We start from the raw sequence: 71,806 nt of genomic DNA on the forward strand, positions 1-71,806 counted from the left end.
ACTATAAACAAAATTTAAATCACTGATAGCAACAGAAAGTTAGATTTTAAGAAGCCCAAATATTTATAGTTCTAGAACATTGCTTCTAAAAGTTTAGTGTGCAAATGAATCACCTAGAGATCTTGTTAAAAATGGCGATTCTGATTCAGTGGAGTAGCGCTTGAGCCTGAGAATTTGTATTTCTAATAAGCTTGCAGGTGACATTGATGTCAATGATGCCTACATCACATTTTAACTAACACGTATCTATAAGATCTTGGTTCAAATCCTCTTTTCTAACCTCAAAACTGGCCAAAACTCATCATGGAAGTAAATCTTCCTTTACTTTGGGAAGAAAAAGGAACGTGAAATTAATAAAGCTCTCTAGATATACTGCTAAAATTTGAATAGGTATGTCATAGAGTTCATGTGCCAAAGATATGTCCAAGATTATGCTGTCACATTGGTTGATTTTGCTATGTAAGAATAGAGGGATTTCCTCATTGAAGTCACGCCAATAAAGAAACAGTTATATATGTCCCTTATTAGGATAAACTATGTTTTTATCCTCAAAATACTTTGTTGTAGTCATTGTTTGAAGTTACCTTTTTTTAAGTTAAAATTTTTTGTATTTTTCTCCCCATGATATGGAAGTCAGTGGGTTGTTCAACCTAGGACCTTATTTTATTGTCCAAGTCTCTTTGAGGCTGGAATTTCTGTCTCATTAGCTAATTTTAAAATAATTAGAATCCTACTAGCCAAAAAAAAAAAAAAAAAAAAAAAAAAAAAAAAACAATCCTACTAGCCTAAAGAATAAAATTATTTATGATTTTGGAAAATGTAAACACTTGTTGTAAAGGTGTTATATATACATTAGTTTGTAACCAAGATAAGCCATTGAGATTCAGGAAGAAAATATTAAAACTTCTATTTTCATTAATTTTTAAATTTAAAAAAAATAAGAAAATTGCATTTCACTGTTGTTGAGTATATCAATTGACACATGGGTCCTCATTCTGTCTTTATGACATAAAGTATAGACAAAGAATTCTATTTTGGACATAAGCTTTAAATCTCTGAGAGATATTTTAATGTAAATGTCAAGTAAATAGTCTGGTAGTCACAAGAGAAGGAGGGTTGGATCCATAAACCAACAAGGTGCCTTAATAGAGAGGGAGTGTATAGGATTGCTTCAGCAACAAAGGAAGGCATTCATGGAAGGGATTTCTAACATTTAGAGTTTCAGTAGAGGAGGAGGAACAATCAAGAAATACTGAGGAAGAGGCAAAGAAGTCAAGAATGGCATGGAGAAGCAAGCAGGCTCCCAGAAGAAAGTGGTATTTCAGAAAATAGGGTGCCTGGGTAGCTTAGTCAGTTAAGCTAAGCATCAGATTCTTAATTTCAGCTCAGGTCATGATCTTGGGGTCATAGGATTGGGCTCCCCACCCCTACTCCATTAGGCTCTGCACTTAGTGCCAATTTTGCTTGGGATTCTTGCCCGCTGCCCTTTCCCTGCTTGTGCACACCATCTCCCTCTAAAATAAAGGCAATATTCAAAAAAATAAAAGTAAATAGTAGGCAGAGTTTCAAGAAAGATTGAGTCTGTGCATTATTACTGGAGGGCTTAGTAAAATGAAGGCAGAACATGCCTATTGGATTTGATTACTGGGACCTATGCCACTAGTGATCTCCACAAGAGGGGGGCCATCACTAAAAATCCCATGTGCAAAACGCAAGCACATTTATTGTTGTTGTGAACAGAGTTTGTTTTATTTGGGTGTAAATAAATACATGAATGCTCTAAGTAAAATTTGGGGGACTTAAAAATTTACAAAAGATGAAAAACAGAAATGTGCTTAAAATTGATTACCAATAACACTATCATCTAAAGGCAATCTTTGTCATAATGTTGTGTGTCTAATTCCTGTGTCTTCTTACTTGGTAGTTTTTTGGTTTTTTAAAAGCTCTTCCATATAATTGAGATTATATATTATGCACTGATTTTTCACTTTACTTTTTAACAAACACATTTTAAATGCTTTGTAAGCATAGCATACCATAAAGTGAACATACCGTACAGATATTCATCCCATTTAGATCGTTTCCAATTTGAAGGCTATTATAAATAAAGCTGAATGAGCATCTTTCGGTAGAAACCTTCCCCCCAAATATTTTGGATAATTTTCTCACAGAGGAATATCCAGGAGGTAATGTTTAGGTTCTATGTTATGAGTACCTTCAAACTCTAAGGAAAGACCTACTTTAGACAAATATTGGTTTGCTGTAGATGAAGAGAAGCACCCAAAATTGACACCAAAACAATATAAACCCTTGGCAGTTTTAATTAAGCAACTTCCACAAATATAACTTCCCATTTCCTTTTCTTGTGATTTGAAATATTACTTTTCCATCTTTTCCTCCAAAGGTCTAGAACTTCCCTAATACTGAGCAGTAGAACATCACTTCTTGTAAAAAGACAGTAGGGTGAGGGGAGAAAGAGAGAGGAGGGAAGAGAGGAGAGAAGCTAAGACAAGAAAAGAGGTCATTTGCTGCCATTAATTTTAAGAAAGTCTGAGTCTTGTATAAACTTTTTTTAAAGATCTTATTTTATTTATTCACTCATGAGAGACACAGAAAGAGAGGCAGGCAGAGACATAGGCAAAGGGAGAAGCAGGTTCCATGCAGGGAGCCCGACGTGGGACTCGATCCCGGGTCTCCAGGATCACACCCTGGGCCGAAGGCGGACGCTCAACTGCTGAGCCACCCAGGCATCCCATAAACTTTTCTTTTTTTCCAAATATTTGTCTTGTCAGAAGTAGGAAAACTGGTATGTAGACACTTATCAGTTTTAGCTGCTCTCACAACTGACCTCTCCTGTCTGCTATCTGCAGGCTCCCATTTGGGAAACCTCTATTTTCTAGAGTCTTAAGGAGAAGCGCCTGGCTGTCCCTAGAGAAGAAAAAGCAACCACAGCTTTTCTAGTCCTGGCTTGATCATGAGGAGGCTGGGATATAGATTGGGCTCAGCAAATGGACAGTCAATGCTAGGGTTTGGCTCTTGAGGGAGCAATGCCATCATAAGGGTACAGAGGTCTATTTTTATTGCCATGACGGTCTGAGCAGACCAGCCCATGCCTGTGTTTGACCTCTGCTGTAGTCCTTGATGGTCAGCTCTTCCTGATTATTACCCATCTCCACATTTGGTCCTCCTTGTTGTTCTATGAGCCCTAAGAATCCTCCAATAACGCTTTGCCTATGTTGTCATGAGTCAGTCTTTGTTGTTTGTAAGGCAGTCTCTGCTTAGGCCGGATAAGCAGGGTCAGGCCACATGTAGGACTTTGGACTTCATCTTTAGAGCAATAGAAAACCACTATTTTTTGCAACACAGGACTAATTATCTGTGGAGAGAGGATGAGGAGCGTTAAGTAGGAAGAATGGCAGCAAGAACAAAAAGGTATAAGCAGGTGAATACTTGAGGTCTTCAAGGAGCAGAAAGTAGGCTGCTTACCAGGAGCAAGGGCACACTCAACTTCTGTGTCATTCAGAGGCTCTGAATACCAGGGAAGGAACGTCATGTGACTATATGTGTCTGGAAGCAGTTACAAGGACAAATGAAGATTCCTGGAAAGACATTTTATATAGCTCCTGTGTAGACCCACAGAGCCATGTTTTGTCCAGTTTATGGGGCCAAACAAAATGAATAATTTGATAGTAATCTTTCTTTCTGACAGCTCTCGACCCCCCCCTCATACTCATCTCTGACATGCTAGACAGAAATAGGCCACACAAGCTTAGAGCCTCCTCTCTCACCTCCGAGAAGAGTTTCCTAAGCTTCACTGATAAGATTCATCTGCAATTGTAGTTAAAAATTTAACCTCCCAGGTTCTTGCTTCAGAAGGTCTGATTCAGGGGGACAGGAGTGGAACCTGAGAATGATTTTTAACATGTTCTGTCATATGGTCCTTGTCACCATGGAAGTTTAAGAAATATCACTGTGAAGTCTCTTACTTGATAAAGGTATGGAATACACACCTAGCAGGGATTTTTCTGATCATCTGTAGTTTCATCTCAAAAAGGAGTGGTTTGAAGGTCCAGAGTAAGCATTCTTGATTTTTCATGCACCAGTATCTCCTGGAGGGCTTCTAAAAATACACATTGTTGTTCCCACCCCCAGAGTTTCTTATTCAGAAGGTCTGGATTGACATCTGAGAATTGGTATATCTAAAAAATTCTTAGGAACAGCTGAAGCTCTTCTGGTCCTGGATTAGATTTTTGAACTACTGACATAGAAGGAACACAACGTCCCCAGGTGCTCAACACATAATTCCTCAAAGGAAACCCCCTCCCAATCAATAAACCCTCAGAACAGAGGATCCTCTGTACAGAATTACAAACCCTGAGGAACCAGAGACCTAGACTTTCTCTCCCACAATATATCAGAAAATAAAGTCTGGAATTGTCAGTGTGGTCAACAAAAATACTTGACTATATAGTTCCAGTTCTAACAAATAGAACAAATAGAAGCGAAGTAGGAGATCGACGGGAATGGATATCTGTATAGAGGTGATGTTTCTACAGTATAGCCTTGGGAGACCCATGGCAGAGTTAAAGCAAGGAAACTGAGGCAAAACCACCAGGGCCTTGGGACACATCCATACATGCTGGGAGGAGGATAGCCAAGATACAGGGAAGGTTGTGCTGAATGTGGTGCCAGGGTGAGGCCTGGGGAGTGTTGATAGAGCCAGACTGGAGTTTCCCACTCTCCCCTGCCACGTGCCACGCTCTGGTGAGACACAGAGCATCATGCACAGAGTTAGGACCACAGGACCCAAAGGATCTACCTTTAAGAAGGCTTTGGGTAAATGCCAGATAATATAATGTTCTAAGCACTTTTCATGAAATAACTCTCTTAATATTCACAGTAACCCAGTAAGTAAATACAACAAACATCACCTTTTACAGATTAAGAAACAAGGCAACAGAAAAGCCAAGTATCCTGGTGGAAGTCACAAGGTAAGCACTCAGTGGAGCCACATTTCAAATCCAGATCACTTGACTTCAGAGACTACAGGCCTAACCTCAACATACTGCTATTGCTTCTTAACAGAATGCATATTTCTTGATCATCTGCTACTTTCAAGTCATTATTTTAGCTACTGGGAGTGGGGACTACAGGAGGGTGAAATAAAATAGATAAATACTTTCCCTTGCCTTGAAAAGAGTAAAATCTGGTGGGATGGACAGACTTACTTACAGCAAACCCCGAAACAAGGCAGATTTCAACTATAGGCATCTATGTTTCGTTAAAAGCTACGGGGATACAGAGAAAGAACTGTGGGGCTGGATGGTAAGTTGTGGAGATCCCCAGGATCCTTTAATCTAGGCCCTAAGTGGATTGTAAGCAAAAAAAATAAAAACCAGTCCCTCCAGTGTTGATGCTTGAAAGAGGATATCTTGGAGGAAGTAGCAGCTGATTGTGAGGCTCTGACCTCATTTTTCAGATTCTCCTTTACTTTGCACCCCTCTCTGATTCCTGCTATCACCATCCTGCTGGCTTCAGAGGGTAGTAATCTTTCTCAAACACTGGCCCAGACACAAAAGACCTTTCTATTAACTCCCCACTGTACAGCTGAGGCCAGGCTGAAATTAACAATAATGAAAATCAATAAGCCCTTTACTAAATGCTCAGGCACAGAAACAAGAAAATAAACTGTCCTATAATATCAAAACTCTGTCTAAGAGGACTGCTCTGTCCACACAGAACCCTGGGGGAAGGACATGATCCCTGTGATGTGTGTTCTTCTTAGACCCTGGAATCCTTGAGTTCACAAATGCTATTTTCATCTCTGTCTGATATCTGGACTCCTCAAAGTCTAGACAAGGAGATGGAGGATGACCTTCCCTGGATCTGGTGCCTGCCCTCTTAGGTCCAGCCTTCTATGTTCCAATTCACCTCTTCTCCAAGTAGTTGGAAGTAATTGGCTTTTCTTTATGGCCTTTCAAAGAACACCATGGCTACCTTGTCTGAAATCAAGTCGGACACTTGTTAATTAACTGCCTGAATTTGATACAGGTACCTTATCTTCCTGAGTATCTACTTTTCTGTTGGTGAACTTAGCCGTGTGAATTAGTGGTTAACTCAGTCTCCTTTCTGACCTTTCTATAATTCTAGGCCCATTTGTGGGCCTGACTCAAGTTGCTCATCATATATATTTTGCCTCAGGAGTAATAATACAAAAAAAAATTGAACCTGAACCTGAAAGGTCAAGTCTATGAGGAAGGCACATGTGCCTAAGCTCAAAGATCCATTGGTTTTAAAGGACTAGACTAGGTGAGTGGTACCTGGGCTCCTGGGTTCTCTGTACGTATATACATAGTATTGAAGGTACATTAGTGCTAAGGGAATCTAGGGGCTGTTTCCATTTCTGGCAAGCTCAGCCACAGTAAAAATAGTGTGCCTGGTACAAATAAAAGGCTGAGTCATCAACTTCTCCCTCAGGCCCCAGTGTCCAGTCTGTGAGCCATCAGAAATGACTAGCAGGATTCAAGCTATTGCTTTCTTATGATCTACAAACCATTGCCCTGGTCATTCACCAAAGGGCCATTAGCACATGTATGGAAGCAACAGAAATTTAACATGAGGGTGATGATGATGATAATAAGGTTCAAATTCAAAGAGGATAAAGCCCCAGTGGAAATACAAAAAGGCTTGAGGTGACCTTATTGACATTACCATCATCATATTTACTGTGTATTGAAGGCCACACCATTCACTGGAGGCTTTTCACCAGTAAGAGGCCTAGAGTATTGCATGTTTCTACTTTGACAGGAGGTCTGAGAGTGCCAGACCCAGAAGACATAACAGAGCCAAGATGGAAATGCCTCTCAATGAGAGTAAAGGTGAGACCAAACCTGGAAACTCTGCTCCAATGGAGAATCAAAGCTAGGAGACCAAGATGGTAGAAAACAAATATTGAGACCTGGGTGCAGAACCAAAAGATGCAGAAGGTAGAAGAGGAGAGCCAGGACCACTGAATGAGATGGATGAGTAGAAGATCATTCTGGGCAAATACTAACAAAAACCAAAACCCAAAACCAAACCAAAACAAACCAAAACAAAACAAAACATAACACAACTCTACTTCTGAAGTTGGATATTAAGAAGGCTTTTTATATCCTAGTGGAATAGTACAGGGGAATCATGAAAGTCTCTATGTCAATCCAGCTCAGAAAAAAGAGACAATGAGCTTGTGTTTTCTGGGTTTCACGGTGAATTGGCTTCCAACTGAATTTGGTTTCCACCACCTAATTGCCTGGTGTATTAGCTACATATTGCTGAGTAACAATGGACAACAAGCTTAACAGCTGGAAACAATACACATTTATTATATCATTGTTTCTGGGGCTCAAGAGTCCAGTCCCGGCTTTTATTGGTTCTCTGCTTCACAGTCTCATCTGGAAGCTACAATCAAGGTATTGGCCAGGGCTGCAGCCTCACTTCAAGGTTTGACTGGGGGAAAAAATCCTCTTCTAGGCTCATGTGATTGTTGGAGGCATTCTGTTTCTTGCAGGCTATAATAGAGGGAAGCTCAGTGTCTTGCTGATTATCAATTTAAAGCTACTCTCATATCCTTGCCATGTGGCTTTCCCCTCAGGGCAGCTCACAACATGCATGGCTCCTTCATAGCCAGAAAGAGAGCATCCTAGCAAGACAATGTTATAATCTCATGTAATATAATTGTGTGCATGCAATCACCTACATCCCATCACCTTTGCCATATTCTAGTGGTTTGAGGCAAGTTAGAAGGCACATCACACTCAAGCAGAAGGAATTATGCAAAGGCTTGAATACTAAGAGATGAAGGTTATGGGAACCAACTTACCATCTGACATACATAAATAGACCTGCTAGTTGGTGCTGAATCTCAATACTACTCTACTGTTCTCCTTGAGAAATTAAACAAAGATACCACAGTATGTGATGTAGCCTGATATACAGGCTCCTGAACCAGAGTACAGATTTCACTAGGTATGCCAGAGTTGATGGGACAAGGCTGTTTCTCCTACCTTGGCTAGTAACAGAATTTCCATCCCCAAGATTAAAGCCTTCCTTTTCCCAAATAGACAGGAACCATGGACCAGATGAAATGAGGCAGAGAACTTAACAAGGAAAAGTATTAGGAGCTATATTGGGGTTCCCTTAACCTACTGCACGAGTTGAAGCAAATTTTGGTAATAAAGGCCTATGAATAAAGCTTAAGGGATTTGGTTGACTCAGTATGAGTCAGCAGTGTGATGTGGCTGCCAAGAATAGCAAAGGCTGTGTTAGACTCAGTGTAATTAGTCCAGATGGAGGATTAGTCCAGAGATGACCCTTTCTCACTTGCACTGCTGTGGCCACCCATGAAGGCTAGTGCTAATTCTAGATCCCACATTCTAGAAGGAACATGGGTAAATTAGTGTACCTGCCAAGGAGAGTCCCCCAAAGGTTAAGGAGGTTGAAGATAACAACAATGGAAGATAACAACGGGATGATGACTGGGAATATTTAATCTGCAAAGGCAAGCTCGTGAAGCCAATAGGAGCATTGTTTTAAAACACTAGTCTTATGGACAAGATATTGGGCAGGAGGGAGGGTCATATGAGCCCAAGAGATAGAACCAATGTCCATAGTGGAATTACTGGAGAATCAGATGTCTGCTCATAGTTAGAAACATTTCCCACTGGGCAGAGCCGCCGTAACAGAGGACAGATACTTATCACTGGAGATCTTCCTTAGGTCATGCAGTTCTTGAACAAACACTCATTAGTTCCTACTGACTGCCAAGGACCAAACTGTGCAGATGCCCAACAAACAAAATGTATTCCCTATCTTCAAGGACTGTACCTTGAGGACAAGTAAATAATTTCAATGAGAGACTGAAAGTAACCAACAACCCCCAAGCCTCGTACTTTTATTTCTTGCTCATGTCATATGCAGGAGGCCACAGCTCGCTTCCTGTGGCTCTAAGTGCCTTCTTATTCTGGGACTTGGGACAGAAGAACCAAAATGCTGGTGGAAACTTGTGATGCCTTTGAAAACTTGGGCTCCAGTGAGGCTAACTCGCTCATTTTGCCTTGGCAGCAACCAGCGTGTCACTACCAAGCCTCGCCACAGGGGTCGCTGTGAGTCACACAAAAATTGGCATGTATGTGCTACAGAGAAAAGGAACCAAATGATGAGCAAAAGTACCAGTTTCCTAGTGTCCTCAGACTCATTCTGTGGGCATTAAGAGCACGAGATTTTGTGGAAGGTGCAACTATTTAGAAGGGCTTCAAGGAAGAGGGGGATCACTCTTGACTGTATTGGGCTAATCCTCCTCTCTTTCTAAAATCTCGCTATGTTCACACTTTTATATGGTGTAATCCATTTCATTTTTTTTAATTGAAATTCAATTAGCCAACATACAGTACATTATTAGTTTCAGATGTAGAGTTCAACAATTTGTCAGTTGTGTATATCACCCAGTGCTCATCACATCTCGTGCCCTCCTTATTTCACTGTGAATATTCAGAAATCAGTTAGCTCTGGTCTGAGCAAGATGGTTTTCTTGCCTGGGAAGAAAAGTGCAAAAACAAACTTTCCACTCGGGGAGTGAACTCTACAGAAATTTAAATGAGGTAAATGAAATTTAACAGTTGAGAAATTACAACTGTGGAGAAGTAGGTTAATCCAGGGACGAAAGGGAGTGAATCAAGAGAAAAATATAAGATGCTGAATTTAATTAAGGGACCTAGAAGGAAGATATTAGTAGCCATTCTCCATGAGGAATAATAAATACTGCATGTCATTTGGGTTGTAAAGGCCTAAATTATGGTCCTCCTCACGCTTCCCTCCTGAAAAAGAAAAGAATTTATTTAATCTATCTATGAAAATTTCACAGATGGAGGGAGCAAAGCAGGCTGATTACAGTGTGTTTATTTGTTTGTTTATAAGAAATTCTTATTGCCTTGGCCACTGGGAGCAAAGCAATTCCCAGTATGGTAGAAGAGAAAAATGGTCCCTTTTATCCTAAGTGTGGCTGGTGAACCAAGGGAAGTTGGATGAAGCAGGAATGGGCGCTTGGCCCAAAATACTTCATTGCTCACATTGCACGTCCTTTAATGTTTAATACATTTTATTTCTGTGTTCGGGAAGGTTTTGTTTTTTTAACCTCCTGGTGCAAAACCATTCTGCTAAAACTTTTTGAATTAACACGCCAAACACCAACTGCAATGTGCAGGGGCTGTGAGATGCTTCTTCAGTAATTTTCAATTTGAAAACTACCTTGTTCTCCTTGGAGGAAAAGCGCAATTTTAATATTTTAAAAACAGTGTGCTGATGGTAGTAAAATTACAGCAGCGTTTCACTTCCAAAGTTACCCTTGGGGTCCTGGGTGGGCACAGCGAGGGGTGGAGGTGGTGAGTGCCAATCCTTCTGGCCACGCAAGACAAAGTCACATAAACAGAAGTGACCACTAAGAAAAGAGGCACATCTGAAATAAGACAAAAGCATTTATTTGGGGTCTCAGAATCACAACTTGGGGAGCAGAGATTTGGGAAGCAACACAAGTCTTGTCCACTAGGGACAAAAGTCAAGGGTTTTTAAAGGCAAAAAGGAATGCTTGTATACCTTGTTTACAAGGAATTTGGGTTGATGTTGGTGGCAGAAAACTAATCTTGGCTACCTGTTATTGGTTGTTAAGGTTCTCACTCACTAAGTAAAAGGCTATTACTCTGGCAACTTGCAGGTTTTTGTGCACAGTCCCTGGGTTACTTGCAGTTGGGCCCAGTTCAAAAGTTCATGGTTCCATCCATTGAGAACATGCATAAGGCCCATGTCCTTAATGATTTCCTGGCTCCATTTTAAGACCTTGACATAAGTAATTCTATTTTATTTCAACTTTCACAGAAGGAGGAAGGCCTCTTTGGAGTTCTGTACCCACAGCCTGTTAGCAGTGGTCTTGGAGAATAACAATAATAAACATTCATTGAACACATGCTGTGTGCCACATATGGTTCTAAATTTTTACATAGATTCACTCATATAATCCTGGCAACAGTATCATGTAAGATAGGTATTATTATTCTTCCTATTTTCTAGGTAAGAAAACTGAAGCCCAATAGCTTGCCCCAAATATGTAAAGATCTTCTCTAAGTCAATAACAAAAAGGTAAACAATCCAGTGGGGGGAAAAATGGACAAAAGACATGAATTGGCACTTCATAAAAGGGGATAGCCAAATGTCATTAAGTGCAGGAAAATGTGATTGATCTCATTTGTCATCACAGAAATCCAAATTAAAACCAGAATGACACACCACTACATGCTCAATTGAATGCCTAAAATTAAATAGACCGATGGTTCAAATGCTGGAGAAGAAACTCACACACTCCTGGTGGGGAAGGAGTCGGCCCAACCTCTTTGGAAAACAGTTTGATGTTAACCACTCAAGTCAAACATTTGCAAGTCCTGCAATAAAGCAATTCCACTCCCAAATGTAGAGCAAATATAAATATTTGCACCTGTGCACCAAAAAAAAAAAAAAAAAACATGCACAAGAATGCTCACAGAAGCATAATCTGCAAAGTCCTAAATTGGAAACAACCCCAATACCGTCAACAGTAGGATGACTAAGAACATTCAGTATGTGCATACAGTATATGGATGAATCTCAAAAACAACACTGAACAAAGGATTGAAACACAGAATACTGTAGGACTGCATTTAGACAAAGCTCCAAAGTTTGTAACATTAGTTTCCAGTTTTGAAAGTCAGGAATGTTGTGACCTTGGGGGAGGACAGAGGGAATGATGATGAAGAGGAGGCATTGTGGTCTTGTGGAATTACCTCTGTGTTCTTTGCCTTGACCTGACTGGTAAAGGAAAGGCTATCCATATGTCTTAAGCCACTTCTTTATTTCTGATTCAAGAATTGGGCTAGGGGCACCTGGGTGGCTCAGTCAGGTAGGCGCCTGATTCTTGATTTCAGCTCAGGTCATGATCTCAGAACTGTGAGATCAAGTCCTGCCTTCAGCTCCACACTGGGCATGAAGTCTGCTTAAGATTCTCTCTCTCTCCCTCTCCTACTGCCCCTCAGAAAACAAATAATAATTCTGCTATAGGTCTACATGCCTTTCTTTAGAATTCCATGCACAATAAAACAAGAATGTTTTTTCCTTCACCAGGAAAATACTGAAGTGTTTATACATTAATTGAATTTTTTAAATCAAACACCTTGCCCCTACTTGTACCTGTTTCTAAGAAACTGGGAATCCAAATGTACAACAACTGTTATGCTTAAAAAAGTTAAACTTAAAAACTCTAAGTACAACAGACTGGCAGTTTCAATTTCATTCTTTATTTCCCTTATCATTTACCCAGTCTTAATCCAGGAATTGCCTTTGGGTGACTAGTGGAATTATTGTCTTGTTTTGTTTTTTCCTTATTTCTAGTTTCCTGTGATTTTCCAAATTAGCTATAATGAACAAATATTACTTTTGCTAAAATAAATGCAAAAGTGTACTTTAAAATGTAGCTGAGGGCAGCCCGGGTGGCTCAGCAGTTTAGCACTGCCTTTGGCCCAGGACGTGATCCTGGAGACTCAGCATTGAGTCCCATGTCGGGCTCCCTGCATGGAACCTGCTTCTCCCTCTGCCTATGTCTCTGACCCTCTCTCTCTGTGTCTCTCATGAATAAATAAATAAAATCTTAAAAATAAAATAAAATAAAATAAAATAAAATAAAATAAAATAAAATAAAATGAAATAAAATGTAGCTAAACCCCTGAATACAGAGAGGTGGAAGTATAAAAGTAATACTGTCCTCTCTTGTGTATCACTCTGTACCTGCAAATGCTTCTTTCACTCCTCACTTTTGCAGTAAACTCAGTAGAGAATTTTGCCTTTTCAAACTCTTCTGTTGAAAGCAAGCCCGTGATTCTGGGACTCCAGCCCAGGTCCCACCTCTTTGTAAAGTTTTCCTTCCTTGACCAGCCGGCTCGAAGCAGAAAGTCTCTAATGGTCAAGTTAAAATGACCTTATTTCTTTGAACACATCAAATATTTTGAAGGTTCGTACATGTTCCTAGGACATAGCAGTATCCATCTCCTGACTGAATGAATGACTTATTAATCAATAAGTGCCTCAGAATTTAATTCTGTGTTTACTTTCTTTATTTTCTATTATAACATGTAATTAGAAAAGTCATGTGGAAGTTACAGGGAGAAAATGTTATAAAACACAACTTTAAGGTGATGTTCCCAGGATCTTAAGAAATAACACATTGCATTTCTTTGACTTCAGGATGTTTTCTTTTTACATTTTATATTTATGGAATTGGATGGTCTCAGGATGGATGGCACCTGACTGTTATTGTTGGCCATGCTGCTGTCATGACCCTGACGTCATTGCCTGCTTCCAAACTGGTCTCTGTGGTCTCTGTCTCCTGAAGTTCATGCTTTCCAGTGACCTCAACCTCTTCAGTGTGGGCTGGACCTACTGACTTGCTTCCAACAAATAGAATGTGACAAATGTGGCAATGTGTCACTTCCAAGATTAGGTTATAAAAAGATAATGCCTTCCATTTTAAATGCCTTCTTTTAGTGTCTTACTTGTTCACTACAAGGAAGCCAAATGCCATGTTATGAGCATCCCCATGGAGACACCATGTGGCCAGGAACTGAGGGAGGTTCCTGGAATGGTCAGGGAGGACTGGCCCTCAGTCCAACAGTTGCAAGGAACCGGATCCTTCCAACAGCTAAGTAAGTGAGCGATCCTCAATCACCAAGCCTTCCCATGACTACAGCCCTGACAATCGTACGCCTTGCCTAGAGCCTGAGTTACTCTAAGCCAGAGGATCCAGGTGAGCCATGCTCGGATTCCTGACCTACAGGCACCATGAGATAATAAACGTGTGTTTTGTTAAGGCGTTGACTTTCAAGGTAATTTGTTATGCAGCAGTATATAGTTAATACACTCATCTGCTATCACTTCCACGGAGATATTAGCATTATTTGATGTACATGTGGCAAATATAATTGTTTTTAAATATTTTGAAAAAGATGTATTAACAATTTGCATTGGAATAAAGAGGTAGCAGGTAGGCAGCAGAAACAGGGCACTGGGGTAATATGACTTTAGGAAGGCAATGTTCTTATTTGTATGAACGATCAGGAGTTCTACGCTCTCTCACAAAGCAACACCAAGTACTTTATGAGACTGTGTTAGTTGTCTAGGGCCACCCTAATAGAGTACCACGAAGTGGGTGGCCTAAACGACAGAGCTGTATTTCCTCATTTTTCTGGATCTTAGAAGCCTAAGATCGAGATGTTGGTAGGGTGGATTTCCTCTGAGGGCGTTTCTCCTTAGCTTGTAGATGACTTCCCTCTCCACATGACTTCACAAAGTTGTCCCTCTGTGCATGTCTATGCCCTAATCTCCTCTTCTTATAAAGACACCAGTCCTTGGATTAGGGCCCATACTAGTGACCTCATTTTCACTTAATTACTTCCATAAAGCCTCTAACTCGAAATATAGTCACATTCTGAGGTCCTGGGAGTCAGAACTTTGCCTCTTGAATTTTGGCATTGGCACCAGGGAACTCATGACACAATACAAGTAAACATATTAACCTTCTAGGTATTAGGATACAGACATCTTTGGAGGTCATTGTTCTGTCTCTATTTGGGTGCATGATGGAAGAAAAAGTGTGGAGAATTTCTACATGCCCCGCATGAATGGCATGTCCCACCTGTGAGGGGACTAGAGCTGGCCTAATCAGAGGTAGAATAATGTGCTCCGCACAAGAAACAGCTCCTATTCTCAATTATTCCAAAGAAAATAAGCTAGTTGTTTGATTTTCCATGGGGCCCACTTCTTGCTGTGTTTTGCCAGTTCAACATCACTTGCTTTTCAGGTGAATGCAAGTCAGATCAGGCAATATTAACATTCTGGATAATAGCACCATCTGAATTCAGGGACAGAATGAATATTTTCCATATGCAGCCACTCAGAAAACATTGACCTGCTATGTGCTGCACAGTAGCTGTGTCATCTTACCTACATCTCAATGTACTGCATTCTGCATAAGTACCATTACATTTGTTTGTTTTATTTTTTTTAAAGATTTATTTATTCATTGGAAAGAGAGAGAGAGAGTTAAGTGGGGAGTTGGGAGAGGGAGAGAGTCCTCAAGCAGGCTCCCTACTGAGTGCAGAGCCCCTGCCAGGCTGGATCCCAGAGCCGTGAGATCACAACCTGAGCAGAAACCAAGAGTCTGATGCTTAACCAACTGAGCCACCCAGTCACCCCACATTTGTTTGTTTTATAAAGAAAGAAATGAGTTCAGAGCAGACACACAAATGGACTGGACTGGCAGAGGTTTGTACTCAGCTTTGCCTGAACCCAAAGCTTTGCTCTTTAGAACTGGCCTTCTTTGTGCCCCTGTGATTTTTCAGGCAACAATGAGTTTTAGGGCAGATGTTGTCTGTTCACAAGAAGAATTGTTCCCTTAAAGGCCCCGTAATCCAGAGGTCATTCAGGTGCTTAGGAAAGGAGATGGGGTTTGCTGTATTTCTTCTTTCTAAGAAAGAAAGGACAGGACATCTGACTTAGTTCCTTTTTGTAATAACAATGGATATGGCTTCAGTGTGTACTATGTGGAAAGTGGTTTACAGTTAACAAGAGAAGAGTGTCTTCATTTCCCCCCCTTTAGCGAGCAAGAAATGGAAGCTAAGTAACTTGGGTGAAATCACAGAGCTAATATTTCAGAACCCCAGCAACATGATTCTGGAACCTGCCCTCTTGGGATTTGTGATATCTACTGAATTCTGGGGAGGTTCATTCACATTCTTTTTCTAAGTATGAATAGGGCTAAAAGACAGACTATGAACACAATAGATTTACAACCACCCCAGGAAAGACCATGGCCGTGGTAATAATTAGAGAACAGGACAGGACATAATGAGCTCTGATTTCTGGCAAGGGGTACATGAATCAGCAGCCAGGAAAGAAAGGAATCAAGGGCATTAATCAGTTTTGGGGTTTTAAACTGGCCTCAGAAATGGCACCCCTCTTCCCTGCCCATGCAACAAAGACTAGGATGAATGAGAGCCCAGTAAGTCTGGTCTCACTGATAGAAGTGAAGCTGGAGAATGTAACCATGTGAGAGCCAAAAGGTCAACACCAGAATGGGACGCACTTACCTGGGGAGGGAGAGACAACCCTAGACCAGACCAGATCTCTCCAGCTGGGAGGACACCTAAGGAGCAGTAAAGCCTAGCAGGTTGGATGCTCTCTGCAAGCAGCTTGCTCCTGAGAGGAAGAAGGGCAGAGCTGATGAAGCATCTACAGGTTTTCTCCCCAAGTTTGCCAGTAAGTAAGTCCATCTGTCTCCCTAGGCAGGTAGAGTGTTCCTGCCAAACACTGCCACTTCTAGAAAGAGGGGAATTCATAAAGGCAGGCCAAGGGTACATAAAGAACAAGAGCTGGGAAGGGCATTAGAGCTATCATAGGATACCCAAGACAAATTCTGATTTCCAACTGCATGACGACTGTGTCCAGCTCACTTCTGATCTCCAGGGCTGGCAGAGAGTCAGAGCTATAGAACTCAGTGATGCTGAAATGAATGAGCAGGGACACCAGTGCTGAGGTTGGAGGCACCACGAGAAATTCAGGGCCCCAAGGTGAGATCAAGTATGCTGGGAGCTGCATCTCCATAGCAGCTTTTGTTTTTAAGGGCTGATTGAATGTGGGGAGAGAAAAACAATTATACTGAGAACTGAGCTTTTTAAGCTTAGCATTTCATTTTGTCAATTAGTTTACTAAATGCAATTATAACAATACCATGAATACTGGATTTAAATACCTTATGGATAGTTAAATTTCTAGAATGTAAGTACATTTTCAAGGCATGAAGAGGAACTCAGATCTCTGCTTCTTCATTCGGAGATAAAATACAAAATACACTGGAGACCTCTTCCTAGTTGCATAAAGCTAACACATGCAGTAAAAAGAAGAAAGAGAAAATTATATCATGAGATGGAAAGAAAGCATAGAAGGACTTGATTTTGACCTGGTTCTAAATCCAGCATTGCTAGCTCTGAGACCCTCAGGAAGTTATTTAACTTCTCTGCATTCATATGAAAAATAGGGATAAAAAGAGAATGCATTCAAATTGCCTAGCCTAAAGCTAATCAGCAAATGCCATGATTTTTATTTACCTCTACATACCTCTTCCTTGTTTCCCATACTGTTTGATGGGTTTTCCTAACTTTGTACAAGTCAGTCAATTTTATAGCAGTTTACAACAAATAGTGCTACAATAGATTGAGATACGCTAAATTGATCACTTAAAATATGAAAGCCTATATATATTTTAATTTAAGAGTTAAATTGTCTGAGCTTCAAAGCATGCTAGGAAATACTACCATCATAAAGGAGGGGCTCTTATGAGTGTCATTGTAAACCTCTTCATAAGCACAGTATTCCAAAAATCTGGGGAAAGAGAACTCTAGCATCTTTCAAGAGATGCTTGCTTTGGCTGGGTTTTAAATCTGGAATCAAAACAAAGCTTAGAAAAGAGAAGGCAACCCTGTCAGTTTTTAGGGACAATTGGGCCATGCTGGAAAACTTCAGGGGGTACTCCCAGGGGAGAGAGCTGCTAAGAAAGGTATGCTGCTTGACGCTGACAGTGGGGAGGATGTGAGAGTATGATAGTCACAGTCCAAATGCTCCCTGGATCTCCCTAGTGTTCAGAGAATCAGGAGCTCGTGAGAATCATCCGACTGAATTGTAATTTTTCTGTTCATGCATGTCTGTGAGCTCCTTCAGGTAAGGGATTAAATTTTATACTTCTCCATAAATATACCTACCACAGGGCTGCTCTATGGGAAGGACATAGCCAGCACCCAGTCGATGTTTCAATTCAATTGGTGAGGCTGGAGAGAAAGGCCAAGATCTTAATTTTTTAATTTTTTTTTTCCTGAGAGTTGAACTTAACAGCGTCCTTGAATAAGGCCAAAAAGAGAAAATCAGCAAGACCTGCTCATCAAAGCATCGGTCAGCTTTGGTCCCAGCAAACCTAAAATCAAAGGGAGTGTCACAATTTCCCACTGCCCTGAAGGCATTCCAGCACGCACCAGGGCCTGATAATTTGAAAGAGGGGGCCATTTCAGGCTTGCAATATTGCAATTTTTGCAGCACAGATGTGTGTGATCTGGGGCAAGGTTTGACACGGGATCAGAAATAAAAGCAATATGTTATCTAGGACTGTTTATTCAACACAACAAATGGACTGCAGAAAATTGCATTTATCATACCTACTTTATCTGAATCAATTAGGCATTCATTCTATACAATATCGCCATCTGCACAGAGCCAGTCACAGGACCCCAAGGTACTTTCAGGGCCTCTCAAAAATGTTTTAACTTCTTTTAGACCTTTCAAGCCTCAATACATATGGAAATAAATGAGAATAATATATTGGTTTTTATGTCGATGCAGTCATGAAATTTAATTTTTAGTTCATTAATTAATTTTGAAGCCGAGGTCCCACAGAGGTCAAAGTTATAACTCAACCCTGCAACCACACATGCAGAGAATAAATCTAGTGTCATAAAGGGGATAAGCATCCTGTTTTCAAAAAAGCATAACATAATCTACTCATCATAGATGGGTGGATTGTTTTTAAGGATGTAGGTAAAGTTGGGAGCTGGACAGGCTGGGGGAGGGGAGAGGCAGGAGATGGGGGCGGTGAGTCAGAAGGAGTCTTGATCCTACATTTTTTTCTGGATTTGACCCTCATTCTCTCTCTCCCAAGCTGGCTGCTCCAGCTAATTAGCAAATCAAAAGAAATGGAAACAATTCTAGACCTGAGCACAATCAAATTAGCTGGAGTTATTTGAGGATACCATTTTCACACAGCGTAATCATGCTCTCTTTGTTTTGGTCAAATGAGTGAAAATCATCTTTCCAACCCAATGCCCGCCCTCCCCCACCACCTCTTGCCCAGCCAGCTCTCTGGATGGTGGCATCGCATATCTGTTCTCATCAGTTTTGCACACGATCTTTTCTATAAAGACAGGAATGCACAATGTACAATTAGACAACACCTATCAAGCTTCTCATACAACAAGGACTTTTTAAAAATACATCTGACTTTTCAGATGATTCAGCAGTAAGAGCCATTAGTGCACCATCTAAATCAGGACTTGGGAAGTTTATTAAAATTGGATTTTTAACCTGATCCCAATTTCCTCTGCTTATAAAGAATCCCATTGGACTCCTTAATATTCATGCTATTAACCTGAAAGATTCAAACTGTCATTATGAGAGGAAAGACTGTACAAGGTAGGTAGCCCCACAGGCAGGAGTTACAGATAAAATCATAGTGAGCCCAGGCAGGTAGAGGTACTGTGGATCCTGAATATCTTCAGGAGAAGCAGCTCTCTCTTTGTCTCTCTCCTTTTCTCATAAACTCCCTCATCCATGACATATTTGGGGAAAGAAAACAAACAAATAACAAAAGCAAATATAAGCAAACCATTTAATTACAGAGAGCACTGGACTAGGAGTCTAGTTCTTACTAGAATGGTAGCTGCCTTGGATAAATCACCTCTACCCCTAGTGTCCTAATTACTCCCACTCACTCATAACATGACTTTAAACTTCTTGTGCCTAAAATAATAATAATAATAATAATATAAATAAAATAAACTTCTTGTGCCTTTGTTTTCACAAAATGAGGAAATCATATAGGCACCTGGGTGGCTCAGTTGTTTAAGTGTCTGTGTATGTTTGGCTCAGGTCAAGATCCCCAAGTCCTGGGATCAAGCCCTGCATCAGGCTCCCTGCTCAGTGGGAAGTTTACTTCTTCCTCTCTCTCTCTCTCTCTCTCTCCTGCTTCTGCTCTCTCTCTGTTTCACTCATTCTCCCTTTCAAATAAAAAAAAAAATATAATCTTTATTAAAAAGAATAATAATTTCTAAGAGGGTTGGTACAAGGACAAAATGTATATATCCTATAATCCATTTTGCAAGGACCTGGCCCAAAAGCCTTGAATGCAGCCCAGCTGGTATTACTGATTGTTGGTTGAACTCATAGCTCATTTGCTTTTGTTTCCATTTTATTGTCTCAGCCTTCCTCTTCTGCAGAACATAGTTTGTAACTTAACTGATGCCAATGAGTTTCGGTAAAGATGGGTTGTGGGGGTCAGTCTAGGTTCTCCTTGAGATTAGATTCTCTGCTTCTCTAGGGCAGTGCTGGTGTCTTCACTGTCCACCTCTTGCTCAGTACTGGCATAGTGTTGAACACATACTAGGTGCTCAACAAGACTCTGGTATCTTATGATATCAGCAGCATACAGATCATCTATTAAAACCCTCTCGTTTTCCACGTGATGACACCGAGTAAGAGAGTCGTAGGCCACATATGTATGAACAGCAGCCATTCTTCAAGTGGACCACCACCATGTCTCCTGTGAGCCTCCATTCCTACACTGACAGCTCTGAAATGGAAACACATCTGGCCTAATTCAGCAATCCTTGGAAATTGTTACAAACTCTTTTTTTTTTTTTTTTTTTTAGGAGTATACCATGTTTCAGACACCATGCAAGGCTCTGGGGAGACATCATCTATGGCACCCTCAAAGTGTTTCTAATGTAGTGGGGAAGACAAATCTTTAAGCTGATGTTGTCAATACAATATCCGTGTTGTTACAGCAGAGCTGAGTTCTGGTGGCATATAAATGCCCAGTTAGGAAACCTAACTTATGCCCAGAAAAGGTCAGAGGAGGCTGTTGAAGAGAAATGACAAATGTCTTGGCAGAGACATAAAGCTAACTATGGACGAAAGAGCCAAATGATACTTTCTTACTGTCTAAACATAAGAACATTGATCATTGATCAATGAACATTGCTAAAATTAAAAAAAAAATGACAGAAGCTAAAAATGCAGTCCTCAAATTCTTAATCCTTTGCCCCATCTACTTGGAGCTGCTTCCTGCAAGTGAAGCTTAGAGCAGAGACTCAGGGCTGGGGCCTAAGTTCTAGTTTCTTTTCAGGACTCGTAGTAGGGAACTAAGCAGCTCAGTTAACCTGTTTTTGGCTCCCAGCTAACGGAATCACTGCCAGCCTCCCTTTGCATCTGGCAAATGAACAGTGGTCTGTTGCATGGAGTCCATGAAACAGAAGCACTTTGAACTCTCAAGAAAAAGTAATCACACAAACTTACAACATCAAAGCTGCTCCCTATTTTGAAGAACCCATGATCTGCACTGGGCTTAGCTTCTGGTAGGAGCTTAAGGATACCAGTAATTGGCAAGCGTTTATCTCAGACTACCATTTGACCTGCACAACCTCCTACACGATTTTACGCAGCTTCACAGAATGGGGGTGGCGGGGGGGGGGTAGTGGTGGGGGAGTAAAATCACTTTTTTTAAGCTAATATAAATTTAAATGCTGAGACTTTTCAAAATGGGGCTTTAATGTGACTTACAAATTCATATATATATATATTCATATATATCTAAAATACACATATCAATATTAGTCTGGCTCAGAGAAGAAGACAGGGTTACAAAAACCCCTAAAAGCTTATTTTCCAACACAAGTCTTGGTCTTGGCTTCCCAGATGCTATTGGTCTTATCAGATAGCCAGAAAATGCTGGTCATTGCTTAGCTTTCTAAAAGGGCAGTAGGTAACAACACATGAGCAAAGGGGTCGACTTCCTATGGCAACCATTCCATAAATGGCAAAGCATTTTTATACCGAGCAAGATTAATGGCAGATTTCTTTTTTAAAAAGTTAAATGACAAAGTCGAATTCTTCCAAATATTTACCTTCCAATGTTTAAGATATGGAAGATCTACTGAAATCTCACCTAAAGTAAATTACTTTGTTTTTCATTTGGCAATTTTTTTTTTTTCTCTTTCCTTGCTCATTTCCTCCTGTCGGCTGGCCTGCCTAGAAGGGCAGCTTCCTCGGGCTCGGTCGGTAAACGGGGCAGCGGGCAGCGGGCAGCGGGCAGTCGGGCCTCTGTAAGGAGATCCCAACCCCACGCCCCTGGACATCTGAAACCTGAAGTTGAACTACTTGGAGGCTGGTCGAGTTCTCCCCCCAAAACCTCCAGCCACAGGATCGGGGTGGGGGACACCCCCTGCTTCATTTCAGAGCTGACGTTTGCCACCCTGGGGTCTAGCAAAAACCAGAGGCGAACTCTCCGCGCTCTCCCGGTAAATCCGCATCCACTCCGGGGCGCGAAGCTGAAGGGCAGGGCGTGCTCGGTGGCGAGCCCGAGCCGGGGCGCTCGGGACCCCGCTCCCTGCGCGGGGGGTCCGGGCCGGGCGGCCGTGTGCGCTCCGGGGGCCGCTCCGTTGGCCTCCAGGGCGGCGCAGGGGGCACGCGCGCCTAAGGTGGGCCACCTGCGGGGAAGGAACCGGGCGGTGAGGCCGCACGGGCAGGGGCGCAGACCCGGGACCGCGCGGGGCCGGGGAGCGCGGGGGCGGGGGCGGCGGGGCTGGCGCACGGGCCTCGCCTTCCCCAGCAGGGGGTCCGCAGGGGACCCGACCTCCCAGCCTCGCCGCCCAGGCGTCCCCCAGCCCACGACCGGCCCCACGCTCCCGGCCGCGCGGGTCCCCGCCCCCGGAGCAGCGGCGCCGCGGGGCGGGCGGGCCGGGATGCGCTCGTCCGCTACCTGTCGGCGGGAGGCGAGCACCGGGCGCCCGCACGTCGCGCCGGCGGGACTCGGGGCCGCAGCGGAGCGCGCCGGGCAGCAGTGGGCGCTCGCGATCCTCCGCTGCCCTGCGCGCTCTCCCTCAGGGCCCGGCCTCCTCCGTCCCCTCCTCCTGCTCCTGCTCCTCCTCCCGCTCCTCCCCTCGGCGGGACTGCTCGCCTAGCCTCCCGCCTGCACAGTCCCCGGCGCGCCGGCAGCCACCAGACGCCGCCACCGCCGGGTCTCCGCGGGTGCCCGCGCCCCTGCCTCGGCGGGCCGTCCCGAGGCGCCCCGAAGCTCGTCCGCCGGCCGCCGGTGCTCCGCGGCCCTGCCCATGGCTCAGCCCGAGAGCCGACTTCGGGCGCCGGACCGGCTCGACAGCGGCGCGGCTCAGGTGAGTGCAGCGCGCTTGGGGCGGGGGCCAGCCAGCCTGGGGAGTGGCAAGACGGGGGGGGGGCGGGGGGCCCTCACCTGGCGTCTGGGACTTGGAGCGAGCGCAGAGCCCAAGGTGAGTCGGGGCTGGAGCAAGTGGAGTGGATGTTGGGGGAACGAGGAAGGAGAGACCCGGGGTTTCCCATCCTTCTCACCTTCTGCTTGCCTAATAAGCTCTGCAAATCTTGAGGGACTGTTTTCTGTTTTTTCTTTCTTTCTTTTTTCTTTCTTTCTTTTTTTTTTTTTTTTTAATGGACAGACATTCGGGTCTGTGACTTTGTGCATTGGATCCTCTCCCAGCCGGGTCAGGGGGCTCGCTGGTGCCCGCCGCATCTCCCCAGGACGGTGCAGGGCAGCCGGAGCGCCGCGCGCAGCAGAGCCCGGGTACCGCTCCGGCTGGGAACCGGGGCCAGGGATACAGTCAGCAAAAGTCAGTGAGTCGAGAGAGCATCCCGGGGGGGAAAACCGAGGTCTGCTTTGCCTTTGCATTTGGCCAGAGTGGAGGAGAAGGTGGGACACCTCCCGAGGGGCGGGGATGCTCGGGAGGAGAGAGATGAAGGCTACGGGCAGTAGGTCGCCTCTTTTCCGAATGGCAGTTCTACACCGTCCTGCTTTTCATTTTACTTTTTACCTATTGTTTTTTTCCCCTGCGTCTTTCTATTTGGAGCACCTTGGGTGGTGGCGGCAGGTGAGGGTCGGGGGAGGCGTGGCGCCCACCCGCGGAGCGAGCGAGTCGACCCCTCTCGGCCCCAGCGGCGCACTCGCACGCCTGCCGTCTCCAGGTGCGCTCTCCCAGCCGGACGCGGACCGCGCGCTGCTCCCCCTTCTGGCCCCAGCCTGTCCCGGGAGCCGGAGGGCCGGCTTCCAGAGCCGGGGAATAGGATGGAGAAGCGGGGATGCAGGACGCGGGTGCGGGGTGCGCTGGGCTCGGCGGTTGAGTGCCGGCGCTCTGCGCCTCCCAAGTCACCTCCTCCGCCGCCGGGCGCCCGCGCTTCCCCGCGCACCCAGGCCGCTGGCTCGCGAGCGGGGCCGCATCCCTCCTCCACCCTCCACCGTGCAGGACCAGACGTTGCCTCGCGGTGCCTCGCCTCGCGCGCGTCTCGCTCCTCCCCCAGCATTATCCGAGGGCTATTTTTATCCACTACTTGCGAGAAGATGCTTTGGGGAGATTCTGGGGAGGCGACTCCAAATCCACTCTCTTCGCGCTGCGCTCCCAGCAGCGGCACCCTGCTAGCTGGGAGCAGCTGCAAGGAATGACCAAGGGATTGCGGGTGGAGTGTACCGGGTCCTCCTCCCTCGGTCAGCGCTCTCGAAACCCGGCACCGCCCTCGGCTGCGCCGCCCGCCGCTCGCCTGGGCAGCCGGTCCCCCGAGGGGTCCCTAGTGTCCCGGGCTCTTTCCTTGGCCGGCTTCTATGGCTGCAGCCCGGGCGCACGCAGGATCCTTTGGGTCCCAACTCGTGCGTTCTCGCTCTGCAGCCCAATCGCACTTTAAAAGATTGAAATGCAATGATCAGCTTCCACTCAAGGGTTAATTCCAGGAATTCCGTCTTAAAAAGGAGCGGGGTGGGGGGAGGGGGAACTTAACCTAACTTCTGCCTGCCTGTATTTCTAAAGCCCATCCTTTGGCGCTTGGAATTATTCTTGCTTTCGGCGTTTTCAGTAAAGATTGGGTGCAGTTAGAGTAAGTCTGACCTCGAATAAGCCTGACCTCGTGAAATTCCAGGAGGTGGACGCTTCGGCTGCAAATCCGCATCCCCGTGTTACCCTTTTTTATTTCCAGGGCTTACGTTCTTTTATTCCCATAAAATTGAAGAAGGAACGTGTTCAAATGGACCATTGTGTTACATAAGGTTTTCTCCAGCGCTGGGAAGAAAAAGATCAGTTTCTTAAGGAGCCTTTCCGGGCTTCCGTGGGTCCCTCTAACTCTCAGCCGAGTGTGTGTGTGTGTGTGTGGGGGGGGGGATCAACAACTTCGTGACTGCGCACTCACTCCTAAGTCCCAGGAGTTAATTAGGACAGTAGCATTGAGTGAGGGTTGGTGAGGCAGCCTGGTGTAGGATGCACTGCAGCTTTAAGATGGGAATTTTTTTTTTTTTTCCTTTGGGAAACTGGTGAGAAAGTGGTACGTTAAACTTGGATTTGAGATCTGGAAAAGCCCAGGGGTCTTAGTTCTGTCATTGGGAACCCTGGTATGAAGCGATGAATCCTCCAGCTTAAAGAGGTGCTTTGCACAGCGTAGATGTTCAGAACCCTTTCCTGGGACTCCACAAGACAGTAGAGGCTTGTGCTTTTGTTGTCAAAAGAGGAAACTCCTTTGCTGGAAAGGCCTTGAAAGAACTCTTTGAAGGGAAAGCAATGTGGAAGCTTTTCTTACCTGGAATCACCGTTTGGTGGTGACTGGAGGGGCTGGAAACATGGACTGCTTTTCCCTCTGCCAGGGCATCTACCCAGGGTAGCACATACCCACCGTGAGTACTGAGTCTGTTCTCTCTGTTGAGGCTAGAGATTGGTGAGAGCAACACTAAAATATATTGATGTCCTGATGGAGATGATGGAGAAGTCCTGATGAGTCAGGGCTCAGACAGCAGGTTGCAGGGCTTGTCTCCAAGCTAGAGTCCTTGTTCAGAGAGACAGTCTTAGTCTTGGAGGGGGTGAAGGTGAAGCTGGGGAGTGGTAATGTTCTAGCTGCTATGTAGGAAATGCAGGAACTTTTCAGGGGGTCATTGAGTTGTTTCCCACAGCTTTGATCTATCTTCCTTCAACTCCACCAATGACCCAGTGTTTCCCTCTGAAACTGCCCTAAGTGGGGAGGCTGGCGAGCCTGCTAGCTGGATTTGGAGCCAGCTTCTTGCCCTAGACCCGAAGCAAATTATCTTTCCCTCTCTCAGGGAGAAGATCTCTCAAGATTCTTCCTCTGAAAAATAGACTGAAAGGTTATTATGAGAAAGTGAGAAAATGTATGTGAAGAGCATTTCGGCAATTCTAAAACCCTGGTGGAAAATGTTCAGGGCTACTTAACGTGCTTTTCCTATTGGTCTATTTTAATGTTAATTTTAATTACAATTTGTGTATGTCTGCGTGAATCGCATATGCTCAACTTTAAATGGAGAGGATTTCATATAATGGTCCAGTATCTCCTTGTGATCACCTGAAATCCATTAGTGCCAGGCCTCAGTGCTTCTCAGAATGGTTAGTTTCCTGTTTTCAGAATCAGAGTTAAATTTTTTTAGAGTTTTTTTTTTTCTTTTTAACTTCATGGATTTTATATGTCCTAAGTCATATCTATATATCTATATCTATATAACTATATCTATATGGAGGAAGGGCCTTGATGCTGATTAATCAGAAACGGAAGATAGTTGCAGATGAGCGTATCAGTTGGGGAAAAGTGATACATGATCAGTTCCAGGAGATGACCTGAATCTCCCTTGTCTAAAACTGTCATCAGCATAAAGCACAGGCTCTCATTTTCGGTGGTCCAGATTTGCCCCCAAGACCTAGCTAAGTGCCTAGCCACTTAATAAAGGCTCCATAAGTATTTTTTGAAATGAGTGAATGAATGCTTGAATGGAATCTTCACAGCAACCCTGTGCTGTGCATGGGCAGATGGCATGATTTCTATTTTAAAGATCTGGAATCTGCAGATCAGAAGGAAAGTTAACTGATTCTCTGAAGGTACAAAGGATTCCAGATTGGAGTTCTGGTCTGTCTGTTCTTGTTCTGCTCCGCTGCACTGTTTGCATTGCCTATCCCTCCCCTCATTACCTAAAGTCCTCCTCATCTGTAGTGGACTTCAGCATGTTGGTAGGTGCTCATGGAGGGACTTTTCAAGAAAGCTCATGGAGCTTTCTCTCTCTCCTTATTGTCTCCCCGGGCCCTGAGCCGAGGTCCATAGGATGATCTCACCTGGGACCTGGCATCTTGAGGGACTAGCTAAAGGACACAAGGACAGCTAAGTGTTCATTTACCACCCAGAGTCGTGAATCAAGTGGCGTCAGCAGCAGCATGAATATCTCAGGATTTCCCCGGGGTGCTGTTCCCATGGCATGATCCTGACATGTTCCCTGACACTAACTAAGGTTCCCTTCATTCCTTCTCTTTTAACAAGCCTGGCTTTTCAACTTCTAATCAATTCCTAGAGGTAATCCTTAGTCTTCAAGTAAATTCCTTTTTCTCTTTGAGTTAGCCAGCATTGTAGCCAGCTGATGGACAGCCTCTCCCGATCCATCTTCAGGCCTGCCTCCGGCATGAAGCTTTCTCAGCCTCCTCTACCCACAGGGAATTAAGCTCATAGCATTTTCAGGCCGTTAGAATAATATTTACCGGGCCATAGTTTGTCAATAGTTATGTGGTACCACCAGAGTTCTAGAAAAATGAATACATTATTCTTCCGAGGAATGGCTTGAACATAACAGAAATAGATCCCAGTGGCATCTTTACTTTTTTTCTCCATGTTGCCTGCTTTTTGGTAACTTTCCAGCAGGGGTCGCACACCGAAATGCATTCGGAGGCCAGGCCTGTCACAGCCTGAGTGAAAGGGGCCTCAGGACCTGGGCCTGGGCCAGAAGTGTGGCCACTGGAGCTCAGACCCAACCTAGGGTTGCCAGTTGGACCTCCCGCCAAGCCCTGCCACATCTTATTTTCCTTTTTTTTTTTTTTTTCCTCCTAAATGGGCTGTAAGTTCACAATTTTAGATAGAACCTACTGAGTTTTAAGTGCCAGCAGCTAAGTCAATATTTTAAAGTAATATGTGGGCCAAGCAGAACTCTTCAGTAGGTAGGCCTTATATCTGTCCCACAGGCCTCCGGTATATGGCCTCTGGTTTCTGGGGTTAGAAGAGAAATTGGTGGGAATATGAGACTCAGTAATATTAGTTACCTGGAATGTTGGGGCAATGTTGTATAGGGTGTGCTGTGTAGATGGCAATCCAGTGAGTTGACCTTTGTGTTTATGGAGTGTTTGCTTGTGTTGTTTCTGTCCCCTGTTTTAGGAGGCAGTTACAACAATCACATTTAGACCTTTAACATGTGCGTACTGAGTTCCGACCATGGACCAAGGATCCTGCTACTCGCCGGTCATCAGTAGGGGATAACAGATGGAAATCCTTGCCCTTGTACTTGCCTTCTAGAGGACGGGACAGACAAAAGCAAAATAAAGAAGTATGATCTGTCCTACATTAGGTAGTGATGTGCTAAGAGTAAATCAGGGGAAGATCCATCTGAGAATCCAGGGTACCTCAGGCGGGTAGCCAGGGATCTCAGTTCAGTCTCTGACTCAACATATTCAAAGCACAATGTCATTGTCTGACATGAAAGATTTCTGCGTGTTGGAGGTTGAACCCTTGATTATATTCTCGGAGTTGCTATTGTGGGTAAACTCCTGATAGCAGACTGTTCTCTTAATTTTAATGAAATTGACTACTGAGCCCATTTATTGAGTGTCCACCTTGTGCCAGACACTGGATTAAGTGCTGGAATACATTCATGAATGAAACCCATCAAGGACCAGTCCTCAAGGAAATTGTAGACCAGCATGGAAGACATTAATAAATGATGACAACAGAGTAGGTAACTAAGGTGAGCAAGTAGCGTAGGAAGGCTGTCTTTACTGCTGAGTTTGTGATATTCGGCACCTTCTTTTTGTTTTTTTTGGACTATATTTATTGGGATGCCTGGGTGGCTCAGCGGTTGAGCGTTCTGTCTGCCCTCGGCTAAGGGCTCAGGGCATGATCCAGGAGTTCCCAGATCAGGATCCAGTCCCATATCGGGCTCCCCGCAGGGAGCCTGCTTCTCCCTCTGCCTATGTCTCTCTGCCCTTCTCTCAGTGTGTCTCTCATGAAATGACTGTATTTATTTATTCATGAGAATATTTTATTTCATTTATTCATGAAGTATTTTAAAAATTGGTTCTATGTGTGAACCGTACTTATGCCCTTTGAAACCCTGATACACCCTCCCCCAAACTGCCCCAGGCTTTTGGATATTGACTGTCGTCACCATGGTGGCAGTTATGCAGGAAAAAAAAAATAGGTTTTCTCCTTATAGGGAATTTACAGTATGGCAGTCATATAAATTAGCATGTTTTTGCATACAGGTGGGGTGGTAAAGGCCCTGTGCTTGGGCCTCTGCTTGTGGACAGACCTTTCCTGGAGAACACCTCCCTCCAATCACTGTGTTTATTTCTTTCATTGCAATACTTTGTCTCATAGCAGGATTTGTGGCAGTAATGTTTATCTTGCTACTTGTTCCTTCCTCGGCTGACTTGCTTACCCTCTCTGACTCTCCATCAGAATCCCTGCCCCAGGGGAGCAGACATCTGGACCAGCACCAGTGTTTCTCCCACCAGCTTCTAGAACAGTGTGCCTCCTTCCAAGTGGTTACTCAGAAAAGAAACAACAGGCAACGTTTCTTTCTGGGGGAACTAGGGAAGGTTTCATGAGGGAAGAAATATTTAAGGAAAGAGAGAGGCATGGAGAGAAGAGCCAAAAAAGGATGATAAAACAGAGTCAACATTTGTATAGACCCCCCCCCCAAACCCTCACTGAGGCCTCATTGGTCCCCATTAGGGATTCCCTGTGTGGTCAATCCAGGTGAATAACTGGCATCTTTACACCCCCCTCCCACTTCGCTGAACAGATCCTGGCTGTGCAAAAGCACTCTGGCATGCAAAGAATGAAAGAGATTTTAAAAGAATTTTTTAAAAATGGGGGGAAAAGAAGAGAAAAGAATGAAACATCTAATAATTCCTTATTTCTGTTTAGTGTGATAAGTCTGGGCAACTTTTCTCAGATCCTCAGGAGGAGGACGGACGGGAGACCCCAGATCCACAGCCGCGATTCTCCTCCACCTGCAGTGAGCAGATGGCTCAAGGTGGAACTCCTTAAGTCCCTGGAGGACCAGAGGAGCCCATATTTTTATATAAACGAAGAAATATATTTAGATTTAAAACATTCGCATCTCCTTTCATTCGTGGAGAACTTCCATTTCAGCACTTTCCGAGATGCATTTTGTGTCTTGTTGAATTTCCCCTAGAATTCCTGCCGATTAGGTACACCCTGCAGTAAGCTGTTTTATGTAAATGTCTCCACTCCTTAGTTTAGTAAATCAGAGTCCTGTATCAGCAGTTAAATACAGCAGGAGAAAGGTGATTGCAGATGCAGCTGAAATGAAAAGCATGCTCGCCTCGCTGTGCTCAGAAAAATAAATACTCGAGTGGCGAGGAGCGAACGCGGGCTGGCTGCCTCCTCCAGAAAACTCGCTGGCACTTTATTTAAATTACGTCTTACACCAGATTTTTTTTTCCCCCCCAGTGTCCTGGATAGGAAGGAGGGAGAAGGTGACAGGGACAGATTTCTGGGATTAGATTTTGGAGTTCTCCCTGTGGTGGGGAGAGCAAGGCTTTTGAAGTCACATCTGTTTGAATTTGTCATCTCGCCCTTACGGACTGTGTCATCCTGAGATATAGACAATTTTCTGGGCTTCAGTTTTGTCGTCGTTCTAATGAGAATGATAGGAGAGTGCCAATATGCAACGCTTAGCCTAATGCTCAAGAACACGTATGTTCTTGTGTGGCATTGCCAGGTTTTACAACTAAAAATACAGGACATCCAGTTAAATTTGAACTTCAGAGAACCGACACGTAATGTTTTAGCACAGGTGTATCCCAGATTCTAAATATTAAGGGATTATTCCTTGTTGTATGAAATTCAAATCTAACTGAAGGCCCTGCATTTTATTTTTTTATTTAAACATTCCTATTCTTGTGGCGACGGTTCTGAGTGATTACTTTGGTGAAAGTACTGGAACTTTAGGAAGCTGGAACAGGGAGGGCACAGTAATCTTGATGGTGATGTCATCTTGACCTTGGACCAGGGTGTGGTCCAAGGAGAAAAAGGAAGGGTTGTTTTCTCTGGTGAGCTAAGCAACTGATCAAAGCAAGGCAAAAGCTTATTTGTTTGCTCAAAGAAGCAAAAGAACTGTGAGTCCAATGAGGTCTCACAGTGCACTTCGTAAGTGAGACAGATTCTCTCCCAAGGGGTGACAGTGTGCGCCGGATTATTCCCAACACCCTCTGGAAGACAGTCTTTCCACCCCATGAGGTCACCAGGGTAGCGTCTAGTCCACCAATGCAGTGCCTTATTCCACACAAATACTGCTCCGAGCACGTTCCTGTAGGGCTGGGATTGCAACGACGAGGCCCACACAAGGGCTCCATTGAGGCCACTGAAGGAAACTTTGTGCTTTGAAAACCCACACCTGCAAACGCTCCCTCATCCGCTGAATCCAAAGCTAATAAAACTGTTCCGGGGCATTCCAGACTTTCTCCTCCAAGTAGATGACCTCAGGTGATAAATTGAGTCAAAGAGCTCCCCTAAGACCACTGGAGTAGGTTGTTCTGAGGATGGCAGTGAAAATGTTGCGTTTCCATTTTAGGTAATAACCTGGTGGGGAACTAAATTAACAAGGCTTCTGTTGCATGTGGACTTTCCAAAGCAGTTTTAGGCTTTCTTAGGTACTGAGATATTGCTCATGCCCAGATCATTAGTTTCTGTTGCAGAGAACATTACTAAATCCGCATTTAACCCGAGATGCTCACTAGCCATGTGCTTCTGCGCAGCCTGGACCAGAAAGGGGGCAAAATGACACAACAGTTAGCACACAGGCTTCTGCAACTTGAGATCTGGTTAGAATCCACTTTGCCGCTTCTCAGCCACACCGCAGGGGGCGAATTACTTCTCATCGCTAATAAGCCTCCATCTCCACATCTGCAAAATGGGCATAAATTTAAATTGTTGCAGATGATCGTTTAGTGCACATTAAACCAAATGAGTATGGCAAGCATTGCCACAGTGCCTGAATCATGGTTAACATAAAAAGAAAGGCCGTTATTGGGATGTCAGAAGCCAGCCGTAAGCTCTAGATTGCACAGGGTCACGTCAGAGACCAGGATTGATCTCACGCATCATATTCATGGGAGGGCATCTGAGACTTTTGCTCTTTATTTCTCTAAACTTAATTTGTATAATTTAAGCAACACTTATTTCATTTTCTGAGCCAAGAGGTGAAAAACAGGCATGGAGAGAAGGTATAGAAGGGGCTGTTAGGGCAGGCGTGGTAGAGAGAGGAGGGGGATCCCAAGCAAGAGAGAAGGGAAGAAAAGGAACTGGACAAGCTAGGGCAGGGAAACTATTTAAAAAAAAAACAAAAACAAAAACCATAGAGACTTTTAACACTGGGAAACACACTGAGGCTCACTGGAGGGGAGGTGGGTAAGGGATGGAGTAAACTGGGTGATGGACGTTAAGGAGGGCACGTGATGGGATGAGCATTGGGTGTTATACGCAACTGCTGAATCACTGAACACTACATCTGAAACTAAATATGTACTTTATCTGGAGTAATTGAATTTAAATAAAAAAAATAATAATAACCAGAAGAGTTCGAAGAACAGGGAAGGCCAGGACGTGTTGTAAAGAGGCAGTCTTCAGGAGACTTGGTCTAAATCCCCATGGTGTCATTTAAGTACATGCCATCTCCCCACCCTTCCCCAGGGCTTCTCAGGACCCCAACTGAATGCCCATGCCCTTGAGGGAAGGACACAAAGCTGTCTTGGCGAGATGCTGGGCGAGAACAGGGAATGGGATATAAAAAGTGAAGCTCAGGCCTCTCTCCCGATCTGTGACAGCACAAAGTCACAGATAAAGACAAAAGACAAAGGGACCCAGTGCCATCTTGTGGAGGGACTGGCCATGGTGCCTTTCATGGTCCTCTCAACTGCAAGGGGGTTTGTTGCTCTTGGTTTGGTTTTAAATCTGCATTTGTTAAGCATCAGCTCTTCTAAAGAGGGTTTCAGGGCGGCGTCTCTCCTGCCCTGTTACTCCCTGTGAAGTGGTTTCATGCTTTTGATCTCTAAGCCCTGTCTGCACACAGCATAGGAACCGACCATTTCCATGGGGATGGGCCCATCCTCCTCAGTCTTTCTCAAGGGGAGAGCATCCTCTGAAGATCGTGGTGACTCTGGCCACAAGAGGATCCCCCTTGGTCCAGAAGGGAGCTTATTATATGACTTTGGAGGAATGATTTTGTTTTTGCAAACCTTAGTTGCCTTACCTGTTCACTGGATTTGTACTTCCTCACGGGCTTTTGTGGTGAGAATCACATGATGTAATACATGGAAAACACCTGTTTGAGCTAGTACAGACTAAACGTCCATAATGCAGTAGTTCATAGCACCTGTTACCTTTTTGTGCTGGTAAGGCTGATTTTATTTGAAAAGCAGGGAGGTCCTTGAGGATCTAGCTGTGTATCCCTTTCCAGCCTGCTTCCTCCTCCTGGCTGATCCCCCTCCAAGGAGTGAGAGGGCCGTGGTGTTCCCAGGTGGCAGTGGCCCCTCTCATCATCCTGCTCTAACTTAGGAAGTGAGCAAGGTGGGGGGAACTCTCTCCTTTTAATCGGGGAAGGAAATCTTTCTGAAAAGCCTGTGCAAGATTCCCGCGTAGGGGGACGGCTGGGTGGCTCAGTCAAGCACCTGCCTTCTGCTAAGGTCCTAATCTCAGGGTTCTGGGATCAAGCACCAGCTTGGTTGGGCTCCTTGCTCAGTGGGGAGCCTGCTTCTCCCTCTCCCTCTGCCCCTACCCACACCTCCCTCCGCGCTTGTGCACTCTCTCTCAAATAAATAAATACAATCTTAAAAAAAAAAACAAAAAACAGTAGGTTCCATTTGCCAAAAATTTGCTCACAAGCCCACAGGTCAGAATTACAGAAGAGGAAATAGAGGCACACAGTCATTTGAAATGGTGGAAGAGAGCAATTAATTGAATACAGTAACCCCGAAATGGTCTCTCTTGCCTTTGAGCAACTATTACACTCCTGTTCGTACCTTGCAGTCCTTGCAGCAGACGATTGGTCCTGCTCAGTTTCATGACTGAGCTGTCTTCAGCTGAAATACAAATCTTCTATTCTTCTCCTTTCACTTTGATTTTCTTTCCCAGCTTTGTAACTTTTACTATCTTTTGCAATCTGCAGTAGTTCTCTACGTTAATCCCTCCCCATGACCCAAGCAAATTTTGCAAAACCTCATCAGGTCCCTGCCCTAACCCCTGATGTTTAGAACCTAATGTCCTGGATCCCCATGACTTAGGGCATTAGCATTTCAGTGCAGGACCCTTAAACACAGGGAGAGATGTGGGGCTAGCCACGTTGATTCATGGCAGCATCGCCTGGGGTAAGGTAATAATCTCTAAACTTCACGTAGTCTTCATGACTTTTAATTATGCATTTTTATACACTTACCTATTTAATGTTTAATCTGTTTCAGTAGATTAAATTGTAGGAGGCTGGAGATGTTGTCCAGAGCTCCCAAAGCTGGATCAAACCTGAACCTGCCTGGCAGACAGTTGGCATCCAAGAAATGATTAAGGATACCCTGTGTTTCGGAGTTGTGGGGATGAAATGTGGTGATTCCTACAGAGTATTTAATGTGCTCAGTGGATGATCAAAGAAGGCTAGCTTTCCTTTTGTTGTTTTGTTTTTTATAATAAAAGTAGTACAAATTCACCTCCTGCAACATGGCACTCCGGTTCCCATCTTTCAAGCCTCTCCCTTGCTGTTACCTGTTTTACAGGACACCTCACCTTCAGACCACAGCACAGCCACCCCGAGTCCCCTCAATCAGTCAGGATTGTGGACATTCCACCCTGTGTGGTGGGAGTTGTTCCTTCTGTCGTTCTCCCCAGGCTCAGACTATCATTCTCTCAGGCTTGTCTAGGGTGTTGTCCCGATCCACTGCCCCCACTGCGTGATGAATATGCTCCTGGTAGCCCTGTGGACCACCCTAGAGTTGTGCTCTGTTTGAAGGTCAGCATGGCCGTGTGACTTGCTGTGCACAAAGTGAAGTGATGTGTGTCACATCTGGCCCAGAGCTTTGAGAGCCGGCTCATGCCTTGTGCATTTGCTTTTCCCCTCTGACTCGGTGACATGCGCTATTTGAGACAGCAGGTGCTTTGTCTTTCTAGGTCTCTGCGAGACTTCACTGAGCAGAGGCCTGCCACCAACCCACATGCGACAAACAGCTAAGGGAGGAAGTGCTGCTTGAGGAGGGGGTGTTTATCTCGCTTAGCCTAGCGTGGCCTGACTGGGGCCCTGCCTTTTCAGTCGTCCTGGAGCGTGCCTTCCCACACAGGTGACACTGGTGTAATTACTTGCCGGCCCAGCTGCATCCCTCAGGAAAAAGCTTCCCCGGAGGGCAGGACACACCACTGCTTCTAGAGCTGTGCACCCCCTCATGCCGGGTCTGGGATGTCGGTGCAGGATTGCTGAGGGATAGGGGGACCTTCATGGTGAGAAGGGGTGGGAGGGTCTCCTCCGGTGGTAGGGTTGGGAAGTTAAAGTGCCATTATGAGAAATAGAAATAGTTTCTGAGACGAGGCTGGTGTTGCACTTCCTTTCTCTGGAGCTTAGATGGGTGACTATCCTATGTCCCCCACCAGGGAATTAGGGTGTCCGAGAAAATGTTTGCTGGGTAGAGTCACTGCTACCCAGGACCCTGCCTATCTCAGCCATGACCCCAGCACATCCCAGCAGGACCCCAGCCTCATCCAGTCCTGTTCCAGGGACATCTTTACACCTTCAGTCTTGATGCTCGGGCCTGCCTTGCAGGCTTATGATCACCAGCCACTCATCCTTCACCACACAGATTCCTGAAGAAGCAGCAGAAGGGCTGTGGGTTGGCATCGAGCCGCTTGTTAGGATCCTGGTTACACAGGCCACAGGACCTGCTGATTTCAACTCTCCCATGTGTTCACAAGTGCCTTCACCTGCTGCCTTTTCTCACTTGAGTAGTGCTTTATGGTCCTCTGCTAAAGATGGCACAAAGGCTAATTATCTCATAATCGTTGTCCTTTAAAAACATTACATTAAGGGCCACTTTATGCTTTGAATTCTGGCTTTTTCTAATCATTTGCATCTCTCTGCATAGCTATCTACACAACAGAATTTTCTGCTTTCACCGAAGAATGCTCTTTTTCTGATTTGCCAATTGGTGGAATGTTGTTGTTCTTTCTTATGACAATTATTTATTTAAGCAGACTAGTTGTTATAAAACCTAAATTATGGCTATTAGTGTCCTTCTGTTCTTCTCTTCAAGCCAAGGTCATCAAGCTACTGCTGATTGAGCAAATATTATTGAGGTCCTATGTATTAAGGATCGACCTATCCTGTGTCAGATGGGCTAAGGGTTTTTTTTTTTTTTTTTTCCTATAATACCTTATTTAATTCTTATAGCCACTCAGGATGATAGAAAAAGCATTCCCTTTCTTTGGTGGGGGCCCAGAGAGGAAAGTGACTTCTCCATGGGCGAATAACTAAGACAATCCCAGTAGATCTGAACTCACTTGCTTAGATCTTTTGTCACCATTCTCTCATTTCCGTATGTCCTTTTCATAGGCTTTATGTCAGATTTTGATTAAAAGCATTGAACTTGATTTTTGTCCAACCACCAGACCTCAGAATGTTACTCAGGGGTCTCTTCCATGAAGCATGTCCCAAACTACCCTCTTCTTGGCTAATTTTGAAGTTGCTAAAATAGTGTCGATTTCATAACCTCATTGAGTTAGAAGTATTTGTTTCCATATCTCTCCTCCTAGACAGTGGGACCCCTGGGGGCTGAGAGGGGACCCATCTTCTTCCGGTGTCCCTGGTCAATGCTAGGGAGAGGGCCAGCATTCAGGAGGCCTGAGGTCTGTGTCCTGGGCCTAGACTCCTGGGCAGTGTCTGGGGAAAGGAAGAAGGAAGATAGTATTCATAAGAGGAAGTCCCCTTGAAATCCAGTTTTCTAATCCATTTTGGTAACTCACATTATTCAATGTCTTTGTCTCTGTGACTCTAAGCATTTGAAGATGAATTATGGAAAGCCAAAACCAGAAATCTCAGTATGATCCTCAAAGCCTCATTTAATTGGAACCATTTTTCCTTGTCAATCCTACTCCTTTCCCATGACATATTGGACACTAATGAGCCTGCTGGTTTAGGATTGGTACCAATCTGGAGACAAGACCCTCCTGCATGTTCAGACCAGTTGGTGGGGGGGATGAAAGTGGTTGTCAAGGTTAAAAGGCAATGTAGCCTCAGTCACTTTTGTTCTTTTGGCACCCCTGGAAACTCATTGTCTTAGAAACATCCTATGGGCTGGCAGATTGCAGGGCCTCAACATTCGTGTTGGCTTCATTAATGTGTTAATGGCCTTGAGGGATGTTAGAGATCAGGAAGTCTTGAAAACTCAGTTCATCATTGGAGCTGTCACATAGGTGCATACACACATGCCTATAAACATGAACACATAAGTACTCGCAATCACACGTGCACACTCATACAGATTTTGGCCAATAGATTCCTTTTGGGAGGGATTGGCTGGGGTCCCTCATGAGAGAACCCTACTAGGGTCCCTGCAAACTCAACTGACATAGCTCCAAGAAGGAATAATATAGAAAATCCCACGCAGACTCCTGTTTCTCCTTCACTCCCTCCCCAGCTAATAATGCCTTTGTTTTTTCCTTCTGGTTCACCAGGAGTTGGAGAAAGAAGTGCAGTCAATGGAACATGGTAATGCATTCTCACATCATTTTTCATTGATCTTGAAACACAAAAATAAACTATTTCTAAATGTCAGTCTGCTACAGTTCTTTTTAAAATTATTCTATTTATTTATTCATGAGAGACACACAGAGAGAGGCAGAGACACAGGCAGAGGGAGAAGCAGGCTCCCTGTGGGGAGCCCGATGCGAGACTTGATCCCTAGACCCCGGGATCACGACCTGAGCCACAGGCAGACGCTCAACCAGTGAGCTACCCAGGTGTCCCTGCTATAGTTCTTATCTCATGACACATGAATGTGGCCAGATGGTTTTAAGTGTGATGCATGTATGGACATTATTCTGTTGTCTGTGAGTCTTTCTGCCCTGCTAACAAGCAGCCTGGCAGGAGCTCCCTTACAGACCTAACCCCAATGCATTTGCCACACTCTTTGTGCGCCCTTCCCCCCAGTTTCCACCTGACCCCTGCAGTGTTGCATGAGGCATTTGAGGGAAGGGACAGGATGTCAGTTTTGTCTCCAATTCCAGTGCCTGGTACATAGCAAGTCTATTTAGATCTTGGCTCTGCTTTATGGGTATCCTGGATGGACAGATGCTTTGGTTTTCTCAGCATGCTAATATTCTTCAGAGGTTTCTTCTTCCTTTATTTAGAGAGATTCTGAGTATTCTATGTGGTAAGAACCAAGTAGCTGGACTCCTGTGGCAGGCTCTCATCCCTCTTCTGTTGTCCTAAGCAATTCTGCTCACTCATATCTCACTCTAAGCAAGAAAAAACCCTGGGGTAAACTCACTCCATACAGCCGGGAAGGTTTTTAAGTTGACCCTTTAGGGTACAGTAAAGGGAAATCTTAGCACACTACATGCAACCCCTCTGCCCCAACCCCAGGCTGAAGGGCTTCTTATAATTGTATATTTTATTGTCACTGAGAAACATCCCATATAATGCTAGTCATCTTGTTTGGTTCCAGTAATGGCCAAGCATCCTTCATAGATTATCCCCAAATCTAATTGACCCACCTTTTAATCAGGTCTTAAGTTCAATTAATATTCATTGAAGGAACACTGAATATGATCTGAATAGAACCAAAGAAGCAGGTGCAGTTAGGGAGATCCTACTCAGGGGAACCGTCTTTTCCTGCTAGAAGCTCTATTGTTTCCCATTATTCAAAAGACCTCAGCAGTGTAGAAATTTAATATATGTTGCCACCTTTAACCTTTGAAGTGTTAGACTGATGCCAGCACAAGTGATGAAACTATATGGTTTACTTTCATAGTAATCATTTTGTTTGGAGTTTTGCATAATAGTGTCTTGCCATGACAAACAGTTTTGTTTCTTGATTCTCTAAAGCCCTCACATTTTAGGTAGATACAAGAGGGCAGAGGATCTTCGAATTTATGACCTGAGTGTTTCCTGCTGTAAACAAGACTTACAGTAATTCTGCGTCCTTACCAAGGTCACACAGAAATCAGGGAAGAACTTGGGGCAGAACCTTACCTCCAGAAGCCACAGCTCAGCATCCTGTTCACTTGTGTGTATAATGGGCTCTTTTTTTTTTTTTAAGATTTTATTTATTTATTCATGAGAGACATAGAGAGAGAGAGAGGCAGAGACATAGGCAGAGAGAGAAGCAGGCTCCCTGTAAGGAGCCCGATGTGGGTGGGACTCGATCCCAGAACCCTGGGATCACGCCCTGAGCCAAAAGCAGATGCTCAATCACTGAGCCACACAGGTGCCCCTAATTGGCCCTTTCAAGCAAAGAAGACTTTGCAGAGATGCATTTTATGTGCCCGGAATGATCTGTGCGAGCGATATTGACTGCCTGAGTAGGACCTTTCTCAGCGAGAATGTTGGAAGCCGGAGATCAGTGGCAATGATGACGTTTGGCGAGGGTTTTCTTATTAGCGCTTCATGTGTTAAGTTCCATTTAATCTTCATGACGATCTACAAGGTTGACTCTGTTACCAGCCCTACATTTCAGGTGACAGAACGAGGCCCACAGAGTCACATAACTTGCTCTTGATCTCCAAGGGGGAGAAAGGGATGAACCAGAATTCAAACCCACCCCCTTAACCACCAGCCTCCCCCATCTGAGCTCTTATAATTCATCATGATTCCCGAATGTCTTCCCCTAATGCCAGGTTGTTTCAAATACTTTGTCATAAGAAGTGAATAATATTTTAAAAGTACAAAATGCAAATCATTTTGCATCAACATTCAGAAAGAATAAGTGAGCGGGCTGGTGATGCTTTAACTTCACATGTAGTATGATAGTTAATCTGACGATACTGAAACAAGGTGACAAGAGATCCCGGAGAAGGTTGTGTCAAGTGTGAGGTCTAGGTGTGCTTCTGGGTAGATTACACAGCCCTTCAGGAGCGAGATAATTAGACAGGTCCTCCCTGGTCAAGTAAACCCTGTATAGAGAAAGTAAAGCTCCAGTCAGAGGCAGATAAGACACTCATTTTGTAGAACTTGGAGCTTCTGAATAAAGGAATATTCAACTTGATTGATGTTTTTCACGTTTGTCAAGTGAGGGATAGAAAGACATCATAGTCGCATGTGCATGTGTGTGTGCAGTAGAGGAAAAAAAAAAACAAAACCTGTGCTGTTGTTTTATTCAGGGCCATCACGTGAACAGCAGCTATTTAATTCAGGACGGGATGAAACACGGGTGATACAAAATCAAAACCAGCGATGGCAGCCCGCTTTAATTGTCCCTATGTGCCATTTCCCCTCAGCTCTTCACAGGCAAGGCACGCTTCTTCCTCACTGATCCGCTGGTGCGTTTCACGGTGCCTGTCAATGCCAAGTGCTCACTTCAGTGTCTGTTTTTAAATGATCGTGTTAAACCAAGAACAGGCATAACTCAAAAGGAAAGACAAAATCTTGGGCCAAACATGAGCAGCGGTTTCCAAGATTTTCCCTTCACTCTCCCCAACTTGGAGCGCGTAAGTGATGTCACTGAGAGTTAGGCTCAGGACCTGGCGCTTCCTTCCATGGCTCTTTTCCCTCCTGTCTTTCTAAATCCCTGAGCCCGAAGCATCTCCAGATGCCACACCTGCAGGCTGGTGCAGCTTTACACCTGCCACTGTGTCCCACAGACCGTACCTCCCAACCAGCCCCAGCGTAGGAGCAGACCCCAAGTCTCCTCCCAGATGCCAGGACATCCGTTGTCCTCTCCAAGGGATCATATAGGGGCTTCCCTGCTCTTCCTCCATCCATCTCAGTGTCACCTCCGGGCTGTCTCATAGCTGTGGCCAGATCTATGGTCACACTGACCATGGTGAGGACTCTCCTTCTGTGTGTGTCTTCTACTTTACAGGGTGCTCTGAGGACAACGGCTGGATCGTTTCTATATCCCCCATAACTGAGAACAATTTTAGAAACATTGTGGGTGCCTTGAAAAAACAATCACCTCTGGGCAGAGTCTGGACCTCAGGCATCATCAGTGTCTGCAGGCTTACCTGTCAGTCTTTTTTTCCCCACCTTCACCTTATGTGGCAACTAATACCTGTCTGTGATACTCATGAAAATCAGGAGTTTTCACATAAATATCCATAGCTGGATCTTGAAAACTTCAAAGATCAGGCGCTGGTCCTTGGTCTCCAACATCTGGGCAGTTGACAGAAGCTGGGTCCTTAAGGCAGATCCATGCTTGCTGCAGTCCCCACCAGCCAGCCAACTTTGTCCCCAGATATCACCTGTTACCCCAAGAAATACGCAGCAGTCCCAGGGAAACCTCTTGTCTTTGCTTTTCCCTGTTAAGGGCTGTGGATTATTTGGCCTGGGCAGCTGTAATGAATACCATTGACGACGTGGCTAAAACAACATACATCCCCCCCCCCCCCCCCGACCATCACCACCCGCCAAGCCCCCCCAGTTGTGGTGGTGTCTGGGAAGTCTGAGATCAAGATGCCCTCAGACTCCGCTCCTGCTGAGAGCTCTCTTCCTGGCTTGCAGGCAGTGTCCTCGCATGGCAGAGAGAACACCCTGGTCCCTCTTCTTATCCCATCACTAATCCCGTTGTGAGTCCTTCCCTTATGACCTCATCTAAACCTAGTTATCTCCTGGAATCCCTGCCTCCAAATACCATCCCATTGTGGATTAAGACTTCAACATATGAATTTTGAAGGAACACAGACACTCAGTCCATACAAACTGGCTTAAGAAATGAGGTAAATCCCCCCTCCACTTTGCGTCTAGGGGAAGAATTTCCTTTGTTTGCTCACATTTATTTCCAGCCCCAGATTATCCTAATGTCCTCTGCCCTAACACAAGAGATGCACAGATTTCCATGTGTCTCATGTCTGCTGGGGTGGGAAACAGGAGACCTGGATTTCCAAGTTGGTTTAGCCTCTGCACTCTTGACCTTGAGATTCCCATGCTCCTCCTACCTTACCCATCCTGCAGGGATAAGGACCAGACAAGATGATGGCACATGGCCCTTGGGCTTCTGATACCCTGTGTGTCTTTGCTGGCTATTTCTGGGGGACATGCTAGGGATTTGTGGCTGCTCATCACCTGTTGGGGGTGGGGGGCGGTGATGACTCTCTGGGCTCAGAAGCTCCCACAGTCACATGACCCCTGTTGGGGGTGGGGGTGAGCCCACCTGGAGCAGAGACTGAAGCTGCACACCCCCAGGTACGTCAAGGCAGTGGGCCTCCCTGCCTTCTGCCTACCAGCACGGCCCCTTTCCACTCAGCTGCGCCGAGTAATAAGAGAGGCCCCGTCCGCCCTCCTGTCACAGAGCTGCGCCATGTACTGCCTGTGCCAGCGTGTTTCTGCTTCTAATGAAGGATTTATTTAGGTCACTGCTGCCTTCTGTGCACAGCCAGGCAGATTAAACACGTTGAGCAGCTCCTCCTCCTCTTCTCTCGCTGGGGCCTCACCGCTGCACACACCTGGCCACTCCTCGCTCGTGCAGGTGCAGGGGGTGTTGAGGGAGGACCCACCGCATGGCCCCTTCCCAGACAGACAGCCAGGAACCTTTCTGCATGTCACTGTCCTCTCTTCCTTGAGCTCCTCTTTGGTTGAGTCACTGCAGTACTTTGGATCATGAACAAATGTGTTTGACTAATTATCATCCCCAGATCCCATTTATACCCCACAGCCTTTCTTTTTTTTTTTTTTTTTTTTTTAGGGACAAAAATAGCTACCATGATTTGAGGGCTTGCCATGGGCCAGGCAATATGGCAATATCTTCAGCATCCACATAGAGCGTTTTAGTTAATCCTTGCAATTAGTATATAGAGCCAGTGCATTGGATCTAAGGCTCCAAGTTTCAATGCTGTCTTGTGGATTTGAAATTATAGAGCTGTGGTTTGAACCAGCGTTTTTGGCTCTAAATCCTCTGTTAATTTCAGCATGTTCCCTCTAACCCCCTCTGCAGCTAATTCCACCTCTGTAGCCAGGCTAGTCCCTCTCTATTTTGTCTACCATGAATAGTTTCCAGTCCTGGAATTAAAAACAAACTGCCCCAACAATAGGAAGAAACAAAAACCAAAGGAACATTGGCCGTCCCCGGCCCAAGGCCATGGCGAATAGTATCTGAACCTGAATGGGCCCCGGGCATTTGGAACTCATGGGGTCCTTACCATTCTAAGGGCTTAGGGTGGCCAGGCCAGCTCCCCCAGGGAGCTTGTTAGAAATACAGACTCTTGGGCCTCTCTCCAGACCTCCTGGATCAGAATCTGCATTTTGAACTATATCTCCAGGGGACCGGTGTGCACGTCTGAGTTTGAAAAGCACTGTGCTAGGCAATTACAATGGGGCATCCCGAGCTCCTGGGAAGGACACTGTACTCACCCCCTACCAGCAACTATTCATTCAGGTCCTTTGGCCCTAATCTTTCATCTCCTTGGAGAAGAATCTTATGTGAACTGGCTTCAGACTTCCTATGGGACACGTTGCATTTTTCATCCTCATGGTTTTGTGGAGTTCTCAGAGGCTCAGAAACAAGACTGTGATAGAAATATTGTGGCCCCAAATCCCTGTCACGCCGTGCTGCCCTCCCTGGCTTGCCCAGATACCTTCTTCCTTCAGTTCTCCAGAGTTCTGTTCGTTATCCAGGTAGGCTTTTATAAATAGGGAGAACTCCCAGCACTGCTGTGGACACCAGGCAGCATAGTAAGGCTGGAGGAAACAGCGTTCGAAAAGTCCTCTTCGTTCTCAAGGGGAAAATGGACCAATTACACCTCCTTTCCCCAGACAGTCGATGTGACCCAGGGAAACTTATTTACATTATGTGGACTGACCTTGGGTCTTTTCTGCCCTGAACCCTTTCCACCCCATGTGAGGTAGGCCTCACAGCAATTACCATAAGTAAATCCAAACAAAAGCGGGTGTCAACATTTGTTGAAGAGTGTCATGTGCAGGCAATTTCAAGAAAATAAATATTTATGTAAGTCTTGAGATATCACTGTCCTTTCATAGACTGACAGGCACAAGCTGAATCTATTTCCTCCTTCTTGGTTTCCAAGCTGACCTGCCAAGGATGGAAATTTGACACCACCACGCTGTGCTCTTCAGTAGTTGTTTAAAGGTGAAAGTGAAGATGTTTTTGACTCCTAAAGTTGAACAAAAACACTTACTCCGTTGATTGCTCAGAAGTTTGGTTGGGTATGGAAACGGCAGTTCTGTTGTTCTTACTGAGGTTTCAGTACATTCCAGAAAATTAAATCACTCAGCACCCTTGGATGCTTGTTCTTGTCTGGCAGTATAATCTCTCTCATCCTTTCTACTCTTCTCATCTTCGTGGATAAGCTCTCCCCTCTGTCTGGAATGCATTTCCCCTGCTGCCCACAGGGAGATACCACCACTCAAAGGAAAAGAAGCACAGCAGGCTTTAGAGATGGCCCATGGAATGTTCATTCTCTCACTTCCTAGGTCTGTGACCTTGGGAAGGTCGTTGAACTTTAATAGCTTGATCGAATATCTGTCATGGGGAGAAAGGCAGGCCATTCACATTTGTTGAATGCCTGCTGTGTGCCAAGCCCTGTGCTATATATTTGGCAAGGGTAAATGTCCTTACCAACTTAATGCCAACTTAATGTTGATGGCCTCCATATGGAAGTAGGTTTTGCCCATTTTACAGAGGGGTATTTTGAGCCCTTCTCAAAAGGGCTGCCGTTCAGACAAGGAAGACACTTACCTGAGTTCAGAGAGCTATAAGGATACCATCCTGAATCTGCCCAATTGCAAAAGCTCTTTTTTTTTTTTCCCCACTACTGCACATTACCTTTTTGTTGCTTTAAAAAAGGAAGATAAAATGAGAATAACCACCTCCTAGTTTTGTTGCGAGTATTAGAATTCTGAGTTCATTTGTGTACTCATGCTCACTGCCTGGAACACCCTGAGCACCCAGTTAGTAATCTCTTCCTTTCCAACCCTTTCATTATATCCCTTATGGGACTTGTGGTTGAGCATTTTGAGCCTCCTTGCCATCCAAGAGGAGCTACTGGTCTGTGCCAGCTGTGCCACTAGTATTTGTTGAGGGGCTGGAAAGGTGTCCATAGACAGAGGGATTATAGGCAGCACTATTTCTGATGCATTAAATTTACCTCTCGTGGAATATTCTAGTTATTTCTCTTTATCCATGAATGTGTTGCAGTGGTGGGACTGAGGGAATATATTGTAGTTAATTACATTTGAAATCTAGGTCATGATGTGAATTATGTAATAAGAAGACTTAAGGAGAAAATTAAAATATTTTGAAGGGTTATTTCACTGCTTCCCCTCCTTTTTTAATTAAAATATTTTCTAGACTCTCAGGTGATCTTGTCCAGTCACCATTAGAAATCTTGAGACCCTCTTTCAACATCTGGTTTCTGCCTGACTCTCTCGGGATGAAGAACTAACTACCATCTGATACAGCCTTTTTCATAGACAAACTGTTCAGAATGTCCTTCTATTGAATTAAGAGCCTTTCTCAGTACCTTGGGCCATTTGCTTAACCTTCTGCTACATCAACGTGTTCATTCAGCAAATAGGATCGCTAGCACCCACTGTGCACAGAAATCATACCAGGCCCCAGGGGATGCAGCAGAGAGGAGTCAGGACACCATTTGGGAGGTTCTGATATTGGCATTGCAAACAAGCAAATATAGTTCTGGATAGTACATGAGGAATATAAAACAGGATGATGGGAAAGAATATGGTTAAAAGAGAGCGGGTGGGCCCGTGTTGTAGGGAAAGCCAGTGTTTGAAATAAAATCTGAATGACAAGAAAGAGCCAGGCCCAGAAAGCCTAAGCCTCAGGATGCTTAGAAGAGAGGGAGCAGCAAATAAATGCCGGAGCCCAGAGCTGGGAGGTGTTCAAAGGAACAGAAAGGTCAGTGGGGTGGGAGCTTGGCTTGAAGAAGCAGATTGAGGCCAGAGGGATAGGCAGCTCCCATCCTGGGGGATCCCTGGGCCTGGAAAGGAATTTGGATTTAATTTCGAGTGCAAGGGAACCTCCATCTGAAAAATCCTGTGGGCTGTCCCTGTGTCACCCATGCCTGGCATGCAGTGAACACCTGCGTGGTAGGGCCCAAGGAAGCCTAATGTTACTGATGGGGAAGACTTTTGCCTTTTTACATTTTTGCAAATCAGAGCTTGGCTTATCACTGCAGGACCAAGAAAACAGCATCTTTGATAAAGGGGAGTGAACGGAGAGGGGGCTAGATCTCTCTTTGGAACCTTTTAATCCATCTACAAAGGGAAGAGGAGGGTTTGTTTTGCTCATCCTTCCAAGAAACCCTGTCCCTCATCAAAAGATCGTTACCAGATATGAATGTTTGACAGGACCAGAGAAGCATATCGTCAGGCCCAGCAACTACATGTACCCTTACTCCAGGCATCACCAAGGAGTGAAAGGGGCAGCGACATCCCTGACTTTGTCTGCTCAGGTGGAGTTTCCTAGCTCAGCCTCTACCTTTCTGGACAAGGCCCTGAATGTCTCTGAGCCTCACTTTCTTGCAGGGAGATCAGTTCTGTTCAAGACTTGGCAGTGAGCATCACAGGGGCCCAGTGTGCGAAGTTGCCAGCCTAGTGTCTGCTCAGTAACAAGTGCTGCAGATGGGAGCTGCCATCATTGCTTTTGGCAAAGCAGGAGGCCTGGGCTCCAGGTACAGTTGAGCATTCTTTCATTGCCTGTGCCAGCTCAGGGCTTCAAACTTCCAGAAGGTTCCATTTGTTCAATATTACCTGGTTCGCTCCTGGAGAGAGGATGATCAGTTTCTCCTTATCCTGCCTACAATTTCAACTTGGCTTCCTCCTACTTTGTGAGTGGGGTGAAGGGATCTGACTATTCAGAGAGCACTTTCTCCACTTAAATTAAGAATTGCAACTCTGCTGAACTCTGTGTACCCCTGCGCTCCCATTTCAGCTGCAACCAGCCACATATGGCCTTGAGATGCGCTGTAGGAGTAAATGGATACGCACTGGATTCTGGGGACGTGGTGGAAAAAAAAAAAAAGCAAAACATCTTCTTAATTTCATATAGGGATTTATGTGTTGATGAGATACTGTTTTGGATGTTTGGGTTAAGATAAAAGTATTTCTTTTTCTTAATGTGACTCCTGGGTCATTTGAACACTTATAATAAAAGCTATAATAATCGATGCTTTGTCACAGGGCGAGAGATGGCTAAGTGTCAGAGACACTGAAATAAATGGTGGTTACTGCCACCTTTAGGAGGGGTGACTGTGGCCTTCATGAGCATCTCTTGATTGCCTAGAAATGCTGGGATTTTTCTGGGAATGTAGTAAAACTCCATGTTGTACTTTTATTTATATAACTCACCAGCTGCATGACTATTATGGGGCAAGGGCTGTGCTTGGTGTTACGGAGAGGAGAAAGTATTGGCAAAAATGGAAAGTTAATCTTATAACTCAGTTAAAATGTCAGATAGGTAGCATAAGTTCCATAAATTTTGATATTTGTCTGATAAATGAAAAAAGTGCCTATGTGGCTCACATTAATATTTCTATTGATGAATGCCTCTAGATACAGGTCACCTCAGTCCAGTCTCAAGGAAACCATTTGAGGTGGTGCACTTGTTACCATTATACAGGTAAGAAAACTGAAACCAAGAAGGGTCGAGTTGCTTTGACCAGAGGCAGGATTTCTGACCCCACAGCCTGGCAAATCCCTGTTGCCTTCCCTCCTGAATAGAACAAACAAATGAATCTGACCCTGTGCTATTCTGAAGTCCCTACCCTTTGTGTGAGCGGATTCCAGACTCGCTGGTCTGGGACTGTCATGGCTCGCTAGGTTTTTGAGGGCCTGCCTTCTTTAGGACCCCCAAAACATTGTCCTCATTTCCTGTGAAGGCCCCATGCTAGGGAAACAGCAGTAATGGCAGACAGATGAGGACAGAACTGGAATTTCAGAGCCACAGGGTTTAGGCCTAGATTTTCTATGTGACCTTAGGCAAGCTATCTCGGGCCTGGTGGCCACGGCTCTCATGTGCACTCGTGTCAGGATCCGTATGGCCATGGTGTCCTGGCTCACGGGCTCACCTGAGCCTGAGAGTCATCTCTTTCCTGAGAGTGTTAGTAAAAGGCCCAGAAATTTTGGCTGTGTCAAAAGTTCAAATTACCAGATTACCATGGGAGGAAGTTGGCTGGCAGTGACCACTGTGTGTGCATAATATGTATTTTATAGATAGATAGATATCTGTATATGTGTGTATATATACATATGCATGTTTTATATGTATATATATAAAACTTAGCTAAAGTTCCATACATATACATGCTATACATATGTATATATACGTATATTTATATATATATATAGCTCATACATATACATGCTTCTCTCTCTCTCTCTCTCTCTCTATATATATATATATATATATATATATGGTATGTGTGTATGAGACTTTAGCTAAGGTTTTTTTTTTTTTTTCTATATACCTCAAATAGTTTTGGAATGTAGAAGGCTTTAGACATAAGTAAATACATCTTTAGAAAGTATTAAAGAGAAGTGAGGAGCATTTAAACTACTAATTGCCTGTGTGGTTTTTTTGGTGTTGTTTTTTGTAAAAAAGTATATATATATTTAGGTTCTTTTCTGCTGTCTGTTGATAATTCCCCTTTAGGGGGAAAAAAAAAAAAGCTCAGATGTGCGCTATACCAAGCAGGATGCCTCATAATAGAGAAGCATGAATAGTTAGAGCAGCTGAATTTCAGATCTGGCCTCTGACTGTGTCATAGGTATTGAAGGATTGGGATCTGTGATTGCTTCTTGAGTCTGGAATCAGAGCTATGAGATGGGATCAGCAATAGCCATCACTAAGAGTAGTGTGATCCAGGGGTACCTGGGTGGCTCAGTCAGTTAAGCATCCAACTCTTGATTTCATCTCAGGTCATGATCTCAGGGTCATGAGATCGAGCCTCCACTTAGTATGGAGCCTGCTTAAGATTCTTTCTCCCTCTCCCTCTGCCTCCCTCACCTCTGTCACTCTCCTCCTTTCTAAAAAGAAGGAAGAAGAAGAAGAAGAAGAAGAAGAAGAAGAAGAAGAAGAAGAAGAAGAAGAAGAAGAAGAAAACAACGATGTAGTATAAAGTAGTCATTCTCTCCTGCACTTCACCCACCTTACTCCTTGCACATGTGCACACACCCATACAGGAGCATACACACATGCACAAACATACACAAGCATGCATTTGCGCAGGTGTACGTACACACCCCAAATATGTAAAAGGAATCACAGTGGCATCCATTTGCCTTTATAGGTCGAACCCACACTGAGAAAGAAATGAAATTTTACTAAAACATACTAAAGCATTCAAGTGAGTAAGGAAGAGTTCTATGAAATTGAGCTTGTTCAATCAGTAGAAAACTTTGGACCACAGCTGATCGGTCATCCATCCTTAAACATTTTTTCTCTTTTTCTATGTATTTTTCCTAAATAGTTATATTAGCTGCTTGTGCAAGTCGCTTTTCCAGTATTCTGTAATTCTCTAAAAAATTCCAGTTTTTAGTTGCCTTTTTGGGTTAATACATTTTAATATACATTTTTTCAAAGCAGCTAATACAGTTGATATCTGAGGGAGGTAGAGCAATTGGTTTGATTATAAAAAATGGAAAACCACAAAAATTTATTTATGCATTCTGGACAAGTTTAAACTAATATAGTGAATTTTAAACCTTGCATAAAGAAGACAATGGGCGCTCTTGATGGAGAACATTTTTGCTGGCTCTATCAAGCCCCCTGTTCCCAAGGCAGCCTGTCACTAACTCTTCCCTAACTGTGCTCGGACAGAGATGACTTATAAGTACTTTCAATGTCCTCTTTCCAGGAGACGGTCAAACACTTCTTGATGATTGTAGTTGTTAATCAGTTCCCTGAAATGTGGGCGTGACTCCTCTGTCTTTGGGAACCCCCTGCCATCTGGCCCAGCAGTGGCTGTGTCCTTGTGGGACTTTGATGACTAAATGTTATAAATTTCAGGTTGGTAAAGAAGAGAAGATATAAAGGAGGCAGTTTGTGGAAAGAGCTCTGCATTCAGAGTTTTGGATTTGGGTATGAATTCTGAAGTGGACTAAATCTGTGTGTCCATAGGCAAGACTTCTATCCATAGCTGTCCTGCTTCCTACCTTGCTCTATAGGGTCACAGCGCCAATCAGCTGAGCAGACTTCATGAGTGGTGCAGCTTTGCACATGGGAAAGCCACCTCACCTGTTTGTCCTTCTAGGCTCACTTCAAACATTTACTCTACCATGAAGCCACCCCAAGTTGTTTTAGGCAAAATGAGGGAATGTGTGCCCTCATACTACCCCACCTAAAGTATAATCACAGCAGATATAGCACAGATGCCTACAGTCAGGTTATATCAAAGAACCTTTGCCACAATTATTCTGCAATACCGACCACCCCCAAACTCAGTGGCTTACAGCCACAAAGGAGCCAGGATGGCTGTGTTGCACACCGTGGCTTGTGTGGTGCTCTGCCATACGTGTCTCTCCTCTTCCTATGGAGCCAGGGCACATCTTGCTCACAGTCAAGGTAGAAGTGCAAGAGGGCAAATGCAAACACGCAAAGCTTCTTGAGGCCTAGGCTGGGGACTGGCACGTTGTCATTCCCACTCCCAGGCCTTTGGCCAAACCCAAATCAAATTGCTGGGGAGCACACTCCCCCCACAGTGCAGCCGAAACGAGAATTGGATGCACGGAGGAGTAAAGAATGGGGACTAATCATTACAGAATGATCAGTCCTGTTAGATCAGGAGCCCCTGGTGGGAGGTGGGCAGGAACAATGTCTGCTTCCCCATCACCAGCTCCTCTGCCTGGGGCTGGCAGGTAGTAGATATTTCCGTGATGTTTGCTGAGGTCCAAAAGACCTCTCCGACCCTTTCCTTTACAGCAGAGGTTGGCAAACTGACCGGCAGGGCCAATCTGCCCGGTTTTTTGTTTTGTGCAGAGAGCTGGATAGATATAATCGTTGGGGAAAAAAATAAAAAATCCAAAGAAAATAGTATTTGATGTTGCATGAAAATGATATGAAATTCCGAGTGCAGCATCCATAAATATTAAGTTTTAGTGGAACACAACCACCCCCATTCCTCTGTGCACTGGGGCCACCTGAGCAAAACGGCACATCCCAGGAGTTGCCATAGAGAGCTCTGCAAAGCCCGAAACCTTTCCTGAGCGGCCCTGGGCCCTGTACAGAGTGACAAAGCGAGGGAGCCCCAGGGAGGGGACTGCCCCCCCTGCCCTCCCTGCCCTCCCTGCCCTCCCTGCCCTCCCTGCCCGGGACTCCGGGACTCCGGGGTTGTCGGCTCCACCAGGCCCGCTGTGGGGTGTACCGGGGGCTAACATCTCTCCCCCTTTGTTTCCTAGTAACCGGCGGCCCGCGCCCCCCATGTGTCCCTGAGCGGGAGGCAGCGAAGCCACCATGGTGTCCCGCACGGCCGCGCTGCTCCTGGGCGCCGTGCTGCTGGCCGCCCAGCTCCCGCTGGTGCCTTCGCGCCCCGCGGCGCCGGGGGCCGAGCCGGGCAGAGCCGCCACCCTCCAGGGCGAGGGCCGGGACGGCGCGGCCCCCAACGGCTCGGCCCAGCAGCTGCCGCAGACCATCATCATCGGGGTGCGCAAGGGCGGCACGCGCGCGCTGCTGGAGATGCTCAGCCTGCACCCCGACGTGGCCGCCGCCGAGAACGAGGTCCACTTCTTCGACTGGGAGGAGCACTACAGCCAGGGCCTGGGCTGGTACCTGGGCCAGATGCCCTTCTCGTCCCCGCACCAGCTCACGGTGGAGAAGACCCCCGCGTACTTCACGTCGCCCAAAGTGCCTGAGCGCGTCCACAGCATGAACCCGGGCATCCGGCTGCTGCTCATCCTGCGGGACCCGTCCGAGCGCGTGCTGTCCGACTACACCCAAGTGTTCTACAACCACGTGCAGAAGCGCAAGCCCTACCCGTCCATCGAGGAGTTCCTGGTGCGCGACGGCCGGCTCAACGTGGGCTACAAGGCGCTCAACCGCAGCCTCTACCACGTGCACCTGCAGAACTGGCTGCGCTTCTTCCCGCTGCGCCGCATCCACATCGTCGACGGCGACCGCCTCATCAGGGACCCTTTCCCCGAGATCCAGAAGGTCGAGAGGTTCCTGAAGCTGTCACCGCAGATCAACGCCTCGAACTTCTACTTCAACAAAACCAAGGGCTTTTACTGCCTGCGGGACGGCGGCCGGGACCGCTGCTTGCACGAGTCCAAAGGCCGGGCGCACCCCCAAGTCGACCCCAAACTCCTCAATAAACTGCACGAATATTTTCACGAGCCAAATAGGAAATTCTTCGAGCTTGTGGGCAGGACATTTGACTGGCACTGATTTGCAATAAGCTAGGCTCGGAACCTTTCCTATTGTAAGTTCTGGTGTACATCTAGGGGAGAAAAACAACAACAACAACAACAAAGAATTTTAAAAGGGCATTTAAGCTATAATTTATTTGTAAAATCCATAAATTACTTCTGTACAGTATTAGATTCACAATTGCCATATATACTAGTTATATTTTTCTACTTGGTAAATCGAGGGCATTTTGTATTGTTTTTCATGGTTGTTAACATTGTGTAATATGTCTCTCTATGAAGGAACTAAAATATTTCACTTCAAAAAAAAAAAAAAAAAAAAGTCCTGGAGACCCTGTCTTTTTTGAATATAATTAACTGGCCCCTGACTCAAAATAGCCATCTGTGTTGTACTCATTGCAGAATCTATATTCTCTTGTTACTTTAAAAAGAAATGTTTTTTTTTCTCCATGGCTATTATGCTTCTCTCTCGCCCTCTCCTTTCTTCATTGTTCATTTTAATTTTTAATGTTTCTCTGTGGTCATCAGATTTATTTTTTACTCGCATTGTGAGATTTGTCTTCACCGAGATCCCCTATTATTGTAGAGGTGGCAGGTTCACCCATTCCCGACTTCAGCGGGTCCCTGAGCATGGATTTTTTTAACCCCCTCAGAGTGGACCGAGCAATATTAAGACTGGAGAAATAGTCAATACCAACAAGAAGCTCCCTTGTCACACATCTTTGCCTCAAAGCGTGCTTGCGTACATTTCCGATCTCAGCAATGGGCAAAATCTAAAATAAAGGGGATTGAAGCACTGGCCTTCAGAATGGTCTTGGGGCTGTGTACTTTGCCCCAGGTGGCAGCGGTCTCTGGAAACCCACTTTGAAAAGAGAAATTGCAAACTGGGTGTGTCCCCATCTTGCAGGTTCTGTGGAAAGCCGACTCATGGTGTAGACTTTTGCTTAGGTTGGGAGTTTGTTCATCTATTTCCTGAAAGATCGATATCCATTTATAGACACATATTCCATATGCACTGAGACATAAATATGTGTGTGTTTTAAAATCAACTCTGAATTTGTAGTCCGGAAATGGAAAGGAAATTTAAACTCCCAAGGGTCAAAACTGCAAAGAGAAAAGCACAAAGTGGAGGTAGCGCCTAAGGAAGCCCTTGTACCTGCACTGGGGGGAGAGAGGCCTGATTTCAGTTTCATTTCTGCACCTGAACAGCTGACCACTTTGTTGGAGGTGGGCCCGCAAGCCCCCTGAGTCGTGGTTTTCTCATACGTTCTTACTCAGTTGGCCTTTTACAGAATTAAATAGACTGGATGTTTTGTTTTTTTTTTTCATATTATGAAAGCAAAACATAATCATTATGTAAAACAAAACAAGAAATACCAAATAGCCAAAGAAACCCGTTTCCTAACAAGAGTTTATCTTTAAGGCAGAGGAGTGAAATGGACATTATATACAACTCATTGAAAATGCCCCCAAACAATCCTGGGAAGTAGGAATTATTATGGCGAGTTCAAGGAGGAAGAAATAGGCATGGAGAGGATAAGGAGCTTGCCAAGGTCACACTGACTCCAAGCCAAGGCTCGGAGTCCACTCAGAGCCAAAGTACAGATTTGTGGTGTTTTGGTTTTATCCTACCCTACTCTTTCTGAACTCAAAAGGAAAGGCCCAGACTCAGAGACAATTCTTCCTGACTTAACCTGACATTCCTTCCCTGGTGCCAAACATCTCCCACCTCAAGAGGTGTGACTGAGCCCAAGGAGAGGGGCAAGAAAGAGCTTGCGCTTTTCTCAGCGGTGCGATCAGGGAAGTGAGTCACCTTAGAGGCAGCAGCTGCAGCCTGACCTGACCTTGCTGTGGCCGAGGCCCCACCCCTGGCCATACAAAGACAGCAGGAAGAACGCCTCCCTCCTCTGAAATCATTAAGGTTGTCCTTACACAACCAGATCCCCCCAGGGGGTGTGGCCACAACATTTCTAACAGGCTTCCCATTGACACGGCACTTTGTAATCTGGAGAATGCTTCCCTCCGCAGTGCACCGTTGGATCTTGCTTTATCACACCCATGAAGAGCTTAAAGTGAGTTTCCAAGATTGCCCAGGAATTTGGTGTGGAGACTCCAGTGTGAGTTTTCAGAGTTTCCAAAGCATCTTTTTTTGCAAAATACCTATGGGGGTCTGTGCCCCAGTGGGGATGCTATGCTTGAAGCATGCATGCAGTGAGGGCATCAGAGATGCTGGGCAGGCATGGAGGAAGGAAGGACCCAGCACTGGGACATGATCTAGTGGCTCAGGCTAGCACAGTTCCTGGTAGGGGTGGTCCAGTGTAAAAAATGATAAAGTGGGTATAAAGTCAATAATTGTAGATTTGGGGTGCGGGATCCTGACTGAGGATGTGTTCATGGAGTTCTACATGGACGAAGAGGTCAGGAGTCCTAGCGGTTCTCTGTTACTCCCTTTATGGCAAAAGTCCAGCCAGTCTTTCAGAAGATACAAGGACTTGTACTCCAGTAGCCCAGGCATTTCGATCTCATCTGAGCACTTCCAAATTCAGAGAAGACCCCACATTGGACCTGGGCTTGCCTTCCTAGGGGCACAAATGCAGTGACTCTGGAGCCAGATGGGCTCCTGATCCCTCTCCAAATGCCGAATCAATTCTATTAACAGAGATGCCAGCTACAGGGAGTGAAGTTCCTGCCCCGATCCGCCCAGGCCCAGGGGCAGCCTGGGAACCACCAGGTGGGGCGTTCCAAAGAGGCAGCTGGGAGCAGCTGAGAGCAAAGCCTCAGCTATTGTATTTGATGCTTCCGAGGTGGGACAGCCCCTTCCTGCCCCCTCTGTCCAGTAATCAGGTAGTGCTGAAATCCCATTGCCACTATTTAGTTATCAGCTCTCAACCTAAAAATGTGCTAGTTTAGCAAAAATGTCCATGTGCCTCTGAGCACAGGGAGGCTTGTTCTTTCAATCCTGGAGACTATCACTCAACTGAAGGGAGATGTAGGGCAGAGGAGTCCCATGCGCAGGGTAGGGTGACTGCTACTCAAAGAGGTGGGATCCAAGATCACCACCGAGAGTTAAAGTGTTCACTCTATGTCTTTTTTCCTTTGAGCCCTACTGTGTGCTTAGCATGGTGTTAAGCCCTCAGGAGTGAAAAACAAAACACAATAGGCACTAAGAGTCACTAATTCTTCTGGGTTTAAATAAAATGCTTGGAGAGGCTAGGAGGGCAAGAGAATGACGCTAACTGCCCTTGGACTGGCCAGACACTATGTTCTGTACTTTCTCGGGTCATTTGGGAACGTCGCTAGGAGGAGTCAGCTATCCCCAGCACAGAGACAAGGAAGCAGATGTAAGAAATGGACCTACCCTCATTGTTGGAGAAATAAGAGAGGGATATCACTCGCTCCAGGGTGGTAGTTGTTCCTGAGATGGGGAATGTGGCATTGAGAGTCCTAAACAGAAGGTGAAAGATGGCAGAGGCATCTCTCAAGATGTCACTACTCAGGAGTAGGAAGAGAAGAAGGATCTTCCCAAAGGGCATGGTCATTAACACCCGGGCCACAGGGAAGCTTCTTGGAGGAATTGCCATGATGCTGGGGAATGGAAGGAGGAGGGTGTAACCAAAGCAAGGGCATTCCGGACAAGGGCCCTGAGGAATCAAGACAGTGGTGATGACAGAGTTGGGGGAAGGAGAAAGGGTATGCGGGCAACACATTGGGAATTCACTATGCATCACTTTGTGGCCTTGACATCTGCTTTCCAAGTGGTGGAAGTTTTCTTAGCAAGCACCCGTGTATCTCTGTCTCTTGCACAGGCATATCTTCACAGAAAAATAACTATCATTTCTTGCACACCCCGCTATTTGCTTAGTGTTTTAAATACGTTGCTTCTAATCCACAGAACAATTATGAGAAGTAGGAAATGCCATGATATTGATTTTACAGAGGAAGAAACTCAAACTCAGACCACAAAGGGCTTGCCCAGGATGCCAGAGCCGGTGATCTGTTAAAACTGGAACTTAGTCTCCGATATCCTTGCTCTGCCACTTTGTGATCCGTGCAATATTGGCTGAGGGGAGGGAGAAGCAGAGCATAAACATCTGTCTATTACTCAGCACAGAGCATGTAAGAGAAATGATGGGCACCCAGGATGTGACAGTGCACAGATAGGTTATACCAGAAGGTCTTCAAGCAGGAGTGGCTGGGGACTTGATCATGTGCCTGTTATAGGCACATGATGAAGCAGGCTCCTTCCTGGCAGACATTTATTTAGGAAGCCTGTACTTGGACTCACAAAGGACAGCAGGGTGGAGCTCTCCAAATGGCAAACAAGGAGTGAGGACCACGGCTACAAACACTCAGCAGAACTTCGAGCTGCTTGGCTGAAATATCTAGATGTAGGAAAATGGCCTTAGTTCTACAGTTCATGCTCATATCAAGATATTTACTCCCTTTCCTCCAAATTCCCATTAGGTCACCTGAGAGAAAAAGCATTTAGAGCCAGGAGTCCTGGGTGTGTATCCCACCTTTGCCAATTACTGGGCATGTGGTCTTGGGTTCAAATTCTCAGAACCTCAACATCTTTCTCAATATAAGTGGGCTGATTCCGTTTTGGGGGGAATTCAATGAGATAAAATAGGTAAAAAAAAAAAAACCCTCTAAAAAAAACCCTCTAAACTCTATGGGGATATGTATGGGTTAGTGGTTAAAAGCATTTCGGATTTTAGGAAACAAACCAAAACTGCTTTTGAACCAGTCTACAGACCCCCACTGCCTTTGTCTCCCTGTCCACTTCCAGCTATGGGGCTGTACCTACTCTTGTTAGTACCCCAACCAGATCCCATTCTTAGTAAGTGTCCCACCTCCAGCTGCCAAAAGAGTTGGTGCTCAGGGCTTCTGGAGGATTCCCCTGAAGGAGCTGCCTTACCTGGAGGTGCTTGGGGACTTGAGCTCACTCAGTTTTCCTGCTTTCTTGGGGGTTGCCTGTGACTATGATTAATGCACATGGGAAGGCTTGTCAAATAGGGTTGAGGGATAGCAGTCTAGCCTGCTGGTCCTGCGGTGGAATGACCTCTGTGCAATTCATGCTCCAGAACACCAAGCAGTATCAGGCCAATGCCAGACTTCTCCTGAAACCACACTTTGCTTAGCTTCTTTCCCTAGTTTGTCCTGTGTCCTTCATCGCCTTACCCATTTCTTTCATAATCCCATTCTCAGTAGATGACTTGCCCAGGAAGACAGGGAGCCTCATCCCAGGCTTTGCTTCTAGGGCATCCAATCTAAGATAGGTAACTTACAGAAATGTTTTAGTCTCTGTACTTCATGTGGATAATATGACCAACCCACCAGATAATTATAATTCTTTCAGTTAAATAAGAGACCAGAGGGACTGAATCTGTGTTATTGGCTGATACACAAAAAATGCTGAATATAATAGTCGATACAATTGTTACGAAGTAATAGTTTCTTTTTTTGGCTTATCAGACTATCAAAATAGTGTTAATGCATCAATAACAAACAAATTCCACCTTCCTAAAGACTTCCTTGTTCTCATAAATATGAAGGCACTGTTCCATCTTATTTATATTATAGAGGATTGTTATCTCTACTGTTCATCAAATAGTTTATGTGGATCTTTTGTATAGATAGTTCTTCCTCTTGATTGAAAAACCTTGGCACCTAACACAGTGCCTGGCATGGAGTAGGTAAGAAATACTTGTTTGTGGATGGAATCATAACTCCAGTCCAGGAGTCAATCTGATGTGAAAACACCCACTACCATGTCCCAGTTTTGTGGTCTGGCTGGCCTCCTGGGAATACCTTCTCTAGCACTTCACAATATACTGCCTCATTTAAACCTTACAAATCTCTGAGCAAATAATCAATCCAAACTCTATGTTTTTGCTGACCAGATCCCCAGCAAATAGGGCACTGCAAATGTTTACGGACTAAATGACTCATGGAGGTGCCCAGGCTCTTCCGCTATGCCATAGTGCCCAATGAATCCTGAATATTACACTAATAGAGAATCTAGTATTCTCCAAGACAGACCGTTACATCTCCAAACTGGGATATTAAAATTCACACTTCCTGTACCAAACTTCTCTTCCTTAGCTTCCTCCCATGGATACAAGGTCTACAACAGGGTGTCATAAAGAACAAGCCTCATACCAATTTCTCGTGTCGGCACACTGGAAAGAAAGAGCACTAGCCTTGGATTCTAAAGACCTGAACTTAGGGATTTGGCTCAGCCTTTTCCATAACTATGTGATATTGGGTGTTTTCCTTAACTTCTCCGAATTCCAGGTACTTATTTGTAAAATAGGATAAATGATGATGACTTCTTTGTAGAGATTCTATGAGTATTACACAGCTAGTGGACAAGTGTAAATAGTGAAAATAAAAGAGATCCTAATTCTATACTCTTCTAATATTGAAAAGTAACTCAGATCTCAAGATTGGTATCACCCCCTGTAGAGGGTAAGATAATAGGTGAGTGTTTACCAAAAGCTAGGTAGGTATTATCTCATTTAATCTTCACATCAGCCTATGAGCTGGGGACTACTATTAACCTTTTATGGCTGGGCAGTCCGAGGCACAGAGATATTAAATGTCACACGGCTAGTAAATGGTAGAGCCAGATTTTTTCCTTGAGTAGTCTATCTTCATAGCTAGCATATTTCACTTCCAGGCTACTTTCTCTTTTAATGCAAGAGACTTTCTTCAAAATATCTGCTCATGGAAAGAGCTAGAGCATGAAGAAGACAAAACTAGAGATCAGGAACCTAAGACAAATACCAGCAAAACATAGTAGGTGGAATTCACGAATGGCTGGCTGTGCTCCTGGCCCTTATTAAACATATTCTATGTGGTTCTCACCCCTTGAAAATTCACAGGACTTGCAAATAAGTTGGGATATCTACTCTCTTAATTAGGTTACTTCATATGGCAAAGACAATGGGGTGTGACTGTATATGATATAGGAGACTAACTTAGTGGACTGGAGAGAAAGTCTCCCACTGGCTTTGAAGAAGTCACCTATACCATGTTGTGAGAGGCATAGAAGGGGGTCGGGGGGTCAGTGTGCCAAGGGACTGTAGGGGCCAGTAATGCTGAGAGTGCTCTATTGTCCCATCCACCTGCCCCTCCAACCAACATTGAGCCAAAAAAAAAAAAAAAAAAAACAGGGATCCCTGTGTGGCGCAGCAGTTTAGCGCCTGCCTTTGGCCCAGGGCGCGATCCTGGAGGCCCGGGATCGAATCCCACGTCGGGCTCCCGGTGCATGGAGCCTGCTTCTCCCTCTGCCTATGTCTCTGCCTCTCTCTCTCTCACTGTGTGGCTATCATAAATAAATAAAATTAAATTAAATTAAAAATTAAAAAAAACAAAAACAAAACAAACAAACAAAAAAACCCAAAGCCCTTAGCCTCACCTTTGCAAAGAACTTCATATTCCAACAACCTGTGAGCTTGGAGGAGGGCCCCAAGCTCCAGATGACAAAGCAGCCTGGGCTGAAGCATTTAGGAGCTGCCTGGTGAGAAGGAAGCAAAGCTAGCTACAACTTGTTCAAACTCCTGCCCCATGGAAACCGAGATGCTAAGTGTATGTTGGTTTACCCTGCTAAGTTTGTAGCTATTTGTTATGTGTACATAACTAATACAAAAGCAAGTCATGATGCCACTCGTCATGGCTTAAGCTCACTTTTTCTTTTCATTTTTTTTATTACATAACAATTTTTTTTTCTGTAGTTCTATTGCTCCTTATAAACACGATCAGTGATTTTGACAAGCATTAGGATGTCTCTCATTTTGATTCATAGTTCATCATTATTCCATAGGATAATTTACAATAATTTCACAACTTTTCCACAAAGAAATATTCATGTTGGTTTCAATCTTTTGTTATTGTAACATTTCTTCAGTAGATACGCCTGTATATTTATCTTGGAGTATATTAGCTACATAATTGTCATTAGAATTGATTTCAAAAATTTGTAATGCAGATGCAAATCATATATATATATATATTTAATATTTGATAAGAAGTTAAAATTTATGGTTCCAAAATTGATTACCAATTTATACTCTCACCAACAAAGTATGAGGTTTCCTATTTCAGGAGACCATTTCAGTGAATAAAATCAAACTTAATATCTTCCAATTTTATAATTGAGAAATAATTTCATTGCAGAGTTGCATTCCACTTATTAGTGACATTTCCCAGATATATATATTGATTTTTATATATATTATTTGCAGACCTCAGGACTTAAGAATATGACCTTATATGGAAAAGGGGTGCTACAGATGTAGTTAGCAAAGATGCAGTGATGAAGGGGGTGCGGTGGCCTCCTAATTCCATTGATTCCTGTGCTTGTAACATGACAGTCAGATGGAGACAAGGAAGGAAAAAGGGCTGCAAAAGGGAAACCTCCAAAACTGTCCTCAAATTTCTTATAGTTATGGAGAAGCAAGAGGGATTCCTCAGTAGGTTCCAGATAGAACATGGCCAGTCCCTATAAACTTTGGAACTGTGTATGAACAGCAGAAAAGCATTTTTATTGTTTTAAGCCACCTAGTTTGTGGTACTTTGTTATGGCAGCCCTAGAAGCTCACTTTTTCTATGATTTCTCTTGAAAACAAACACAACGCAAGGTTGTTACCCAAGGAATGCGTGTCAATTGTATGACAACCAGATCCTTCAAGTAAGACTGTTCAGAGAACATTATTATCAACATTTTGGTATGTTGTAATGGCTCCACATTTTTCCAACTCATGAGTATGTGTGTATCTGTGTACGTATATTAAAATTAAGTTATGTCTTTTTGATAATTCACCCAAAAACTGGAGGAAAAAAGAAAACCAGTTGATATCTGTTGATTCAGCTCAAAGTGATCTTAGAAGTCAGTTAAGCCAAACTTCCCGTTTTATGGATGAAAAATGTGAGGGTATGGAGAAGTAGTCAGTGGTCACACTCACATAGTTAATAGCAGAAACCAGATGGTCACTCAGAACAACTTCCTGGTACCTGTTCAATTGCTTATCTAACTCCCCACCTGACAGTTTGCACCCTAAGTGGAAGATAGTGCCTCACACGGTCATTTGCATAAAGCAGATATCTAGTTGATAGTGGTCCAGGGAAGTTACATTCCTCATTTAGTCATGTGTTTGTTGTGGTGGGAAAAGCAATAAAAACTAAGCAGACCTGGTGTTCCAGTCACCTACAGATGTGCAAAAAACCACTCTAAAATGTAGTGGTTTGATGCAACAATCGATTATCTCTTCAGGTTCTGGGGGTATTCTGGGAACAGACTCTAGGTCTCGCTCAGGTGCTCACCTAGAGTCAGGTAGTAGCTAGGACTGACATTGTCTGAAGTCTGGCCTGGGCTGTACATCCAAAGGCTTCTTTCACTGCATGTATGATGTCTCAATTGGAATGACTGCAACACATGAGGCTGCCTGGGTACCACTGTTTCTCTTTCTCCATGTGGCCACCTTGGACTTCCTTGCAGCATAGCAGACTTAGGGGCATTGGTGGGACTTCTTGCATGGCAACCAGCTGTCCCAAGAGTAGGTGTTCCAAAAGACCAAAGCCAAAGTTGCAAGGGTAACATATCAAACTACTTCCACATTCTATTGTTTCAATAGGGCCAGCCCAGATTCAGTATGATAAAGGACTACATAAGGAGCTGAATAATAGGGGGTGTGGTTGTTGGGGGGCCCTCTTTGGAGACTAGTTACCATACTTGGCTGTTCCTTGACAATGAAATGGACAGAACACCTACCTAATGGATCTCTGGTCATACTTAAAAGGGAGATTAATATAGGTATGAGCTTTCATGAACCTTAGAGTCCATTATACTAATGTAAGGTGTCATTATTGTAAGTCCTTGGGCCTGCTATATAATTTCAACGATTTTGACCTAAGGCATTTGACTATTTTCAGCCCAATCTTTTGATCATATGTGATGGCGATTAAGTGATTTTGCATAAATCATTCATTCCATAAGTAGGATGCCGACATGCACACTGTTTTGCTTTCACTCTTTTTTTGACATAGCCCAACCAAACCATCTAAGGAAAAAAGATCTGCTCAGAACAAACAGTAAACTGGGGTCAGTGTGGAAATTTTTGTCTTTTGTGGGTACAAACCCTGGCAGACCTAGAGGACCTCTTGGATAATTTGTCACACATGAGAGAATGTTGCTGAGACATTTAACACTGCATGTTAAAAGCTGTACACAGTATTTAAAAAAGAATGCATGGTAGACTCCATTTCCACTTTTCTTAATTTGGAAGTTCTATCTTTAGCAGCAATTTGCATTTTCCACACAATTAAAGACTGTACCTAGTTCTGATTTGCACTTCAAGTATCCAATTCAGCTGCGATTTACATTTTTTTCCCCTCTATTTGTCTGTTTATCTGCTTCCCAGTAAGAATACTGGGTTTCTAAATCTTGCTATAATCACATGTAATGTGGGTGACTCTGGACAAATGTGATTAACCATTGCAGAGGGTCAGTTTGCTAGTATATTAAATGGGAATAAGATTTTATTTAAGGAATTACTGTACATCTTTTTTTTAAAGATTTTATTTATTTATTCATGAGAGACAGAGAGAAAGAGACAGAGGCAGAGACCCAGGCAGAGGGAGAAGCAGGCTCCATGCAGGGAGCCCAATGTGGGACTCAATCCCGCGATCCCGGGTCTCCAGGATCAGGCCCTGGGCTGAAGGCAGTGCTAAACCACTGAGCCACCCAGGGGTCCCAGGAATTACTGTACATCTTAAAGGCTATGAGCACATCTAGGGACAGAGTAGGCATCTGATACATGTGCATCTATTGTTCTTTTAATTCACCCTTTGTGGGCCTGTCCAATGGATCCGTGAATAGAACTAACTGCTGGTAATAGAATCATCCTTCAGCTATTACCTTCCAACGTGAACACCAAAACCGACACATCTGAAGGCAGTGAGGTTTTCTGTGCCTCTAAACAGTTTATTTGCCACAGGCAAATAAACACAATGTTTGAGACAATTACCCAGATAATAAAGGTCTGTTCTTTTCCTGAAATATTCAAATAATGAAGAAGAAAAGTTTGAACACTCTTTGTTTCTTTCTTCTCTATATATAACAGATGCATTTACAAAACAGTTGCATTCTCTTCCACAGGTCCCTGGGTGTGGCTACCCGTTATCCTTGAAAAGAGTTCCTTGATCCTCCTTTTATCTTGTGTTCTAGACTTTAGACCCTTCAGAGATCAAGTGACTGCATCTTGGGGGCACATCAGAGCTCTGTCTAAAGCTCTGTGGGAAGCTGAATAATGGCCCCTGAAGATGTCCACACCCTAATCCCCCAGAACCTGTGAATATATATATATACCATAAAAGGAGAATACAAATCCAATCTTAGGCTGCATTTAATTGCAAGCAACCCAACTATGTTATTGATTCATTAGCAGCATATGCAGAAGGATTTCTATAAAAGTGCTAACTCTATGCGTCATCATTGCATGACAATTCCAGTGATTTCCAATCACTGCATTATTTGACAGTTTATATATGGGAAATAAACATTATACTTAATATGAAGCAGACCTAATTACACCCACTTTTCATGTGTCTAACTTCTGGCTTCGTTTCAAACCAAACAAATCGTTCATAGTCATCATCTGAGCTACTGTACACAGTTTTCAAGTTCTCCCATCCTGAGAAGGACACTATTGACTGTCCAGATGATGCTGTTCCCAAGCTACTGGGAAGTGTTTAGCATCAGTCTAATCTTTCCAGGGTGAAAATTAACCCATGGCCTTGTCAATTCTGTTTGATACAAATTCACCATCGCAGGTTGAGGTTAGCTAACCAAATTGTTTGAAATAAATGCTAAAAAGATGAGGTTCTTGATAAACAAAGGCAGATAATATGCTTAACCTCTATTAAAAGTAACTGAAAAAAGAAGAAAAAAAGTAACTGAAAGAACAAATTAAGGGTGGGAGGCACATTGAAATACTAGGTTTTTTGTTTGTTTGTTTTATTTTGTATTTATCCATCAGTCATATGGGCAAAGTGATTGAGTGGGTATCATTATTTCTCATATGCCAACTTCCTAGATATTGAATGGGGAAAAAGTTCTAGAACTAGAAATAAGACTGCTCTACATTTAACTTCATAGAGAGCTAATTGTGCAGATATGCATAGTCTGATAGAGAATTTGACACATTAGAGTTTACAGTTTGATTTCTATAACAGTTCAGTAATTTAAAAGAAGCCCCAAGCAGGGGAGCATTTCTCCTAAGAAGGGTTTCTAGGTATAAAGTGTTCAAGGGATTTGGGGCTGCTTGAGGAAAATGATTGTTTATTGAGTGGCACTTGGACACGGTTGCTTGGGGGGAGTCCACACAACACAAGCAAAGGGATTATCATTCAGAAGAGGAGGAGGACGGAGAACTTTGGGGGAGAGGGGGATCTGAACGGGACTTAGAAGCCTAAAAGATGTCACTCAGCAGCATGGCCAGGAGTCTCTGAGTCAGAGAACTCTGAAGGGCAACAGCTATCTGGGGACTTGTAACTACAAGTCTGTCTCTTATCAAGGGCTAACAGTTGCTGGGTGAGGCTTTCCGGGGCACACAAAGCAGGCAGTGTCCAGTTGGCTAAAAATCTGCTTGTTTGGGTTATGTTAAAAATAACTGGATATGTAAGAATTTGAGTTAGGGGTCAGCGGGCTTTTGGACTAATGAGTCTCAGCCTGCCATGAAGATGTAAACATTGTAGATGCCAAAGCACACAGGCTATCTTTGGGCCATTTTTTATAACAATAAGGTCCCAGAATGTCTGCCTTGCTGACAAGTGGGCTTCCGTTAACCCAGAAGATCCAGCAAGCATTTGTTTGTACCCATTTCCTATTGACACTAACAAATTACCATAATCTTAACTAATGACCTAAGACAATGCACATTTATTATCTAGCATTTCTGGAACATGGAAGAGTCCAAAGTCCATCTCAGTGAGCTAAAGTCCAAGTATGGGGAAGGAGTTGTCCCTTTTGGAAATTCTAGGGGACAATCTTTTTTAATGTCTTTTACAGCTTCTGGAGGCTGTTCTCATTCCTTGGCCAGTGGCTCCCCATTACTGCTCTTCTTCAGACACCTGCTTCCTTCTTATAAGGGCCTTTATGATTACATTGGGCTCACCCAGATAACCCAGAATAATCTCTCTACCTCAAAATTCTTACCTTGATCCCATCAGCCAACTCTCTGTGCCATGTAAGATGCCATATTCACAGGTTCTGGGGGATTAGGGTGTGGACATCTTCAGGGGCCATTATTCAGCTTCCCACAGAGCTTTAGACAGAGCTCTGATGTGCCCCCAAGATGCAGTCATTTGATCTCTGAAGGGTCTAAAGTCTAGAACACAAGATAAAAGGAGGATCAAGGAACTCTTTTCAAGGATAACGGGTAGCCACACCCAGGGACCTGTGGAAGAGAATGCAACTGTTTTGTAAATGGAAAGGTGAGGATAGAATTCATGGTTTGAAGGAGTTCTTCCAGCTTGGGGCTTCTTTCTGATTCTCAGCCTTGGGGCAGGTTGAGAGATGGGAGCTGATAAAGTCAGGCTAGTGTTCAGTTCACTCAGTCTCTTTCCTTCCCAGACCATCCCATCCTGTCTTCTCTTTTCAGTTTGGATCTTTCTATCTGTACCCTGAAATCCTGCTGTATGTCCTTCATCTGGACATTCTTTCAACACATTGCATGAGGCTTCTGATGTACGAAAAATGGAGACAAATGGCTCAGACAGTCTCTGTCCTGAAGGAGCCCACATCCCAGAGGAGGAGACAGAGATGAGAGGAAGACCACAGTTCACTTGTAAGCCCTGCTGGAGTGGTGGACGGAAGACAGGGTCCAAAGGGGGCATGATAGTCACCTGGCTTGGGGAAGGTATCACAGGACAGGGGATATTTGATCCAAGGCTTGACAGATGGTCCTGAGTTTGCCTCCATGCCACCAGTGGGCACAGCCCCCATTCTTCAGTAGATTCCTGAAGGTTGTCTTAAATTCCATCTCTGCTCCTCCATCAGTGTCTTAATGATGACTTATACATACAAGGCAACAGGGAGCTTTTTAAAAAGTTGAACTAAGTGGGTACCTTGGTCACTCTGTCAGTTAAGCATCTGCCTTGGGTTCAGGTCATGATCCCAGGATCCTGGGATTGAGCCCCACATCGGGCTCCCTGCTCAGTGGAAAGTCTACTTATCCCTCTCCTCCCTGCTCATGCTCTCTCTCACTATCTCTGTCTCAAATAAATAAATAAATAAAATCTTAAAAAAAAAAAAACTTAACTAAGAAGATTCCACTTCCAACAGATTCTGAGTCACACTGAGGGGCTTGGGCTTTGGGAATCTGATTTTTCTCTCTCTCTTTTTTTAAGAGCCACAGTTATTCTGATATACACAGAGTGATTCAATGGTCATTCTGTGATTTGGATCAGAGGAGGGATACCTGAGAGTGTCTCTTTGCTTGATGGAGTTGAGGCAGTGCTCCATGATGGTGGAATCACAGTGTGAGTCAGGGTGCTGGATTCGAATCTCTGTGTCCACAATTGTGTGTTTCCTGTTCATTCCTGAATCTTCCAGGCCTACCACAGTGCCTGGTTTATGCTATCTCTATTTAATGAATGAATAAATGAATCATCTGTCATATAGAAACTGACACCAGAGAGAACAGGAAGGCAAACTTTGAAGATCAGCAAAAGAAAGACAACTTGGGCAATGGGGAGCATCTCATGTTTCACCCTCATTATTCCCTGCAATCTGTGCATTGTCCTCGTGGTCAGCTATAGAAAGTGAGGCAGAGACAGCCAATAACTTCCCCAAGGACAGATAGACAGAGACAGAGTTGGAATTCTAATCCAGGTCTATTTGACCACCAGCTCCATGCTTTGGCTATCGCACCTGTTCAGAATGGCATACACTTGGGGTGCCTGGATGACTTAGTCAGTTAAGCATCCAACTCTTCATTTTAGGCCAAGTCATGATCTCAGAGCTGTGAAATCAAGCCTCATGTCGGGCTTTGCACTAGGCAAGGAGCCAGCTTAAGATTCTTTCTCTTATCAGTGAGGGTGACAAAACATGAGAGACACCTGACTCTGGGAAATGAACAAGGGTTCATGGAAGGGGAGGTGGGCGGGGGGTTGGGGTGACTGGGTGATGGGCACTGAGGGGGGCACTTGGTGGGATGAGCACTGGGTGTTATGCTCTATTTTGGCAAATTGAACTCCAATAATTTTTTTTAAAAGATTCTCTTCTTCTCCCTTTGCTCCTCCCCAACCTCACTTAAAAAAAAAAAAAAAATGAGGAGCACAGATGTACTGATTGGTGAGTGGAAGAAATAGTGAAATAGGGAAGGGCTGACAAAGGCCTCAGTCATAGGCAAAGTCTCTGTGCTGTGAGCACTGCCCATATCCTCCATGCAAAATTGATAGATGCTGGGATTTCTAAACAGTTAGGGTTTAGATACCTGAAGAGGTAAGTCATTTCAGGATTTATGAAAGAAAGAGGAGAGGAAGGAAAACAAAAATGGGAAGGGGGGAGGAGGGGGAGGGGGAAGGAGGTGGAGGAGGGGGAGAGGGAAGGGAGAGATCAGGAGGGAAGGAGGAAGAAAAAAGACAGTAACCAAGTGGGGCACTTAATTGACTTTTTGTTCACATCAGTATTTCATCCTTGGCCAGCAATTATGCACTTGGAGTTGTTTACCATCCTGGAGGGATTTCTCAATAGTTCCCTGTGAAGGATTCCTCCGTGCTCCTCAGCGGAGAGCCAAGACTCCTCCCAGCTGGGAGGCTCCCTCTCTTTGCCTGCGGTCCCCCTGAACCCTTTCCAGAACCTGCTTCTCTGGCGGGCAGCCAGGGGCTCCAACAAACACTGTTTTCTCAGCACAGAGACCAGGTACCTTTGTACAGACGGGCGGCTGAATCTCTGGAGCAAATCCAGGAGAGATACTCATCCGAGCTGGTGTTTCTCTAGACAACACAGGGCTGTGTCCAGTTGGCTGAGAATCTGCTGGATTTCAGAGTGCGGCACCAAGTTTTAGTTCATCTATTCATTGGCTCTGTGATTTGAGACAAATACCTCCACCTCTCTGAGGCTCAGATTTCCTTCTCTGAAAAAGGTCATACAGCTAGAGTTCTTTAAGATCTTGGCATGTTCTAGAACACTGTGACCTCTCTCGAGTGAGAACAAGAGGGGAGTTTGGTCTGTTCCCTCCCCTGTCTATTCTTTCGCTCCCTTCCTCCCTTCCTGTTCCTTTCTCCCTCTTTTTTCTTTCTTTCTTTTTTTTTTTCTTTCTGTCATGTGCCAAGATTCTAAGTTAACAGGCTGCTTTAGCTGAAATTAGTACCTTAGATTTTTTTTTTTTTTAATCATCCTGGGTAGGAGCCAGAGAAATGATCTCTGAGAAGCTGTGACCATGTTGTGATGCTCTTCGACGAGGTAACTGGAGGATGCCTTCGCAGCCGCTCCCTCTGTCCTGAGAGCCATCTATACACAAATCTTGTTCTCAAAAAGTCACTCCTGCCATCCAGGAGGTTTAAGTGGGGGCATTCAGCAGTGATTTGAGAGTGCAAGCCATTTTTCACTTCACACGAGACCTTGATCAGTCATTCTCTAGTGGGGGAGGCTAAGTCTTCTCTGTCTTGGTCTCCAGGGAAGCCTGGCCAGGACCAGCAAGAGGGTATGGATGTAAGCTGTGTGCAAACTACACTGTATCACTGGGGAAAGGGAGATGGTGCTTGAAAGTCTGTTTTCAGAGATTTTCATGCAGGAAAGGAGACATGGAGAAGAGCAGCCCAAGGAACTGGTTTCATGAGAGATTCTGTGGCATTGGGGGAAGATAAGGGCTTCTTTGGGGCCTAGCAAAATATAGCTCCCGGTGCATCTTCCAGTCCCTATTTTCCCTTGCCATATCGACAGCAGGGACAAGTGGCATGGAGACTGCAGGGCTGAAGTCCCTGGGTGCTCTGAGGATTTTGTGTGAGCTAGAAACAATTTTTTGCTTCCAAAGTAATCTTTGAGATTCAGGGGCGCTGCTATTGTAGAAACCTTAAGTTGTATGATACAACCTGAGTTTAAGCAGACAGACAACCCACAAGGCAGTGACGGTGGGCTGTTCACTGTGAGCAGGTGAGAGGCTCCTGTTGGGGGTGAAAGAGAGAATTGGAAGATGTTGGTGAGAGGAGCTGAGTCGTGCAATCAAGCTATAGGGTTTGATGAACAAAACGTAAATATCATCTTGCTTGGACACAGAGTACATGTCTGTGGTGAACCTTTACATTGTGAACCTTTACATTGACTCCTTGGAGGTGAGGAAATTGAAGCTGGGGTTTGAGCCCAGGGCCACCTCCCACGACAGCAAATTCTCCCTATCACACAACACTGAACCTGTCCTCCATTTTTCTCTGCTCCGCTCCCTGCGCCTGCATGTGCATCATTTTAATATATGCATTTAATATATGCATAATCATAGCACATTATGTATCTCACTATCACTACATTAGAGGCAAGGGACCTTTCCTGCCAAAGACCCTAACATATTCATGGCATACGAAGCAAAAGTTAATATTTGGAATACCTCAAGCTTAGGTCCTCTTCCTATGAGAAATACTTGGAGTTGAAAACCCTTGAGCTCTTGTTTCAAAGCCACGGAGCTAGTAGAATTGAGAGGGTTTCAAATGTGGAGGAATTTGTTTTTCCTTGGCAATCTCATCACTCAAACAACCTCTAGTTTTTAAATGCTACACTTCTGTGATGTACTCTAGACTGTCATTAATAAACATGAACTTTTTAAAAAGATTTATTTATTTATTAGAGAGAGAGAGAGAGAGAGAGAGAGAGAGCGCTAGTATGAGTGAGGGGAGGAGACAGAGGGAAAAAATCTTCAAGCAGACTCTGTGCTGAGTGCAGAGCCAGACCTGATGTGGGGCTGGATCCCAGGACCCTGAGATCATGATCTGAGCTGAAACCAAGAGCAGGACACTGAACTGACTGAGCCACCCAGGAGCCCCCATGAGTAGGTTTTTGAGGTTTACATAAATGTCAGTAAAGAGGGGATGGGAACGGATAGCAGAAAGCAGAAAGCAGAAAACAGTTGAATGTGTCAGGAGCTCCAATTCCATGGCTGGCTGCCATCTGCATGGTGTTCACCTTACCTGTGCTGGCTGTGATCTTCATAGGAGATCCACTCCCTGCTTGCATACCTTGCTGGCTGACCATTGATGGAAAGGAAGTTTGCTTTTTGTTTTTTTTTTTTGTTGTTGTTGTTGTTTGTTTGTTTGTTTGTTTCTGAATGCAGCATTCAAGGTCTTTTGCAAGTTTGGCCTGACTTTACTCTCCTGTCTTCTTTCTCTACACCTCCATGTAACTTAGCCACATTTCAAGCCACGAGAGTGCCAGACACACTATCTGGGAATCCCCAACAGACCGTAAGTTTTCACATCTCTATTTCATTTTTACTAGAAATATTTTCCTCTTCTTGCTGCAGTGATCTATGTGACTTTCAGAGTCCAGCTGAGATACACCTTGTGGATTTAACTTCATAGATAGAAAGATAGCATCTTCACATCTCCCAAGTAGATTTTAAGTGTGAGCCTGAGTCTTACCATTCCATTCCATGTCCTGGTCACTTTTGGCCAGAGTCCCCAACCAGGCAAAACCCAGCACTCTACCTGTGTCACCTTGTTTTTCTTTTACCTCACATGGCACTGACCTCATAGCAGGTGATCAACACATGTTTCTTGAAAGAATATCTGAATAGCTAATAGAGAGTGGCTAAATAATGTTGTTCCTCTACCTGCCAACATTTAATATTTCTTTCTCCACATCTGGTAGAGGATTTGCTTTGGAATCCAGTGGTGCCAAGGACAGGACAGAGGGAGCCATTTGCCCTGGGTGCCGTCACTGATGGGCACATTGTCTGTACAGAGTTTAAAAACAATAGTGAAAGAGCCCAGATGTCCATCGACAGATGAATGGATAAAGAAGATGTGGTTTATATATATATGATGGAATACTACTCAGACATCAGAAAGGATGAAATCTTGCCATTTGCAACGACGTGGATGGCACTAGAGGGTATTATGCTGAGTGAGGTAAGAATCAAAGAAAAGCAATTATCCTATGATCTCACTAATGTGGAATTTAAGAAACAAAAGAGTGGAGCATAGAGGAAGGGAGAGGAAAATAAAACAAGACATAATCAGGGAGGGAGACAAACCCTAAGAGACTCTTAACTCTAGGGAACAAACTGAGGG

General features: G+C 44.6%; 1 protein-coding gene and 2 long non-coding RNA genes across 4 annotated transcripts in view; 2 read left to right on the top strand and 1 right to left on the bottom strand.

Moving 5' to 3' along the window:
* Positions 1-15,218: 15,218 nt before the first annotated feature.
* LOC119870841 lies at positions 15,219-18,885 on the bottom strand. The gene is made up of 4 exons (XR_005356409.1): positions 17,868-18,885; positions 16,862-16,989; positions 16,200-16,308; positions 15,219-15,577 (listed from the first exon to the last, which is right to left on the bottom strand). It is a non-coding gene; the product is annotated as an uncharacterized LOC119870841 (long non-coding RNA).
* Positions 18,886-22,951: 4,066 nt separating this feature from the next.
* On the top strand, positions 22,952-53,325 carry HS3ST1 (heparan sulfate-glucosamine 3-sulfotransferase 1). The gene is made up of 2 exons (XM_038533377.1): positions 22,952-23,099; positions 51,554-53,325. Exon 2 carries the CDS (start codon positions 51,609-51,611, stop codon positions 52,536-52,538), a length of 930 nt encoding a protein of 309 aa, XP_038389305.1. The 5' UTR covers positions 22,952-23,099; positions 51,554-51,608; the 3' UTR covers positions 52,539-53,325.
* A 14,904-nt stretch (positions 53,326-68,229) lies between these two features.
* Positions 68,230-71,806, top strand: part of LOC111095272 — a 13,833-nt gene continuing 10,256 nt past the window's right edge. The window contains exons 1-3 of one of the 2 annotated variants that reach the window (XR_005356411.1): positions 68,230-68,990; positions 70,923-70,978; positions 71,385-71,644. This is a non-coding gene — a long non-coding RNA (uncharacterized LOC111095272). The remainder of the gene's footprint in view (positions 68,991-70,922; positions 70,979-71,384; positions 71,645-71,806) is intronic. The other variant, XR_005356410.1, reaches the window with a different exon arrangement.

The sequence above is a fragment of the Canis lupus genome, chromosome 3, assembly GCF_011100685.1.
Source record: "Canis lupus familiaris isolate Mischka breed German Shepherd chromosome 3, alternate assembly UU_Cfam_GSD_1.0, whole genome shotgun sequence".
NCBI classification, from domain to species: domain Eukaryota; kingdom Metazoa; phylum Chordata; class Mammalia; order Carnivora; family Canidae; genus Canis; species Canis lupus.

Bases quoted from the DNA above. Each gene is read 5' to 3' on its own strand.
- HS3ST1 (XM_038533377.1), top strand. From the start codon at position 51,609: ATGGTGTCCCGCACGGCCGCGCTGCTCCTGGGCGCCGTGCTGCTGGCC.